This window comes from Brachyhypopomus gauderio, chromosome 3, assembly GCF_052324685.1.
Source record: "Brachyhypopomus gauderio isolate BG-103 chromosome 3, BGAUD_0.2, whole genome shotgun sequence".
In the NCBI taxonomy this organism is placed as follows: domain Eukaryota; kingdom Metazoa; phylum Chordata; class Actinopteri; order Gymnotiformes; family Hypopomidae; genus Brachyhypopomus; species Brachyhypopomus gauderio.
This window is the reverse complement of record NC_135213.1, coordinates 29,347,764-29,419,852: the sequence shown is the minus strand read 5'-3', so window position 1 is coordinate 29,419,852 and position 72,089 is coordinate 29,347,764. Positions and strand designations below refer to the sequence as shown.

At 40.8% G+C, this 72,089-nt stretch overlaps 2 protein-coding genes and 1 long non-coding RNA gene across 21 annotated transcripts; 2 read left to right on the top strand and 1 right to left on the bottom strand.

Annotated features, from left to right (window-relative positions):
* Window positions 1–8,477: 8,477 nt before the first annotated feature.
* On the top strand, window positions 8,478–19,181 carry LOC143511026 (uncharacterized). Its single transcript, XM_077001018.1, has 2 exons — window positions 8,478–8,559; window positions 13,652–19,181. Exon 2 carries the CDS (start codon window positions 13,758–13,760, stop codon window positions 14,673–14,675), a length of 918 nt encoding a protein of 305 aa, XP_076857133.1. The 5' UTR covers window positions 8,478–8,559; window positions 13,652–13,757; the 3' UTR covers window positions 14,676–19,181.
* Window positions 19,182–22,950: 3,769 nt separating this feature from the next.
* On the top strand, window positions 22,951–24,728 carry LOC143509808 (uncharacterized). The gene is made up of 2 exons (XR_013129784.1): window positions 22,951–23,010; window positions 23,529–24,728. It is a non-coding gene; the product is annotated as an uncharacterized LOC143509808 (long non-coding RNA).
* Window positions 24,729–27,381: 2,653 nt separating this feature from the next.
* On the bottom strand, window positions 27,382–63,220 carry LOC143511023 (uncharacterized). 19 transcript variants are annotated; one of them, XM_077000997.1, is made up of 31 exons: window positions 63,180–63,220; window positions 62,176–62,285; window positions 61,745–61,804; window positions 58,000–58,026; window positions 49,968–50,120; window positions 49,500–49,598; window positions 49,050–49,130; window positions 48,564–48,680; window positions 48,114–48,194; window positions 47,628–47,744; window positions 47,179–47,259; window positions 46,693–46,809; window positions 46,244–46,324; window positions 45,758–45,874; window positions 45,309–45,389; window positions 44,841–44,939; window positions 44,373–44,471; window positions 43,923–44,003; window positions 43,455–43,553; window positions 42,969–43,085; window positions 42,519–42,599; window positions 36,115–36,236; window positions 35,703–35,972; window positions 33,607–33,705; window positions 33,361–33,484; window positions 32,508–32,618; window positions 29,451–29,635; window positions 28,682–28,845; window positions 28,333–28,575; window positions 27,833–27,995; window positions 27,382–27,720 (listed from the first exon to the last, which is right to left on the bottom strand). In XM_077000997.1, exons 2-31 carry the CDS (start codon window positions 62,177–62,179, stop codon window positions 27,640–27,642), a joined length of 3,354 nt encoding a protein of 1,117 aa, XP_076857112.1. In that variant the 5' UTR covers window positions 62,180–62,285; window positions 63,180–63,220; the 3' UTR covers window positions 27,382–27,639. The 19 variants fall into 19 exon arrangements, with proteins under 19 accessions (XP_076857112.1, XP_076857114.1, XP_076857115.1 ...); XM_077000999.1 differs by having other exon boundaries at window positions 44,841–44,921; XM_077001000.1 differs by having other exon boundaries at window positions 49,500–49,580.
* Window positions 63,221–72,089: the final 8,869 nt, after the last annotated feature.

Sequence of the window (72,089 nt, the reverse complement as noted above, 5' to 3'; positions counted from 1 at the left end):
AACTACTTCGTTTCACAACAAATATCTGTCTGACTGAACAGTTTTCTTGTATTACGTTAACAAATACGAGCCTCTTGTAATTCCAGGACGAAACATGAGAGAACGTGAAGACGTTAAGATTGGCCGTTTTGAAAATAAACAACCATTAAATAATGTGTTAAAAAGCGATTTTTTTCAAACCATTTTGAGTATATGTATAAATATTTAACTTAATTAAATTTAACGAGCTGGGAAATATTGAAATGGACCTTTAAAATGACGTTCAAGTGCTTTAATTCCACCTTGTAAAGGTGAATGAACCCTGCAAACATGACTTTGTTCATGCGCGCGCGAAGTTACAACATTCGAGTGGTGCATGACCTCGAGAATCGACAGCGCGTGAGGCCCTCTGCGATTACGTCATTTTCGCTGCGCGGACCCTTGCGACGCGACGCGCTGCAGTGACTTCGCGGGCTACCGTTGCATTGTGGGGAATGTAGTGTTTGTGCGTGCAAAACACCATCGGGCGGCTGTGGCCTGCGGGCCAGTTCTAATAGTAATTAAATATCATCCAGGGGGCCATAGATAATCAATTCCTTGACTTTTAAAACTTCCACTAGCAAAAAAACGAAGAGCGATGTATAACAATCTGGAGAGAATTTAGCGCTGATCCGCGATGTGTAATATTTGAAATTTGACGCTTAATAATGTTATTGATGTGCTGAAAAACGATAACGTTCATTAAAAAATAATCCGAAAATTATAGTAGGCCTATGTCTATTCGGGGTTTTATAAGGCGTTCCCGACGAAGAACTCAGCGAATAAACTGAGCTTCAATATCCACACGTCATGATGACGTGTTTGTAACTGGTTCAGGTCCAAGTTAACCTGCCAGCGAGCAGGTTAGCTTCAGAGCATAAGTTGCTATAGTAACTGACTCAGGTTCTCTCTAAGCTCAGTTTCTGGAACGGGAAACCTCGAGTTTCCGTGAACTCTGAGTTAACTTACCCGGTTTTATCGCTTAAGGAGTGACCTGGGGGGTATTCCAGAAAGCGGGGTTAACAAACTCTAAACTTAACCCTGAACTCTGAGTTGTCTTACCCCGATCTGACATACTCAGAGTTTTCGGTTCCAAAACGGCGGATCGGAGTTAAAGTAATCAGGGTCGCTCAACTCTGAGTAGGTTGACCCAGACAGAAGCGCGTTCACGCGTAACTATAAAAGGCATTCTTAATGGAACGCAGATAAATAGGATTTATCATGGACTTAAACGCGAAAATCAGCCGAGCATCGTATTTCACACCACTGTAGCTTGAAGTATTAATGACTGCGTATGCAGAATATTTAGATATTATTAAACGTAAATGTAATACTGCGGTAGCTGCTAGAGAAAGGCAGTCAGCATGTCAAAAAATTGCCAACAGAGTTAATGCGTGAGTGAAAATGATATTTTTATATTTAGCAGAAGGGTGCGATTATATTATTATTTTCTCCACCTTTATAATACTGTATTGAGTTTTTAAATATTTTTTAATTGAACACTTACTGATTCCAGGTCTAATCTGAGTGGTGTGAAACACACATGGCATCAGATAAAAATGAAGTATAAGAATATAGTACAAAGTGGTATGGCAGTACATAACTATATCTTATTCTTAAAATATATTCTAAAATATATTTATTTACAAGAAAAATGAAATAATGAAACATAACAGTGAATTTGACTGTAATGTATATTAAAAGGTTACAGGGTGGATGGTGGGGTGGGGTGGGTGGTGGTGCATGATTTAATGTGGAAAGCAGTGATTGCTGATGGAGTCTCTGACAACTCCACCATCTCTGTTGTCACCCACATGCATGTAAGGTTCCTCATCTGTGGGCATGTCAAAGATGGTAGGCTGTCGCTCTTCCTGGATAGTTGCAATGTTGTGTAATACCACATATGCCATTATTATGTGGCACACCCTATCAGGGGTAACTCTGAGCCCCTTCAGGCACTGGAACCTGGCCTTGAGGATTCCTAGGATCATTTAAATTCTTGCTCTGGTTTTGCTGTGGGCCTGATTGTAGCGGGACTGTGGTCCAGGTGCAGGATCTGAATAGGGAGTCATAAGGTAGGCCTATAGGACAGGCAGGGATACCCTCTGTCTCCATGAAGGAGGCCGTCATAGTGTCCTATAATCACACTAGGGTTTGCAATGATTTAACTATTACACTGCATTACACTGATTTAACTATTACACTGCACTACCTCAGGCCTACTCTATTCAGATTTGTTGTACAGTGTGGAATCATACACGGATCCTGGCCATCTGGCTTCAACATTTGTGATGAGGTGAGAAGCATCACATATGATCTTGATGGGGAGAACGGTCAGTTCAATTCAATTCAACTTTATTATCATTATGCTGAAACAGGGTTGTACAGCACAATGAAACACTTTTAGGCTAGGCCTCAGTGCAATTACATACTACAAAATATCACAGCAGCAATTACATACAACATAGTGCAGGACAACATAGTGCAAGACGGTCATGGTGCAAGCCAGGCAATAGACATTAAATAAGCAAGGTAAAAAAATGTAAAATAGATAACAGTATAAGGTATGAAATATAAAAATATAAGTACAGTATGTACAGTGTGTGAGGTAGGTAAATGGGACAGGGATAAAGTGCATGGTGCATGGTGCCAAAGGGCTGGTGGACTGGTCTCTGGACTGGTGGCAAATCTGAGATATAGTCAGGGGGAGGTAAGTCTATATATGTCCAGTTTGAGGGAAAGTGGCTGGTGGCAATAGCTACGTTAGTTTTGTTACCATTAAAGATAAGTACATTATTCATTAAGGATTATAAAGGTTAGTACCTGTACATTAATGCTATGGATGGATTTTCTGTTTATGTAATCGCCTTTATGTTCTAATGGTGCTGGAATAGGTAGCATATGTAGGTTCCATCAATGCAGCCAATCACTCTAGAAAATCCTTAAAATGTAAATGGAATGAAGTTTGTTATATAGCCTACTGCTTCTCCTTTGCTTAATTTCTTTATTGTCCGTGTGAATTAAAGACAAACCTACGATGCTGTGGAATTCCTCTTTGATGTCCATAACTGGCTTAAGCCCAGGAAACACCACAAAACTGGGCACTAGTCATTTTGATGCCAGACATAGTTTTTGGACAGACCGACATACAGTAGCTTTGCTGACAGATCCCGCATCTCCTACACTATAAAAAAAATTCCACTAGCAAAAAACGAAGAGCGACGTATAACAATCTGGAGAGAATTTAGGGCTGATCCGCGATGTGTAATATTTGAAATGTGACGCTTAATAATTTTATTGACGTAAGTATTGGATTGTGCTGAAAAACGATAACGTTCATTAAAAAAATAATCCGAAAATGATAGGCCTATGTCTATTCGGGGTTTTATAAGGCGTTCCCGACGAAGAACTCAGCGAATAAACTGAGTTTCAATATCCACATGATCCTAGAGGAAAGGACACGTCATGATGACGTGTTTGTAACTCTGGGTCAGGTCCAAGTTAACCTGCCAGCGAGCAGGTTAGCTTCAGAGCATAAGTTGCTACAGTAACTGACTCCGGTTCTCTTTAAGCTCGGTTTCTGGAACGGAAAACCTCGAGTTTCCGTGAACTCTGAGTTAACTTACCCGGGTTTTCTCGCTTAACCCGCTTTGTGGAACACCCCCCTGTTCATGATGCATTTGTTATTTCTCTGGTCCACCATCAATAAGGCCTTCAATAAGCTTCTGAACCTGCCCATTTAAATCCGTTCACTTATATGCCCACTGCTCAATATGCCATGTTGTGTGCTGGTATTTCTTCTTCCAATTAATTTGTGTTCTAGATTAGCATTTCTGTGTTTAGTTTTCAAATCTAAGAACGTTTCTTTACGTTAGAAATGCTGACGAATTCAATCATCATGTACAAATCGCATACAATTGGAACGACTTGAAATAGAAACCATTTTACATAAGGAATGCTTTCATTATATTTTTATTTTTTTTCTACATTCACAAAATCAGTATGGGAAACAATAACCTCTTAAATGTATGCTCCTATGCTCGTTTGTTTAATCTATCTCTTTTAAACAAAGCGCGCAGCAAACACGCATCGTGAATACAACCTTTTTGAATAAGGAACCAACTTCAGCCGCCGAATGAGAAGCTGCGAATAAGTAACCAAACGAATCTCAAACTGCGAAGATTGTGGAGTGTAGTGGAGTGTTGTGTACGATAAGCTCATCTCGGCAACACGATCGCTCTCTCACGCTGTACGCACGAGAACATTGTTCGTTTTTTTATACTGTAGCCTATTTATGCGTAAAAATTAAAGCGTATCTAAATCTAGGGTCACGCTTAAAAACGAAAGCTGCTTTACGATGGACATTTCAGTCTCTAAACCCATCGTTAAGCAGGACTCATTGTACATTTAACTGAACTGATCAGTTTCTGAACGGTGCTTGACAGTTCAGAGTTCAGCCTGTAAGGTCTTTCGGCCGGTGTTGTGTTGAATTCGTTTATCCGCGCATAAAGATGCTACAGATTATATTGTCGATTTATGTTTCTATGCATAAATAGGAGCTAGACTTTAATTATCCATCACAGCAAACATGTAACAACTAGGAGAGAGGGCTGAACGCAAGTGCGGACTGAACAATGAATTTAATGACAAAACTGATACATATACACAAAGCACACAAAACATACACCAAGAATAATCAAACACCTAACATATGAACCAAACAACACTAACAGAAATAGCTGGGTGGACAAGGCTAAATAAAAGCAAAGACAACAAGCAAAATCACTAGAGAAACCAGTCACATCTAATAGGGAATACAAAATACAAGAAGTACATACAGACTAATATTACAGACACAAAAGACCAAGATACCAAATCGCATACAAACAAGAGGTACTTACAATAAACGACCAAACAAGAGACTAAACACAAGACTTAAATACACTGAGCAAACAAGGGACTTAAGAAGACACACCAGAAAGCAATAACGAGGGGCAGAAAACAAGGCAGGGGAGTGAAGGCAGACACAATGAGGAATTTCAAAATAAAAGTACAAACAGAAGACATGACTGACAGGAGGGAGGCAGGACTGACAGAACCCCCCTCCAAGGCGCGCCGCTCCGAGGCACGCAACCGAACTCAAAAAACATCAAGCACAGATAGGAGGAACTAAACCAGGAAACAAAGAACAAGCTGGGGGCTGGGGAGAACGCATTGAGGGGAACGCAACTGGAACAGAGGACCTAGGGGCAAAAAAAGAAGGCTCAGGGGACAGAGGGCTAGGATACACAAACACAGGAGCAGAAACAGGTTGAGGGGGACAGGAAACGGGACCTCTGGGGACTGGACAGGGGAAGCAGGATCAGAACGGGGAACAGTACTGTGGACAGGGAACGAGGAAGAGACAGGCGTATATATTCAAAACTACAGACCCATGAACAGGAACAAAATGGGTGACAACTCTAGGAACAAACATGGGTACAGGGACAGAAACAACAACACCAGATATAGCAACGGGCATGGGCACATGAACAATGACTGTATCACGTACAGAGACAGGGAACAGAACAAAACCGGGGATACAGGCACAGATGGGGGAATACTAGGGGGAGCAAAAATACTGTCAATATTAGGCCCACAGGTGGGCGGAATAGACACCGTGGGCCCTGTGAGAGTACATGAGGCAGAAGTAGGCCCTAGGCGGGCCTCTGGAACGCTGGTAGGCCCCAGGCGGGGCGCGGGAACTGGAGCAGGCCTCTCCTGGGCCTCTGGAACTCGAGACAGTGAGCCCCTCCTGGGCGCGGGGACTAGTGCAGGCCTCTCCTGGGCCTGTGCAACTCGAGACAGTGAGCCCCTCCGGGGCGCGGGGACTGGTGCAGGCCTCTCCTGGGCCTGTGCAACTGGAGGCAGTGAGCCCCTCCGGGGCACGGGGACTGGTGCAGGCCTCTCCTGGGCCTGTGCAACTGGAGGCAGTGAGCCCTTCTGGGCCGCTGGCTGCGGGTCAGGAGGCGCCGAGGCCGCTGGAGCATCTGGGGAGGAACATGGACATGCCCTTGCGCCGCCCCTCAGTCCCCACATTGCCAATGGGGTTGGTCTGATGAGACATGAGGGCCTGATGCATAGGCTCATAGCACCCCCCCAAAAAGGCTTAGGAGAATCCACCATACTGGTGGCGAAGACAACTCCAGGAAGAGGTGTAGTAGCACCTACAGTCTCAGACATGCTGTAGGGCTGGGGGGCAACACCGGAGAACCTAGCCTGTAAGAGTTTGAAAAACCCCTCCACAGTCCAGGCTTCCTCCGTCCGGTGCGCAAGGATGAGGTTTGCCCACTGAAGCGCCTTTCCCTGTAGTCTTGCCCTCATAAAGAGCACCAGAGCCTTTTCCGGTGGCATAGGGCATGTCAGGAACTGAAAATACAGGCTACATTGTAGAACAAAGGCATCAGCATTACGCTCCTCTCCATCGTACATGTCTGGGGAGTCAGTTAAAGAGGGCATTGCAACAGGTTTACCTGCAGTGTCCAAAATGAAATATGACTGCAAATAGTCCAGCTGTACCTGAAAGTCCTCATCATCTTTGGGAAGAGGCAAGCAAGCAACCTGCCTCACTCCACTGTCCGCTGCGTTCATTGTAGGTCGGTTATTCTGTAACAACTAGAAGAGAGGGCTGAACGCACGTGCGGACTGAACAATGAATTTAATGACAAGACTGATACATATACACAAAGCACACAAAACATGCACCAAGAATAATCAAACACCTAACATATGAACCAAACAACACTAACAGAAATAGCTGGGTGGACAAGGCTAAATAAAAGCAAAGACATCAACAAGCAAAATCACTAGAGAAACCAAAGTCACACAAAGTACATCTAATAGGGAATACAAAATACAAAGAGTACATACAGACTAGTATTACAGACACAAAAGACCAAGATACCAAATCGCATACAACCAAGAGACTAAACACAAGACTTAAATACACTGAGCAAACAAGGGACTTAAGAAGACACACCAGAAAGCAATAACGAGGGGCAGAAAACAAGGCAGGGGAGTGAAGGCAGACACAACAAGGAATTTCAAAATAAGAGTACAAACAGAAGACATGACTGACAGGAGGGAGGCAGGACTGACAAAACGACACGGAATTAATGTCCAAAGCCACACTGGCTCAAGGGTGTTAATTATTTTAAATAAAATACACACTGGCTATACGAAGTTCACCTCTGACCACGACTTTGCAGTATTACAGCAGTATTATGTCTAAATATCTAGTTAGGACAAAACTAGAGTGCTCAATGAACTAAGTTAAAATCACTGTAACTCCGGAATATCGTCTGTAGCGTTTTTATGCGTGTGCAAACGAGGGGACTCTGAATTCGGCACAACAGGTTCGTTTGAAAAAAATTCTCAGTCGTGCCTGCTGCTTGCATGTGTTAAATGAAAATGAGCACTTTCTTCTTTGATTTACAACTTTGTCCTACCACCTGATTAACTTTCTGTTCCACCCCTGACGGGTGAAGAAACATCTGCAGAAAAGCCACACCTCATAAAAAGTCGCATGGTTCAAAGCATGACGGAATAAGTAGCGGTTTATAATCTGGAAAATACGGGTAGCAATCGTGGGGGCTCTGCTGTAGCGGGTCGAGGTCGCGTTCCGCTCTTCAGCTCTGTTTGCAGGGTTCATCCACCTTTACAAGGTGGAATTCAAGCACATGTACGACACTTTCAAGGTCCATTTTCAATATTGTCCAGCACCTTCAGCTTAATTAAGTTAAGCACGTAGTCGTCTGTAACTGCACCAGCCTCAATTTGTCCAATTAGACTGTTTATTTCCTCTTTTATTCTGTCGTGAAAAGACATTTCTGCTGCTTTCAAGTCCAACTATGAGCGATTGCTTCTGACTGGAGTCTAAGCCCCGCCCCAAATGCAGGCGAGCGTTCCTATTGGACAGTGATTAGATTTCATACTGGCACGATTACAGCTTCGCAGAGACACACAGTGGAATACAATGACGTTCAGTCGATTGCATTTCAAGGTGGCTTCTGGCACGAATTCAGCGTTTCTTTCTTTAAATACAAATCCACACACACTGGAGCTTTTACTTTTCATTGTGGCATGTTTTCATCACATCAGTGTTTAAATTAATCTCGTGATCATTACATTTAAAGGAGACATTTATGTCAGAAATACCGTACGGTGAAAAGCAATACCTCGGTGCCGTGATTACATTTCGAGCTGTATTATATTCAATTCTGGCACAAATTCAGCGTTTTGGTTTTGAATGGTTGTAATGTATTGAACAGGCAGAGAGGGATCCAAATGCGGAAGAACACCGCTTTTATTGAAATGAGACGCTGGTACAGAAACAGGCAGGTGAATCACGAGCACTAGGACAAGTAGCAACTGTGTTTTCTTGGCGTGGTCAGGACAGTCCAGGGTCATACCGGGGGAGCAGAAGTCAGGAGGTACAGAGGGACTAGGCAGGAGACAAGGTCGGGGACGTAAGCGAGGGTCGGAACACAGGAGAGCAGACAGGTAATAGAAAGGCTTGGTACGCGGCATGAGTCGGCAATACTTCGCGACTAGGAAGTGGAATGTGGGCGTTTAAGTAGAGATACAGGGGGGTGTGGTGACGAGCGTCAGGTGAGGCTGGTTAGGTGGAGATCAGGTGGCATTCCTTACAGTGGTAATTCTTGTGTATTGTTTTTCAATGAAGAGATAAAGTGCATTGAAACGTAATGTAATAGTGCATTTTGTGGATTGCATTTCCATTTTTGCCTAGTAGCGATTACATTTCGATTTGGCATGGAATCTTTTCCATAATTAACTGCAATAAATAAAAAAATTAAAAAACTGAGACGACAGTACAGCTTTAGAAACGTAAATAATAAACAATAATATCTGTACTAGATAACTTCTTAAGTAAAATAATGTTCCAAAAAAATAAGGTTCACATATCCGTGTTCATCGGAAGCGGAATATGTAAACAACGCGCAAGAGGGCATCAAAGGAATGAATCGAAACTAGCTAGCAGTGGTACGCTAACAACAGCTACAGGACAGTAATACCACTTGAGAATATTTTAAGCAAACTAGTGTTATTAAATTTGTCCTTAACAGTGTTGGAAACGTTACTTTAAAAAAGTAATTAGTTATAGTTACTCACTACTTGTTCAAAAAAGTAACTGAGTTAGTAACTGAATTACTCTATAATAAAAGTAACTCGTTACCAGGGAAAGTAACTATTTGCGTTACAGTTAAAAAAAGTTATATGCCAGTGAATAAGGATTTTTTTTGAAAAAGCAGTTTTCACAGTCAGTTGAAATGAGTAGATCAGAAAGGTGTTTAACGTTTGATATTTATTGCACATCCACAGACCAGTGCAGGATAAAATCCTTTAAAATCCCAAATCTTTGTAAAAAATAAAAGCAAAAGTTACACTATATAAAGTGCATTTACATCTATCAAATTAAGTTTAATTCTCGCAACCTGAGACAACTGGTTTGTTCACAACAGAAGTAAACTTAACAATAAAACCTATATTCCTAATTAAATAAATCAAATACCCAGTCTGGTAGACATTCAGGAACTTCAAGTATTTTCTTAAATAATGTTTATATCGCCACCTTAAAAATACTCATTTTTCTTTGGCTTGCTCCTGAGTCGCCATTTCTGCCTCTTCTTCATTTGTGTCGTGTCACTGGAGTATTTTGGCGCGCGTGTAAAAACACTGGCTCTGATTGGCTACCATAATGCTGCCTTAGCCAATCGCTTACTGACTTGTTAAGTTAAACAGGTGTTACACCGAGAACTGTGACCTATTGAGATCTGTTACTCCTCACTAGCCTGGGCAGCGGTCTGCTCGCATTACTGTTAGTATATCAATATATAGTAACGCACCGCTTTTAATGACCAGTAACGTCAACAGCGTTGTAACGACAGGAAAAGTAATTAATTATATTATCCCGTTACTGACAAAATGACGCCGTTACCTAACGCCGTTATTTTTAACGGCGTTATTCGCAACACTGGTCCTTAATGCCTGGCATTGCTTATGCAGCACATGTTCCGAATACTCTTGAGAGGGACTAAGTGTATAAACTTTAAATACATCATCAAGTTTAATTGAAAGCCACTGCATCTGTTTATAGTTTTACAATATGTAGAAATCTACATTCAAATTCTAAATTGCATATTTTAGTTGAGTGACTGAGTGGTACTTATGAATTATTTATTTGTGTAATGCATGCTCGTTAGTAGCCTCACTTTCTTCTTTATTTCCCTATTGTCACGGTGAGGGGGCCACAGCATTGTACATTATTAACATTATTGTTAATAATGTTAACATTATTGTTAACCATATATACCAATAATATTATTGGTATAAATGGTATATGGTAATTATACAGGCAAGTATCTGGTAATTATATGGGCAGGTTGAATCTGACACTTGACCAAATGCAGATGTAACCAGCCGAATATTTTGGGCTGAGAAACGGCATCATCTTTTAAGTCCCATTGGGCAGAGGGGTGCTTTTATTCCATCTATTACGGTAGTGAGCTAATCTCAGCTGCAGCCCATTTTAAAATGACAACTAATTACACTGGTTTACAAGGTTTTTGTTTCCTTAATAATTTTTGGTGGGCCAGATAGAATTTCTCATGCTGAGCACAGAACTAACTTCAAAATTGTCACATCACGTAGAGCTTTTGAGAAACGGCCAATTTTGTTTCAACTGTTGTGAAATTTTCATATGCATACAGGTTTTCTTGCTCGACAGCAGCTTATGTTCTTTTTAGGTTGAAGTCATATTTTTGACAGCCATAACCAATGCAAAATATAACAGACACTTGCTTTGTGAAAATACAGCAAAAAAAGTCTGTCTGATCATGCAGCAACTTGCTCGGGCATGCTCAGGCACGCCCAAGCTCGGCTCTAAGATTTTGGCTTGTTTCCATGACAGCACAGCCTTATTATATCTAGCAGCAACAATGAGTAACAGTCTTTCTATGTAACTTCTGTGTCAATGAACATTTCATATCAGAAAATCTTTGTTAAGGCAATGAACAAGCAAAGTGAAGCCTTTATTTACTTGCGCCAGATGTTTCCACGCATAAGTGATGCCAAGATAAAAGAAGGTTTTGTTGGCCCACAAATCCGAGAAGTGATGCAGGATAGTCACTTTGACGGCATTCTGCAGGGTCAAGAACATGTCGCATGGACAGCCTTCAAGAATGTTGTTTGTAACTTTCTATGCAACTACAAGGCACCAAACTATGTCGAACAGGTCGAAAGTCTGCTTCAGGCATACAGATCGATGAAATGCAACATGCAACAAGAAGATACATTTTCTTCATTCCCACTTGGATTTTTTGCCAGCCAATCTCGGCGACGTCAGTGACGAACATAGTGAAAGGTTTCATCAAGATATTGCCAAGATGGAGAAACGATACCAGGGCAAGTGGATCCGTCTATGCTGGGTGACTATTGTTGGACTCTCATCCGTGAAGTGTCAGACATTGATTACAAACGAAAATCTGCGGCAAAACATTTTTAATTTTGTTTACTGTTGCTGACATTGTCATCATAGTGTATGACGCTAGAGATATGATGCGGTTTAACGCATAATCACATTTTTTCTGGCAAACTACGTGATACAGACATTCTACATAGATGTTTGTGTTCAGTTTATTAAAATCTATTTGTTCACCAAAAAATGCGCAGGAAACAAAATGTTCCACAAAATTTGTTTACCAGTGTTATTAGGGGGGTATGTATAAAGACAGACCCAAGTCAGATGAGGTGGTGCAACATTTTTGTGTGCCCTGCGTTGATGCTCTGGTGACTTGCAAAGAGTTTACTGTTGTGCTCAAACTTCGGACCAGTACAGGTATGTGCAAGGTGGTTTTGGTAGGAGTGCTTGCTTGGTGGGAGAGGTATTTAGGGAAAAGTTGTGTCTATGGGGGACTATTGGGTAATATTTTAATCCTTGTTTTTACTCATTAGGTTGAGAGCCTGGGTGAACCAGAGTCCAACTTAATTGCCATTGCTGTTTTTGCCTAACGGGTTTGACATTAGTGTTCTGTTTGTTTGTTTTTTTCTTTTCTTTCTTTTTCTTGGTTTATGTTTGATGTGTGTGAGATGTTAGAAGTTATGCTTTATATGATCTAGTGGAGTTATTTTATTGTGAATGATTATTGTTTTTTTTGTATAACTGACCACAGTTAGGCAGCGAGTGTTGCCGTGAGTCCATCGGTTCTGCTGGCTGATCGTAAGCTGCACGGCGACTAGCGATAGGCCTCTGAGTTGGTGAGGTGAGCTGGGTTGTTGCCGTAATTGGCAGTGTTAGTGGGCGGCTGGGAGGTAATATCGTGTTATGCTCTGCTAAGAGATACTTTCTTATTGATTTTGGATTGCGGTTGTACACGGGTTTGATGTGTGATTGTTTGTGCTAATTCTAATTTTTGTTGGTGTGCTGTGCGTGTAGAGCTAACCGGCCAGCCCTTAACTTGTATTGCCTTTATTGCACCCCTCCCAGTCAGGTGTCCTTTGTTGTTGGATGGCAGAGCGGCCAGCCAGCGGGTTTGATGAGACCTGAGGAGCCTTAATTGGTGCTCCGGTTGTTGCCCGGACGGCACTATTGTCTTTTTGTGAAGACTGTAGCCTTGTGACTTGGTTTTATGATTGTTATGTATTTTATCCTGTCCTGTTGTTAAATATTTGCTACTGGTAGTGATCAAAGTAACTGTATTTATTGTTCATTACACGCATTGTTAAATTAGAGTCCTGGGGGATGGGGCCCCAGGTGGTGTAGTAAAAGTTATCTATCGGCCAAATGGTAGCGGACGGAGTGAGCACAGTGACGGCCGCCAGGCTACACAGAGTTTGTCCAGTAAATCCTGTCATGTATTTGTATTGTTAGGGCTTTAACCCTATGCTGCAGGGTGCGCATGAGTTCGCATTCCAGTGTTTAGTTTTGCGTACAAATTCATAGGCATAGGGAGTGAGAGCGGGTTGTTGTCGCCACATGCAACTGCCTTCATTCTTTTTACCAAAGGAGTGTTTTAGGAGCATTCGAACATGCACATACTGACCACATGATTTAATCTCTGAGTAATTTTGGCAATGTTTGGCAATGTTGGTAATGTTTCCCTATCCATCGTCAGGTTTTCTGCCAAAAGAACCCTTCTGTTTTAAATGATCAAGCTGTAGTGGAGACAGCTAAACGCCATTTCACTGTGACACACAAATTGGAATCCTTTGCCTAGAACTGAGCGACTGACTCACCCAGATTTCTTTGATGGTATGTAAAAATAAACACTGATTCTTTACAACAGCAACAGGCCCCAAAGGCTCCCAAAAGCCTACAATGCTGACCTTATGATCTCCTGAGCTTGGGAGAGGCCATCTAAGAGAGGCTGGTCAAAACCAACCTTCGTCGGAGGACACTGGGACCACAGTCAGGAAGGACCATAAAACTCTAAATTCCAACCTTATCTGATTGCCCACAGTTTAAACCCACTCTACGTCCTGTGTCCTGCCGACGCTGTTGCGGAGCGAATTTTGATTGTTTCTCTAAAGTGTGATAATCTGTTTACGTACTAATCTTTACTTTTTGCCTCCCTAGACAACTATTACAGGTAGTGCTTCCACTATCAAGACAGTTGACTACTCTCTTCGACTGGAAACATCTTCGACATTTCGACATCTTAACCGAAGCTAAGTATTTCATCATGTCTGAGTCCCTTGTTGCTTGTGTTGAGTGTGGCATGTATAGCTACTCTTCTTCCGTCAGTAGTGATAATAATAATTATATTTGTGTGAAGTGTAGGTTAGTTATTAGTATGACGGAGAAGATTTCACTTTTAGAGGAACGCTTCCGGGCTTTAGAAAGTCCTAGAAAGTTTGTAGCAGCTAGCGCAGCTAGCGTAGCGGCTAGCGCAGCTAGCGTAGCAGGCCCGGGTTGCACAGCTGTAGCTAGCGAGCCCTCAGCTCCGGCATTAGAGCCCTCGCAGCGGGGCGAATGGGTGACGTCTCGGCGGCATAACCGTAGGGCTGAGCACCGTCCTTCTCAGGTTCCCGTGTCAAACAGGTTTGCCCCACTCAGTAATACACCGACTGAGCGACCTGTTAAAAGAGCTCTGGTGATAGGAGATTCACAGCTCAGACACGTGAACGTAGCGACTAGTTTAGAGACACCAGCGGCCATAGTCAAGTGTATCCCGGGGGCTAGAGCGCCTGACATCAGGGCTAATCTTAAGGTGCTGGCTAAACGTAAATATTCTAAGATAGTTATACACGTCGGCACCAATGATGTGGGATTGAGACAGTCTGAGATCACCAAGGATAATGTTAAAGAGGTGTGCGAGTTAGCGGGGACGATGTCAGATGCCGTAATATGCTCTGGTCCCATTCCAGTTCGGCGTGGCGCTGAAACCTACAGCAGGTTATGGGCGTTACACCGCTGGATGTCTAAATGGTGCTCAGATAACAAAGTGGGTTATATAGATAATTGGACACGTTTTGAGGGCAGGCCTGGCCTTTTGAAGCGAGACGGCATTCACCCCTCTTGGGAGGGTGCTGCTCTCATTTCTCGTAGCATATCTGCTAGGCTTAATAGTGGTAGTGTAGGTGTAGTTAATGGGGATTGACAAACCAGAGCCAAGGCCAGGCAGCAGACAAACAGGCTAAACCGACTGTCTGCGAGCTGCAAAGAGACATCACCTAGGTCACACCAGATTGAAACTGTGTCTGTTCCTCGAGTACCAAAAAATAATTCTCGTAAAGTTAGTAGACAAAATTTAATCAATGTTAAATTCAACTATGCTCCCTCAGAGAGCAGTTTAAATCTGAAACTAGGACTACTAAATATTAGATCCCTGTCATCTAAAGCATTGCTTGTTAATGAAATGATTACCGATCATGATCTATGCATGCTTTGCTTGACGGAAACCTGGACCCGACCAGACCATATTTAGGGACTATATGGCCCTAAATGAAGCTTCTCCCTCTGGCTATAGATATGTCCATAACCCCCGTCCAAATGGTCGAGGAGGTGGAGTCGCCACAATATATGACTCTGATATAGGCATTTCTCAAAAATTTGGCTTCAAGTTTAATTCTTTTGAACACCTCATCCTCACTGTATCAAATGTTTCAAATTTAACAAGCAACAAAGTGTCACAGTCGTTTATGTTAATTACTATTTACCGCCCCCCTGGTTCATACTCTGAGTTCTTGCAGGAGTTTTCAGACTTCCTGTCTCATGTAGTGCTATCAGCCGATAAGGTGATTATAGTGGGTGATTTTAATATCCATTTTGAAAATCGGTGTGACTCTTTTAGCATTCATTTTCAAGCAATTCTCGATTCAATGGGTATCACTCAGAATGTGGTGGGTCCTACGCATAACTGTAGTCATACTTTAGACTTGGTCTTGTCATTTGGTATTGACATATCCAGTTTAGCAATTCTTCCTCAGAGTGAGGCTGTTTCTGACCACAGCCTCATAACATACGAGTTGTGTTTAACTGACTGTGTTCATCGGCCACCCCGCTATCAAATTAAACGAGCTATAACACCCAGCACCATAGCCGCGCTCACTGATATTTTACCGGGTCTGACAAACACTGATCCACTTGTAGCTCCGGAAGGACTAGAGCGTTTCACCGAGCACGTCGAGACTTCCCTTCGTACAGCTTTAGATAAAGTTGCACCACTACGATATAAGAGAGCCACGGAGAGAAGAATAGCGCCATGGTACAATGAGCACACGCGTAGCCTCAAACGAGCCGCGCGGATCCTGGAACGTAAATGGCGAAATATGAAGTTAGAAGTGTATAGACTATCATGGAAAAGCAGCCTTATTGAATATAAGCATGCCTTCCATATGGCAAAGTCCTTATACTTATCGGCCTTAATAGAAAAACATAAAAACAATTCAGGACTCCTTTTTAAAACTGTTTCCAGCCTTATGAGGAGTCATGAACAAAACAATTCTCTTATTCCACTAGAGTGTAGCAGTAACAATTTTATGAAATTCTTTAATGATAAGATTGATAAAATTAGGGAAAACATTAGTAGTGCTATCTCAGAGCCTGTCACCATGCCAATGCACCTTGACAGCTGTCTGGTCAGCTCTGATGCCCTGTTAGAGTCCTTCTCCCCAATTGGTCGTGAGGAGCTTATTTCACTGGTGAAATCTGCTAAACCCTCCACATGCATACTAGATGCTGTACCAACCCATCTACTTAAAGAATTACTGCACAGCAATGTAGAACCGTTGCTTACTATAATAAATTATTCTCTGAGCCTGGGCTACGTTCCCAGTTCATTTAAACTTGCAGTCATCAAGCCGCTAATTAAAAAACCTGGTCTTAACCCCCAAGAACTGTCCAACTATAGGCCAATTTCTAATCTGTCATTCATATCCAAAATTTTAGAGAAAGTAGTTTCTTCACAACTCTCTTCCTTCTTACAGACAGAACATGTCTTAGAGTTATTTCAGTCTGGATTTAGAGCTCATCACAGCACTGAAACAGCACTAACTAAAGTACTGAATGATCTCTTAATATCCTCTGATAAAGGACACATTTCGTTTCTCATACTGCTAGACCTCAGTGCTGCTTTTGACACCATTGATCATAATATTCTACTTAATAGACTGGAGACACTCATTGGCATAAGAGGTCAAGCACTCTCCTGGTTCAGGTCCTACTTGACAGATCGTTACCAATTTGTGCTAGTAAATAACGAATGCTCTGAGCATTCTAAAGTAAAGTATGGTGTCCCACAAGGATCTGTACTGGGCCCCATATTATTCTCATTATATATGCTACCACTGGGCACTATCATTCGTAGGCATGGTATTAGCTTCCATTGCTACGCAGATGATACTCAGTTGTATATATCTTCTAATCCAGATGATACCACCACAACTCTCAAGATTGAGAACTGCGTCCAGGATATTAAAAACTGGATGGCGTCTAATTTTCTTAAACTAAATTCTGACAAGACTGAGGTACTGATTCTTGGGCCTAAAGCTGTTAGAAGCAATTGGGCTGATATTCCCCTTACCCTAGATGGTTTTTCAGTAACACCAAAATCTACTGCAAAAAGTTTAGGTGTCACTATTGATTCTGATCTTTCATTTGACACACATGTATGCAATGTCACTAAGGCTGCCTTTTTCCATTTACGTAATATTGCCAAGCTGAGACACTTACTTTCATTAGCTGATGCAGAGAAGCTAGTTCATGCTTTTGTCTCGTCGAGATTGGACTACTGTAATAGTCTTCTAATTGGATGCTCTAAACAGTCCATAAAGAAGCTACAACTTGTACAAAATGCCGCAGCTAGAGTCCTAACCAAGGCTAGGAAATTCGATCATATTAGTCCCACTCTCGCCGCACTACACTGGCTGCCGATTAAATATCGCATTGAATTTAAAGTTCTCCTGTTAACCTATAAGGCGTTAAATGGTCTTGCCCCACAATATCTGAGTGAACTCATTGATTACTACAACCCATCTCGCCCTTTGCGCTCCCAAAATGCTGGATTTCTCGTAGTTCCAAAAATTAGTAAAACTACAGCCGGAGGCAGAGCTTTCTCTTTTAAAGCCCCTCAATTATGGAATAGCCTTCCAGCTCCAATCCGAGACTCTGACACAGTTCCAATCTTTAAATCTAGACTTAAGACTCACCTGTTTAGTCAAGCCTTCAGCTAAAATTCCCCTTGTAAGGTGTAGGGGCTGGGGGGCCCCCAGATGTTGAGATTTCTGGTGATCTGAGATGTTGATGCTGTCATCCAGCTGTGTCTTGGCATCACTCTATTTGTGACTATGACTTGACTGGAAAGCAATGTCTCAGTGAGCCCTCATGCCTGTGGTCACCTCTGAACCTCTCCCTTTAGTTATGCTGCTATAGATTAGTCTGCCGGAGCCACATGCTGATCACTGGCACGTGAGCTACGTACATTTAAATCAACGGTGGTTTAAATTCATGTCCACTCAGTCTGTATTATCTATCTTCTTGCATGGCTCTACCCAAGACGATTGGATACAGGCACCTGCAGGCACCTGGGGGATGGTCTGGCTGCCGGTGGATGTGCTGATACCGGGGTTCACCTGGGGAGTAACACTGCAGTCGGTGCCTACAATACCAGCATCACTGCTCCGACACGGAATGAAAGCCTGGCATTCATCAACAGACATTTACAGTGACAATATCAAAACCCAGAACTTTCAATTCTACCTTTTACCTAGTCTGATTGTGGAATTATGTGTGACTTGTGTATTTGTGTGTTAACGGGCCGCCCAATGGAGGATGGGTTCCCTTTTGAGTCTTGGTTCTCCCGAGGTTTCTTCCTATTCCCCACCATCATAGGGAGTTTTTGCTCGCCACTGTCGCCTTTGGCTTGCTCATTAGGGTTCTGGACCCATAGTATTGTTAACCTTGTAAACCCTGTAAAGCTGCTTTGCGACAACTTGAGTTGTTAAAAGCGCTATACAAATAAACTTTGATTTGATTTGATTTATAATCCAGAGCTGAATATACAAATATTTCAGAGATCTCTGTAACTCCAAATCTGAACTGTACACAGAATTGGGATTCAGCCTACAGGAACCAGCTCAGCGAATGCAGTCTAGAGACACCGAACTTGACTACCTTCCATAGAAGGAAAGATTAATTATTCTTGAAACCAGTATTCAGCTTTCCAGCCTTAAGAACAAAGGACAACAAGACCATTTAAATGTGAACACTGTGCCATGTGGTTGATATAAAGACACAACTTATGATCTTTCATGTATTCAGTATTAAGTGATCTTATTAGAATACGTGTTACTGTATAAACACACCACATTGATGCATATCTATGTATTAGTTTGCATGTTACTCATCGAATGTAATCATTCTCATGTGTACGTATGTGACCTCACATTCATGCCTGTCTGTGCATTATGTGTCATTTGTTGTCCAAAAGTGGACAACACTAGAACCAAATTAATTCTTGTTTAGGCAGAGTATGTAAGACAATTTATTAAGGAATAGTTTACATTGTCTTTGAATTGTGTTAATCTGTCTTCTTTGGTTAAGTCATTAACTAGACCTGGACAGATGGGCACTCCTCACCTCTCTCTCTCTCTCTCTTTTCACTCCCCTGTCTGGGCAAAGGTCATGAATATTCATTAATAAAGGCCAATGGTCAGTGGCCTGATGAACATGAAATTACGCCCCTAAAATTTGTTTTAAAAGCCCTAGCTCGAAGCGAAACAATGAGCTTGGCAGCCTGGTAATTTGGGAAGACTTGGAGACAGCTGAACATAATTACAAAGGGAGTAACTGAACAGACTAACAACGTATGAACATGGCAAAACAAGCACATTGTAACGGACTGACTAGGAAGTTGCAATAAGTTAACTAGTTTCCAATATTTAAATACCAGTGCTGACAACCAAAGGTAAGTGTTTGAGGTTAATTAGTAAAAATATAATGGGAATACTGTGGGCCAATCAGAAGACCTAGGATCGTCTACGGAGCCAAGGACTACACCACACTAGAGATGACACTGCACCACTGTTTTGGAATTTGGGAGGTTAGGGTAACCTCCTTTTAATGACAAGGTAAGCAAAAATATTTTTTTCTTTAAAATAAAAAATAAAACAAAACAATCATAACATCCAATATGAATAATATCTCTAGGTAGATTATGCATATAATAATATAATATATATATATCTTCACTAGTTGGTGTCAATTACAATCAGCAATAAAATATCTATGTATGTTTCAAATAGTTATACAATATAATTTCCCTTGTGATCTGTGTGTGTAGGTGTAATTAATGTCCGTTTGTTTCACAGGTGGCAGTTGGAATATCCAGTCTGTGGAATGGTACGCGTTTCTCCTACCGCTCTGAAGATGAATGAAAGTTCAGCAACAGCAAACGAATAGTTTCACTTTCACTAATCACAGTTGTCCACAGCTCTTGCAGACTGCTTCCAGGGTCGAAATCCAGGGAGGCTCGCCATCAAACGGAAAAAAGGGGTCCAATCTGAACTCTAGCAAAAAACCTGACCTATAATAGGTCATATAACTCCATCAACAGTGATGGCTAAGTTACCTTGAAAAAGTAATCCGATTACTGATTACAGATTACTCCTTTTAAAAGTAACTTAGTTACGTTACTGATTACTTGATTTTAAAAGTAACTACGTTAGATTACAAGTTACTTTAATAGTTACATTCAGCAGCAAAATAAGTTTTTCCAATACTCACTTTATTGGAAGTGCATTTTTAACAGTAACAATTAGGGGTGGGAATTGTTTACTATCTCACGATTCGATTCCGATTTTGGGGGCCACAATTCAATTCAAAAATCGATTTTCGATTCAAAACGATTTTCGATTAAAAAAACGATTTGATTTATAAAAATGTCTGCTTCAGTCTATAAAATCTGCATGATCTACTACAGTCTGCTTTGCAAGACAGAACGACAAATACAGAAAATTAAGTGTCTTTCACATTTAATTAACAAAAATTAAGTGCTTTGGTAAAATAAAATGGTTTTTGTTGTTACCAAAATTCTTGAGCTTCATTTTGCGAGCTGTCAGGGCTGGCTCGGATGCAGTTCCCCCAGCCGTCGCTAGGGGCACCAGAGTCAGTCCCAGACTAAACCGGCATAACCGTACGTTCTCAGCCAGTCTCTGCTTTCTCTGTGATTGCTTATCGTTTAATGGTGTCTCGCCACCTCTCTCTGTTATGCTTTCTCTTTACTTATTCGAGTATCTCATGCGTCGCTTTCTGACACATCTCAAGTTTTCCCAATCCTGTATGTCTTTCTATCCGTTTTGCCTTTATTTTTGGGAACGGTTTTATTTTGCTGCAGCATTTTTTGTCAGTTACTTCTGCTGGTGTCCTTGGTTTCGTTTTCGCATTGCATTTATCCGCGCTGTTTTTTTAGTTACTGTTGTTTTGTTTCTTCCTCCTGTCTCACTACGGTTGAGTATTATTTTTCACGCGTTGTATTTTCCGCATTGGTTTTTTGTTTCTATTTACTCCGTGCCCTCACGGTTTTGCTTTCTATTTTCTTGCGCGTTGAGTCTTCCGTGTTGTTTTGTTTGTTCGTTCTGGGTCGCTGTGCGCGTTTCCCTCTCGCTAATACATTTGACGAGTGTCAAACGTCTTGATCTTGCGAGCCGGCACTTGGGTCCATCCTTCTCTATATTATTTCTCACCCTTCACTATATTAACGCTCCCGTGCTCACCGCGTTACACAAGCCTTGCACACGAGCTACATTGTGTCCAGTTCGGTCTTCCCCGGCATTCGGTAAAAACCAAAATGAACCCATATTTTTGCCTTAAATGAAGACCAGACAGGTTGAATATCTCTTTCCTCCATGTGTTTTGAAACTTTTCTGCACATGAGTGTGTCCCAGAACATGCTGCGTAAAGTCTCGCGTAATTTTGTAATTACGTAACGCGAGACTTCACCACGGCTTAGAATCAATTTTGGGACATTTAAAATCGATTCTGAATCGTAGTAAATGAGAATCTATTTTTGATATATGAATCGATTTTTTGGCACACCTCTAGTAACAATGTATTGAAGCAGGTTAGGTAACCGAGGCAGAAACTGCTTAATCCAAAAATCCAGAGGAGGGAAACTTTATTGATAACGCAACGCCGACGCGCGCCGTCGCCACCCCCCCAGTGTCACTTAAAGGGCAAGACTCGCCGTGAGGAGTAGTAGTCGCTACAGTATCTCCTGACATTACGTTTGTGTAGCTGCATGGTATTATTTGTAAATTTATTTGTAAACGTAATACAAGCGAACTGTTCAGTCAAACAGCTTGTGAAACGAAATACCATTACAATTTCAAGCATTTTAAAGTAGGCTACGTTAGTCAAAATTCCAGCACTTTTCAAACGTGGAACACAAAGCAACATTAAAATTCTTCAGGTAAATGTTCCTTCCCTGTTTTTGAGGTGTATTTCTTTATGCTACCACATATCGTTACGGGAGGACACTGCAAAAAATGACTTGTAAAACGTGCTCGCGCTTTCACAGGATCGCGCGCAGCATGCGGAGTCGAGCGCTACGGTCAGACCATTGACCGTATATATACAGTCAATGGGTCAGACGCAAAAGTAGAACTGAGCCAAGAAGAAAGATAAAATATATATTTTTACTAAGGAAAATAAAAATAGTAACGCACAGTTATTTGGATAAGTAACTTCAATCTGATTACTGGACAGGAAATAGTAGCGCGTTATATTACTCGTTACCGAAAAAAGTGGTAAGATTAGAGTAACGCGTTACTAAGTAACGCGTTACTGACATCACTGTCCGTCAATATCACGGTTTAGCCTTATATGAACACATATCAGCTCTAAACATTACAATTCACACTTAACTACACATATTCACAACATCTTGACTTCCTTTAACAATTAACTGAACATATTTTACAGCGAAAATTAAAATAAATGTAACGGTTGGCAAACAGGGTTACAATTCTGCAGCGCGCATCTGTGCTGCACGCGAATGTATGGTGCACACTTTTAGCGGGCACACACAGGCCAGCTTGTGGTTACACAGGCCTAAAAATCTCTAATAAACATAAAAATACACACTCCCAGCCTCTACAGATACCACTCTTAAGTCTTGACTTAGTTAGACAGGTCATACATAATTTTAGGAGGTTATGCTGACACATTTTAGCGCCGACATCACGAAAATCCCATTGAAATTATATAGTTAGCTTAGCATAGTTGGCTAGCGCTAGCATAGTTGGCTAGTAATTACCAGAGCCATAGAAAGAGAGAGTTGCGACACTCCCATAGACTCCTATTGTAATTCTGGAATGCGGAAGTAAACGTGCCATGGGGAGACCAATAGTTCCAAACATGGGGAGAACTATAGTTCAATGCTATAGTTCCAGCATTGAACTGCGTATATTTGAAGCATTTCCGCGGCTGTTTTTCTGGTAAGTTAATGAATTATTCATCGTTTCCTATATAATCCTCCATAAATGTGATCAGTATTACTGTTATAGTTAAGTGGTCACTTGTTGTTAGTTTATTTCTGCATTTTAAATGCCGTTAGCTTAAATTACACTTCGCTAGCATTAGCTATGTTATTAAAAGCAGGAATCACTTAGCGGTGCATTAGCCTCAGAGTATTCAGTCATTAGGATAATTGTTAAATTCAGTAATACCTATATAGATTTGATCATATTGTAATTAATGGTAACTATCTGAAGTAGAAAAGATGGTTGGATTGTAGTGAAGTTACTCTTTGGTTGATTAATTAATTAGCTAGTGTTTCAGTGACAGGTGATAAAACCAGCAGCTTGTACGTGGATGACCACTATTTATACAGGATGCAACAATCAACAGGTCTATATATAATCTCAACACAATTTAGTAACAAATTTATTTTATTTCATTACGTATGATGCTTAGGATTGTCATTACCATCATAACATTTAAAATGTTTTTTTAGGCCAGTGGTGTGATGACCAGACCAGTGGAGCAATGTAGATTGGTGATTACTGCAGTAACTGGTGGAGTGGGGATGAGAAAAACAGATCCTCCATACCTACTGAAGTTTAAGTAACACTGAGTGGCAGGACATTTGTAGGAGTTAAAGACAGACCAAGCACATTCATGGTAACAATGAAAGTATTTGATGGGGGTGTATTTCCAGGTGTTACATGGCTTTGCTGGCTTTTCTTAGCCATTTTCATCTGGCTTTTACTTCCAAAATGCCCAGTTTTGGACAGTGTGTGTTTTTTCCTCTCAGCCTGGATGTGCTTTGCTGCGATTCTCAACCTCAGCCTGATGTATCTGTTAGTTATTTTTTGTTTAACATCATGGCATGAGGGAAGCCTACTGTCTAAGAGCCTAGCCTCTATCTCCATTAAATGTTTTGCATTAGGGAGTGCCATAAGTGAGGCACTGGTCCTAGTTCGAAACAATTGCTCGATTTTCTGAACTAGATCAAAAGCCTCCTGTGATGGCCGAAAAAGTGCACCTGACTTGAATTCCTTCAACTTTAGTAAAATACTGTGCTCTTCTTCAGGGCTCTCGTTTCTGTGCTTAATTGCAATTTGACATTCATTACAAATTTTGGAATATTTGATTACTTGATTCACAATGTAGCCTGTCAGATGATAGAGAGCACAGGTCTCCATTTTTGTGTAGTCAGGTGAGGGTGTAGTCACAGGGTTGTGCTCCAACAGGTCATCCACTCTGATGCCAGGACTGGGAAATTCCTCTTTAGCATCCAGGAAATCTGCCAATAGGCTACTGTCATCCTCGTGATAGCTTCCTGATTTTAGTGTAATAAGAAACTGTCCAACTGATATTGATCTTAGTGCCTGGTGAAACTCTACAGGAGTTGGGACTGGATTCCTCTGTCTTATGCAGCTAAACAGGTTTTCAAGACAGTCTTGTGTACACCTGCTTGTCAACACAAAAAAAGTGTCCCTGGGCCAGCATGTCTTCTTGGATTGACAATATTGTGGATGTTGCCATAATGATGTTATTTTAGTGTTGTAATGTGGCTAATGAATTAATTTATGTATTTAATGATGTTATTTTAGTGTTGTAATGTGACTAATGAATTAATTTATGTATTTAATGATGTTATTTTAGTGTTGTAGTGTAGACTACAGAATAAATCTATGTATTAAATGTTAAATGTGTTTTTAGTGTTGTTTTGTGGACTAAATAAATCTATGCCTGAATCTTTAATAGTGCAGGCTGCTTCAACAGGCTATTTGTAACTCTAGTTTTGTTCAAAGATACTATAAAAAAATATATATATATATTTATCAAGTTGTTAGTATGTGGAAAATGATAATTAATGCATATTATGTTGTAATATTTACCAGAAATACGGTAACCACTGATGTCTTTCACGCTTAAAACCATTCAGTGCTCGTGTTTGATTGGAACTATACGGGCCTCCATGAACCACGTGACCTCTGAGCGGCGAGATCACAGAGTGTCGCAACTCTCTCTTTCTACGGCTCTGGTAATTACTAAAGTCACTCACCGATGCAAAACTCCATGTATCCCAGCAATTAACACTCCCCGTTCACCATAAAGCGCTTCTTGGGTCCACCTGTTCAGCGTTTTACATTAAAGAGGCTTTACATGCCAGCACGGCAGTTATCACAAATCCAATTTCTGTTTCTTACAGAAACGCCTTCTGCTCACGATGGCTGCTCGAACCAAAAGAAAGAACTGGGTCCAGGTAGGCAGTATTTCCCGCGCCTATCGATATGATATAACCACCTTATTGGCTGTAGTCTGTGACATACTATGGATGAGATGTGAAATGTGCTGGGAATTAAATTAATAGTAATTATTAAATAATTATTATTTATCAACTGAATAAAGTTTATTTTTCTCATACTTTTGTGTCTTTACTTATTTATATTTTCTCAGCTTCTTATTTAATTTTAAAAATAAGAATACTTTTATAAGCGTTTATAACCTGGGTTACACCATATAATATATATACAGTATATATACAGTCACTGGTTCAAGCCAGCAGGGTCGGGAGCACGAGCAACTTCTTTATTACTGGATGCAATAATTTTGAAGTGACAATTAGCATCACAGTGTTTGTGTGCAAATCTAAATAAATGATAAAAAACCTTGTCTTTGAGATGTTTTAGAATTTCATTAATGCAGGATCCTAACCCTCCTCCACTCCACAGATCACCGCACTGTCTCCCCCATGATATGCTGCACCACCTCACAAAATGCGCTAAGAGGCTTGCCCAGTGGTCCTCCGCCTGAATGTGATTCGGTTAGAATGTATGCAGTATCCAAAATAAATCTGAGAAAATATATGAATAACAAAAGAAAGAAGGGAAAATTATACCAGTGCATGTCACATACTTAAAGGTAGATATGAAATATTTTTAATGGATTATTTATTAACTATGTAAATACGCTCTGTAATTTCACAAAAATTATGACTGCAACATTATTAAGTTAAATATGAAGGTATTTCAACATTTTCTGAATTTTATCTTGACATTTCTCAGGAAATAATATTGAACATGAAATCCGATCCAGTGATTGGTTCTTGCAGGGGGTTTTGAAACTACGTTGTCCAGGATCAGCTTTGCGGCACAGCCAGGTGTCGTAAATCAGCTCCGAGACTGACACTTAAGAATTACTACACTTCGTTTAAAGTGAGACTGATAACTTGAGGCTTGATAACTAACTTTTAGTCTCAGCTTTTAACTAATAATTATTTTAGACATAAGTCAACTCTTAGCAGCATTTTTAGGAGTAATTCTAAGAAGTTTGATAAATACGGGCCCAGATCTCTGTAAATGCAACTTAACAGTTGACTTATGAAGCTTTCTGGAAACTCCAACTCCAAGCATGCTCAACCATGCAGCCTGTTAAACTATACTATTTAAGACTGTCATACGCTACCTACGTCACAAAGTATTGCCTAAGCGTTTTCGTTACAAAGCATAATGAGTGTTGATTTTCTGATTGCTTTTCATGGTTTGATCTGGTTTGTACGATTCTTCGGATTTCCCCTCTGGTACTTTTGCTTGGATTTACTGCTCAGGATTATGACATTGGAAGTTGCATTATGTGCAGTTGCAGAGCAGAGCATTCTCTTGCAAGACTGCATTGATCATTAAATCTCTCAAACTTCAATCTGCAAGCGTCTGTCTCTGTCATTTACCCAGCGTCACACTTTCTTGTCATATGTGCAGTATTCCCTGTCATGTGTGCAGTGTCTTTACACAGAATACATACATGGTATTCAAAAATGTATCAAAAAACTCTATACAAAATGCTTAGAACGTTTTGTGTAGGCTCTAGGTTTTGCCTATTTTGTGTAGGCTCTAGGTGCCGTAGAATCTTGATCTAAAGTGACCATTTTAAAGGCTCCTTAGTCCATGTTCCTGGATCAGAGCTGAAATTATCAAGTTTTAATCCTTCTAAGAATTTTACCCCCAGTAATTATTTAATAGGACGGAGAAACTAGAGCTGGAGTTTAAGAGCTTTCCCATCTCCTGTCTCTAAATTTATCCTGATATTGACTTGAGACTTGACTTGGTCTCCAGCGACTTGACTTAGACTTGTATTTTGTGAGAGTCCTGTTATGTTCATGGTTGTGTGATACCCCCTCGTCTCTCCCTCATCTACCCCCGTCTCCCCCACGGGAGCATACTGACCCCCCCCCCCCCCCCCCCCCCCCCAAGTGTTTCGTTTAACCTAAGTTTGTCCTAAATATGAACTATAAACAATTGGCATCAGTCAGCTAACATCATGATATTTCTGTACAGATATTTAAAATCTGTACAATAAAGAATGCTTAAGGCTGATTTATTTTCATAATTTGAAAGAGTTGACTCAATACAAGAAAGTATGATTACATGCAGATTTCCACCGATATGAATACATTTTTGTCTGAATAATTTTTAAGACCTGGATTATTTAAAATTTAATTGCAATTACATTACCATAAAAACTTTCAAATTAATTACAACACCTTCCACATAGAAGTGATAGAAAAAATCAACAGAATCCTATTACCATAAAAAAGGTTCATTTATCAAAGGAGCAAATTAGATGTTCATGGATATTTTAACGGTGTCATGGAAGTCCACAGATCGACGCCTTCTTCTGTCAGAGTCTCCACTGCATGTCTGTGATGGATGAAGTTAAACAGAACAGTTAAGGCCGGGAGAAATAGGTGTGTTAAGATCCCAACAGCACAGGTCTGCTGTTGGATGAGTCAGCTCGCAGCTAGAAACTTACCTGAGCACACTCTCCACTTTCCACAAGGCACAGATGAACTTGGCAATGCAGGAAGACATACGGAGAGATGTTTTTGAAGGTGAACATCCTGAAGGAGAAGTGGCCTGATGTGGAGACACCATTCTGCAGCACCTGCACAGTGCCGTCCTCTGGGTTGGGACACCTGGAAAGAGAAGAAGGAAGAATTAAAGGCTGATGAAGATGAGTAGAGGAAGGAAACAGAGGACAGAAGTTGTTCATGTAGCTCAAAATGATCAAACTTAACACTACAGTATAATTTCTGTGGTTCACTTTTCTATATTTCTGAGTACCTTTCAAAACGCTCTGCAATCCTGGACAGAATTTGTCTTGCATTAGACAGTGATGGACTAAGCTGTCAAATTGTGTGTAGTAAAATCATCTCTTTCTGGAACCCATAGTCCCATTAACTATAATGTGATTATAGGTTCTAATGTTTATGTCTTAGTCTTAAGGTTGCATCTCCAGATCGTTTCTCTTACTCATTAATGATCAGATTCCAGTAGACAATATAGTCCATGTCATTGACAGGAGTGGCCCAGCATCTGTCCAGCACAATGGCAATCTGTTTGCTGTCGACTCCGACCACATCCACGGCCACATAGACTAGGTCATTCAAATGAAGAGTAACATTGTGTGGATACGGGGTGCTGAATGATGGATCAGGATAGGGAATCATGACGATTTCATAGCTGCCCTCGATGTTCAGGTCCTTTCTTATCACACTTTTAGGGGAAAAATGAGGAAGAAAGAACAACACAGAACAGTTAAACAGAAACATTTCTGCTGGCTTGTCTGAAGATGAGGTGCTGATTCTAGAAATAGCTCTACCTTCCTTTGGCTTTGAGTATCATAGAATTGGAGTTGCTCTCGATGAGTGGGTATGTGCAGGAAATGTCAATTGTCAACCAGCTGTCACGACTGATCACAGAGTCGTCACCCACTCCCATGACTGCTTCAATTTTGTTCTCATACGTGAAGTGTGTGTCATTGTGCTGGGAGACAGAATTCAACTTAGACCATAATAACTCACCAGATGTAGTTATCATTGTACTAATGCCCAGTGAACTCGTCATCATAGACTCCAACAACATATAGATCATTTGGTAACACTTTGCATTAAGTGGTTACTTACTAACGTGAAGTAATGCATTAGTTAACATGAACAACACATGAAGTAACACATTAACAATAATGAACTAATGTTAAGTAAACATGTAACAGTTGCGGCTCCTGTTTTGGCTCTCTGTTGCTCGCACTTTTTTAGAGCTTTAATGTTCTAGTTTTGAGCAAAAAGGAATAAAGAGCTAAAAACAGTATGGACACACTTCAGTTCCTATGCTGATAGATTCTGGATATTTCCAAGTTACCCATTACTTATGTAGGTAAATCAGTACAATGTAATTTATTACTTTAAGGTCGCACCAAAAAAGGTGCAATTAATGTAAAGTGTTACCAATCGTCTAGAAGCATTTATCATTGAAACTGTAATACTGTACAGTGGTACTGTAATAATTTTAAATAAAATGTAAAACAACATGTTTAAAGTAAACATAACAGGTAAAATATGTATTTTGAAAGAGCTTGCATTGTACCCTACCTTCAGAACAGTGCCACAACTATGTCCATCATAGTCAAAGTAGAACACCACCCTGCCTCTGTGCACCACCCCTTTACACATTTTATCATTGAGGTGGAGGAACCGTGCAGAATATCCAGCTTCAAACAGCTGACAGCGGGAGAAAGACACCATCCCAAAACTGCTTTTACACGTTTCAATGGCATCTGAGAAGAACAGAGCAGAGAGTCAAGGATGGCTCCAGGGCTGCACCATCTGCCGCCACCAGGGGGAGCTCATGAGCCAGCTCTCGTCGGCATACGAACTGCACTTCTCTTTCTTTCTACTTAAGGAAGACTAATGCAATGTCTCACCGCTGAGTTGTTTGTTGCCTCTTGCTAAGAGCCATCTATCTATTCATTTTTTTTTTTTTTGGGGGGGGGGGGGGTTACACGTCATTTCTGTTGTTTTTTCCTGTACTGCGTTCTGTGTTTCTCTTATCTCTATTTTCCTGCATTGGTTTGGTGGAGGTTTGGAATGTGGATCTGCCCCATTTATGTATACATCTCCGCTGTGCTTAGACTGTGTTAACCACCGAGTTACACATAGTATCTGACTACTTATACTGGTAGTACTTCCTGCTACTACTGAATGGACCAAATCATATAAAAATCACTTTAAAAAACGAAACATTATAAAGATATAGTAGGAAAATAGTAGGTAAAGAAACTATTGCTTTCAAGTTTCAAATACACTGGACACAGCAACGGTTTGGTATTGGGCATGACAGTTTCATTTAATGGGTGTGTTATGATTTAATCAGTGGCAATACAGGAAATCTCACATGTTGGTTGGTCATTTTTGCTTATAAAAAAATATTGTCTATTGATAATCGAACAGACAATATGAATTTTTTTGGATCAGTTTCTGAGGGCAGTTGTCCAATACCAGTCTCCAGTGCCCCTTCTGTCCTTTTACTGTTACTACTTCCAGCACCTACTAGTAGAGCCTCAAACATATCACCATCTATGTTTCTCCCAAGGCCACTAGTTTATCAAATAACAAAACAGTCAGAAGATGTCATGGTACAGCCCCCAACACCTCCCTTCGGGCATGTTTGTGTACAGTTTTGTCTGTTTAGGTCTATGCGTTGTCGTGTGTGTGTGTGTGTGTGTGTGTGTGTGTGTGTGTGTGTGTGTGTGTGTGTGTGTGTGTGTTCATCTGTCACACCTGTTAATTGTCTCATTATCATTGTGTGTTGTACTTATTCCTTGTTTATGTTTAAGTATTTAATGTGTTGTTTTGCCTGTCGATCATCTTTGTTAGAATCTGCTGTTATACATGTTAAATGGTCATTGTGTAATGTGTTGATAAAAACATATTTGTGTTAAGTTAAAATATCGCTAGCTCTCGACATCTTTCCCCAAACCCCTTGTTACAGAAGAGTAACAAAATATCAGGGCTGGCTCAGATGCCATTCCCCCAGCCGTCACTGGAGGCAACCAAGTCAGTCCCAGACTTAATCGGCGTAATCAGCTGTGATTCGTCTCAGGCTTCCTAAGGAAGCTTGTGGAGACGAATCACTGCTGAATCGTTTTTGGTTATGCCGTCACGCTTTCAGCCTTTCCCTGCTTTCTCGGTTGTTGCATTCGTTTGCAAGGTGTCTCGCCACCTTTCTCTCTCTTGCTTGTCTTTCACTTATTCGAGTCTCTATTAGGGATGTCCCGATCCAGGTTTTTGAACTTCCGATCCGATACTGATATTTATTTGCACTTCCAATCCGATACCGATATTGGCTGATACAGATAAGTGCCTATCAGAGCATGTATTATAGTTTAAAGTTACTTTGTTGTCAAACTCATGTTGAAAAGCGTTTTACTCTTGATAACAAGTAGCCAGCTGAATTAGGTGTGTTTGAATAATACACAATGGTTGGTAAGGAGAAACTGACCTGCTTATTTAGCAATTAATAAACTCAAAATAGACAAAATAGTAAATAAAAAACAGAAATGGCATCAGTAAACCAAGGCTTAAAAATCCATAAGTGCAAATAATATTGTAAATTGTGGAAAAAAAAGTGGCACTTTGACACACTTCGCAAACGTTTCTGCCACTGTTAGTTGTGTAGGACCTTTCTTTTTGTCTTTGGTTTTCTTTAGAAACTCTTCATGTTGTTTATGGTGGTATTTCGTTAAATTCTTGATTAGATTGGTTGTATTAAAAGTTCTTATAGCTTTACCACCACACTTTACTGTGGCATATGTTGCACTCTACCTCTTCGTCTTTGTTGTCCTTTAAGGTAAAATAATCCCACACAACTGACATTTTTACTGATAACTTCAAATTTACATGGTTAGGAGATGCCACTGAGCTAAATTGGAGAGGCCATTTGCTTGTGTGCTGAAGATGTGCTGGAAAATGCGGACCGGATTTTACTCTCACTGGCGAAAATACAGCAAAAACTTATCTAAATGGAAAAACCAGATCGGACTTCAAAAAAAAACTGGATCGGGAGTCTGGATCAGCATTTTCTCATGCCTGCTGATCCGATACCGATACGCATTTTTTCAAATATCGGCGGCCGATCCGATCCAAATATCGGATCAGGACAAGCCTAGTCTCTATCTCCTGCGCTGCTTTCTAGCTAATCTTAAGTTTCCCCCCTACTGTTTTCTTCCTTTCCATTTTACCTTAATTTGGGGGGGGGGGGGGGGGGAGTGTAAATTCTTGGGGTAAATGGGCACAAATTAAATATTATATTGCGATCGATCGATTACCACTGGTCGGTGAACTAGTAACTTATTGAATCATAGATGTAGATCAGAGATAAATAAAGTAATTTTTTTCAGCGTGAGAAATCGGATGTATGGTGTGTGAGCGTGTGAAGACAGTCAAATGCGTGTGTCTCACGAGAGTTGGCAAGCCTGCTGATGATAGGCTTTGACTATCCCTCTGTCAGTGTGCTACCCGTCAAGCTGTCCTACCTAGGGTTAACTGCGCATGCGCATGCTACTTTCACGTCAGTATTTAGCGTAGCCCATAATTGTGTATTGCCAGCTGTTTTTTCTATTGGATTAACAGTGAATATTGCCGATGTACCGAAAGTGTCCGGGTTGGGTCTTGTGTTGTTAGCTGCACAGACACAGCCATAAATCCCTGTTCTCTCCACACACACCTCATCCTCAGAACACTGCAGAACGTCACAGATGTCTAAGGAGAGAGAGACAGAGTGAGGATGTGGAAGGAGACACAGAGAGAAAATGAGACAGAGTGAGAGGATGTAGAAGGAGAGAAAGAATTAGAGAAAGGGAAAAGAGGGACAAATATTCATGCCTTTGCTGATTTTTCAGTTTGTTACATTTAAACATGTATGATTACTTAAGACTTTCTGTTAATTCAGAAACAACCTTTAACTCAGTTTTAGTGCCAACTTACTAGTGCCAACTAGTTTAATTGACTAATTATTAAAAGAAATTCATCTATTTAATCAGCTATGACCCCGTGGGGACACCACTACTCACTGCTTGGAGCACTAGACCTCATTAGACATACAGCATGATAACAATTAATTCTTTGTATCTGGGTTGAACTAATCAGTTAACCTTCCCTCATATGTAGAACTGTAAATGTAATCAAGTGGATAATTTTATGTTCTCAATGGGCTCTGTGCTGTCTTATTGAGCTTCCCTGAACCTCTCAGATCTTCAAAGCCTTGTCTGCTGGAGATACGTCCAACCTTACCTCCACCTCTCACTCTTAAGAAGGAGGCCTTTCTGTGCCACGTCATCTAAACTACCATACTCTATCCCACTGTGTCTGCAGTTTCTCTAATCATATCCCTCAAAGCCTACATTACTTTACACTTTATAATAAATAACAAATCAAACATATCAAATAGGAACTCTCCTTTTCACATCCCTGGATTGTAAAAATACATCAAAAATATATTTACCCTGAAAAGAGACTTGAAAAGCCCAGCGACCTGGAAATCCAACATTACTTTCAAAGGACAGGTCACTGGAGTCATTTACTCGAAGTCTGTCAAAGTCATCATTGTCGTCAACTGCAAAGCCAGCCTACAAAGATAATACTTGAACTAGACAGACCCCCAACAAATAAAGTATGTGAATCTAATCCAACACTGAATGATCTTGACAATTAAAATCAGCTAAAATGTATATGAACATTGTCTTCTCACCAACCAGGATTCCTGAAGATCAGTAAAGTTCTGATAGTTCATCAGGACATAAGAACGTCCATATTCATCACTAATCAAGACCACTTGGAATGACACAGCCTTAAGAAGAAGAAAAGGTTGTAAGTAGGCCTGTCGCGATAATTACATTATCAACTTATCGTACAATAATTTTTTTAACCGCGATCATTTTTGCTGATGTCGATATTGGCCATTGGGTTTCCGCGCAAATTTGTTTACATGAGAATAAACCGCAACTACGTTAGATTTTAGAAAGGCACGCAGTGCTGCACTCTCGCACCCCCTCCCCCATTAAGGGAAGACGAATCTGATCAGAGAGCGACATCTACCAGGTAGGAAATGAGTGCAGTACACAGAGAGAGTATGCGTCAATAACAGTAATAAAAAGTGAATTATTTCGAGTCCCTTACATTATTTAATGGTCGTTTATTATAGTGACCGTATTGCACAACTCGGTATGAATTGCCTTCATACTTTCCGCGTCACATTCTGTGCAGCGTTGTCCGTAACGATATGTGGTAGTATAAAGAAACACCCCTCAAAAACAGGGGAATGAACATTTACCTGACCAATTTTAATGTTGCTTTGTGTTTCAGGTTTGAAAAGTGCTGGAATTTGTTCGTTTCACAACAAATAGCGGTCTGACTGAACAGTTATCTTGTATTACGTTAACAAATACGAACCTCTTGTAATTCCAGGACGAAACATGAGAGAACGTGAAGACGTTAAGATTGGGTGTTTTGAAAATAAACCACCATTAAATAATGTGATAAAAAGTGAATTATTCCGAGTATATGTATCGTGCTGGGAAATATTGAACTGGACCATGAAAGTGACATACAAGTGCTTTAATTCCACCTTGTAAAGGTGTATGAACCCTGCAAACATGACTTTGTTAATTGCGCTGAAGCGCGGCACGCGCAAACTTTCACAACCTCGCGAATTGACAGGGCGCGAGGCCCTCGCGCACGGGCGGAGCCACTGCGATTACGTCATTTTCGCCGGGCGGACCCTCGTGCCGCTCGCGATGCGTCAAGTCTAAACCAGGCTTAACTCGCTATATAGCCAAAGAGATGCTGCCGTTAAATAAGGTCGAAAAGAAAACTTTATAAACATGCTGCAAAGATTTGACAAGCAGAATGAACTGCCAAAGAAAACCTATATCTCCCAAAATGCCATTCCAACTGTTATATCCTGTGCTGCCGGATCCATCTCCTGATCCTCCGGGCCGGGACTTGGCTACCACCTCGCTCTGGCTCCGCCCCTCCACTTAGGCCTTGTGGATAAAGAGGACGAAGATCCCAAGATGGAGGGGGAGAGATTGAGAGGAGATAGAGAGGCTTTGTGTGTGATACTGCTGTTTGGATATTTTGTGATATTGTGTGCTAGCTCTTGTGTAGTTGTATAACTTCGTGTCTTGGTGTGTGTTGTCTTTGATAAGTATTCTGTCTCGTGTGAGCCCTGTGGGAGAATATTTGTGCTTAGATACTGGTTGTAGGGAGTGGTGCTTTTTTTGTTTTGTGGGTTTGTGATTGTTTGTTGTCAGTGTAGGTAAGCATTGTACTTTTGTTTTAGGGGTAGTTATATTATTTTTCAAAGGGGGGGGGGGGGGATTGTTTGTTATTTTGGCCTTGCCACTCCTGATGATTGCCAGTAAAACTTCTTGTTTCAGAAATCAGATAACTTTGTCCTGGATTTACATTTCTTCCATCACCCATATCAGTACAGATTATACACATACATACCGTTGCGGCCTTTACCTAGACAAGGGACGTAACACCAACCTTATATAATGACGTGAAAGATGGCATTCTGAAGGAGATTAAATACATCTCATTTTACTCTGCCACTATGTGGTAAAGCACAAATATGACCCCATACATGAGCTTTACAATACATTACATTACTGCAGAAGCAAGAAAAAATTCTATAATGGCACTTTAAAATGACAATATTATTGTTTATGGCAATAATTTCTGGGACAATATATCGTTCAGAAATTTTTGTTATTGTGACAGGCCTAGTTGTAAGTCATGCACTTTGGGAGCAGTGACTGAATTCTAAGAACAGATTCTTACCTCTTCATTATTTTCAAGTGGCATGTTCAGCCATGTGGCAACGAAGACCCAGGCAGCTTCTTCAAAGTCAGCATCTTGGAATGCCTGATTAACAGCATCTGTAGCTACTTCTATGAGAGGTCCATCTGTGGCTTGCTCATAGTAAACCTCTCCCCCCTCATCATTTTCAATATCAGCCCAGAATGGAGCAATCATGTCCTGGCCAATGCTTGAGTTAGGATACAATTCTGGAGAAGGTTCAAAGAATGACACAAAGCCATTCATGTCCAGCTAAGAGATAATGATCAATAGAGGCTAGATTAATACTGGTACAATCCTGGAAGACAGAACATGGTAATAGACTGCATTTTTAAATGGAAGACACAGCATGGTAACAGACTGCACTTTTTAAATTGTATGTTTCAGTACTTACATAAAATTGCGAGTAATTTCTTCCGTGGTACATAAATGGATAGTCCAGATCGATGACTACAGATGCTCCATCATAAGGGAAAGAACTAGCATGAGCTTCAGGTCCAATGGGGAAAAATATCACTGAGAAAAAAACAAATGTAATTATGTTGACTTTGGGGTTTTATTTTGTTTTGTTGGTTTTGTTATTTGTTTGACAGTCAAGTCCAAATGTGTCCTCCTCCAGCCTAATAATAGTAGGCCTATTCCATTTTGACTAAAGGATAATACAGGATTTAAACATACTGTATTCCACTGAACTATTCACTGACATCCTGCAGAATATTAGGGGGGGGGGGGTAGTCTACTGTTCACAGAAGGCTTCCACATCATAGTAAAGATGACACCACAAAATGAAATACTTCTAAATACCAAAAAATAGCTAGATTACAAGCTATTTGTTAGATCTACCAGAAATGTACACAAATTCATACAGTTTGAATAACGACAGTCTTCTTTATTGAAAGTACGATAATATGTATGTCACGTAGGGCTACGCCCAGTGGTTATAGAGTTGACTGTGTTTTTAGAGTTGACTGTGTTTGTAGAGTTACCACTGGATTTGGAGTTGCCTGTGTTTGTAGTGTTGCCTGTGTTTGAAGAGTTGGCAGAGTTTGTAGAATTAGGTGCTTGAGAGGAAACTGATGTTAAATCTATTATTCACCAGTGTTGTATAAAGTATTAGAGACCCATACTTGAGTAAAAGTACAAGTACTCTATCAAAAATTGACTTGAGTAGAAGTTGAAGTGTTCTTTAAAAACTTTACTTAAGTAGAAGTACAGAAGTATTCAGCATTCTTTGTACTTAAGTATTGCAAGTAGTTTATTCTGAAATTTATTACTCAAGTACTGAAAGTAAAAAGTACAAGTACTGTGTTTTGAATTAATTAAAGAAAGCCATCAAAGTTTGATTATCAATTATTTTTATATATCACTTACAAATCAAAGATGTCAAAGACAAATACAAGTGGTCTGTATGTATAAACAAGTAGCAACTTAAAAAACTGGGCTTAACACTTCGCACACAAAAAACAGATAACCTATGTCCCGCTACGTCGTAGGTTTGATGCAGAAGTACAAGTTTGCCTTAATTTAGCTGAGAAAACGAGGTGTATTTTGGATGTAAAATCCGTCCGTCGGGTTCTAAGGGTGAGCCTACTATCCTGCGTTTACCCCTAACAAATGCCCTTACCCTATAAAAACACTACAATATAAAAATGGGCACATAATTAGTCAGCGTGAAGAGACACTGCTTACTGTTGCTAAAAACACACAACTCAGCGTGACATCGCCTTTATGATTGCCAGCTAACGTTAAGTGAATACTGCAGCACGTCATGAACATAATTAGGTTAGTTAGCTAAGATATCTAACCTAACTGTGTCTTCTGTGCGTTATATGTATAATTTACATTGATGTGGGGTGGTCTCCTACCTCACTTATGCTGCTTTTCTGCTGTTACCAAACACGGTATCATCTCTTTTATTGAGATAAAAAGCGAATCATTTGGAATAATTTCGAGTATATGTGTATTTGTATAAATAAGTAAACTAAGCTGAAGGTGCTGGAAAATACTGAAAATGGACCTTCAAAGTGCCGTACAAGTGCATGAATTTAACTTCGCACGCACAAAACGACATCGCGACGCGACCGCGCGCGTGGCCAACGCGCATGGCCAACGCGCATGGCCAACGCGCATGGGCGGAGCCACCGCGATTGCATAATTTTTGCCGCGCGGACCCTTGCGGCAGTCACGACGTGTCAAGTGAACCTAGATTACGAAGCTCAAGTGTTCAGTGAAGGCAGCAGCAGAGTAAACGGGACGCGACCGGAGCATGCGCAGTTTTCTCATAAGACAGCCTGATTGCTTGACCCGGTGACAGAGCCAGCTAACATGTTTATAATTGTAACGAGTAACTATACAGCACGTCAAAAATTTATCAGAGTAAAAGTATTAAACTGATGGAAAATATGTAGTGAAGTAAAAGTGGAAGTAGGAGAAAAAAATAATACTCCAGTAAAGTACAGATACAGCATTTTAGTACTTAAGTACAGTAGCGAAGTAGTTCTACTTCGTTACTATACAACTCTGATATTCACAACGGCAAGGACGTAAATATAGTTGAATTCCTGAGATAATTATTTAAGATCAGTTATGAGTTGTCAAATACAAGATCACATTTTAAAAATCAAAGCACACCCACCCATCACAGATGTCAATGTTTCAAGGATTAGCCTACGCATCATATAGATGAAGATTTGTAAACTGTGCTTATTGCAGCATAAAATATTGTAGCGACTACTACTCCTCACAATGAATTCCCTAACGGACAGGCACTTGGCCACTAGTGCACAGGCACTTGGACACGGGGGGGGGGGGGGGGGGGGGTTAAAAGAGCAAACAGTGCTATTGTTTCAGTTGCGTTGTAAATAGTTTCCCTCCTCGGGATTTTTGGATTAAGCAGTTTCTGCCTCGGTTCCCGAACCCGCTTCAGTGGTGCCCCGATGTCTATTCAGACGATTCCGAAGTATTCGCGTCATGACGGCGAATGCAGTAGCACTTAAATTACCGGAGTTTTAGGAGCAGCGTGCCACTGTTTGGTTTGCTCAAGCCGAGGCTCAGTTCGCCATCCGGAAAATCACAGAGGACAACACGATGTATTATTATGTCATCACTGCCCTGAACAATGGCACCGCTTCCAGAGTGGTAAGTTTTCTTTAAGACCCTCTAGAGGACGATAAGTATGACGCCCTTAAGTTGCTCCTCCTACAAATTTTCGAGCTGTCGGAGTCAGAACGTGCCCGCAGGCTTCTTTCGCTGTGTGGTTTGGGCAATTCCAAACATTCAGAGCTGATGGATCACATGCTGTCCCTACTGGGCGACCACCCGCCGTGTTTTCTGTTCAGATGAAATTTCCTTCAGCAGTTGCCCAGCGACGTTTGCGCAACTTTTACGGGTTCTGCCCTCAGGTATTATCGTGCATTAGCTAGGGAGGCCGACAAGATTTTCTTAGCCAAGCAGTGTTTTGCAGTCATGCGTGTCTGTACACCCCCGCTCCCCTCTGGCACTGCCGTCTGCGCGTCCATGCCTCCGCCCTCCCCAGCTCACTGTTTTTACCATGCGAGTTTCAGAGCCAAGACCAGAAGCTGCCGCCTACCATGCAGTTTCAGGAAGCTGGGAAAAGTGAGGGCCGATGCCTGCTAGCGGCTACAGGCGTCGGCCGTTCCAGTAGCCTGCTTTTCCTCACGGACACGGTCTCGGGGCTTCGTTTCCTCTGTGACACAGGCGCTCAGTTGAGCGTTCTGCCCGCCTCCGAGATGGACATGAAGTCAGGCCACGCTGGCCCTGCCTTTGGGGCCACCAAGCTCTATTCCCACGTACGGGCAATGGTCGGTGCCACTGTGCTTCGGTGGGCAGTGGTTCACATGGCCTTATGTCTTGGCGAAGGTTTCCACTCCCCTCTTAGATGCTGAATTTCCTGTGTGCCAACAGCTTGCTGGTCAATATTAGAGACAGAAGCTTCGTAAATCCGGAGACTTTCAGCTCTCTCCCATGCTCGCTTAAGCTCCTCCAAACTGTTGGGTGCGTTCTCTGTCTCAGACGATTTCTCGCATCTCCTCGTGGAGTTTCCTGGTCTGACAGAACCCACGTTCTCTTCAGACAGCAGCAGGCATGGTGTTGAGCATCACATCGCAACCTCAGGCCCGCCTGTTCATGCTCGCGCTAGACGTTTGGACCCCGCCAAGCTCGCAATAGCGAGAGCTGAGTTTGGAGCACTGGAGTGCCTTGGTATTGTGTGTACAGCAGTGATCACTCCATTTGGCCTGTTCAAGTTCCTCCGCATACCTTTTGGCCTCAAAAATGCTGCCCAGACATTCCAGCGTCTCATGGACAGTGTCCTGCATGATTTGCCTTTCCTTTTTGTCTACCTGTATGACATTTTAGTGGCCAGCGCCTCAAGGTTAGAGCACCTGCGGCACCTCTGGCTCCTGTTCGAGCATCTCAGCCAGCATGGCCTGATCATCAACCCGTTGAAATGCCAGTTTGGACTTTGCCTTATTGATTTTCTCGGCCACCGCATCACCAGGGCCGGTGTTGTTCCACTCCCTACCAAGGTGGAAGCTATCCAGTGATTCACCCGTCCTCTTACAATTAAGGCCCTGCAGGAGTTGCCGGGCATGGTGAATTTCTATCACCGTTTCATCCCACGAGTGGCCGGCCTCATGCACCCTCTCTACATGGCCCTCAAAGGCAAAGCCGCCAAGCACACAGTGGATTAGACTAGTGAGTGGCTCCTGGCTTTTGACGCAGCTAAACGCACGTTGGCGGATGCTACTTTATTGGTGCACCTCTCTCCTGATGCGCCCATCGATGGGGCTTGGCAGCCCTTGGCATTCTTCAGTCGCCAGCTCTGCCCCGCCGAATGCAAGTACAGCATGTTTAACTGCGAGCTACTCGCCCTGTACCTGGCTGTACAGCATTTTCGTTTTCTTCTGAAAGGCCGCCCGTTTACTGCATTCGTGGACCACAAGCCATTGGCATTCGTGATGGCTAAGGTTTCTGAACCGTGGTCTGCCCGTCAGTGGCGTCAGCTGGCCTTCATCTCAGAGTTCACCATGAACATCCAGCACGATGCGGGGAAAGACAACTCGGTGGCCGACTGCCTCGCGCCGTGCACCTCGGCATCGACTACTCCCGTATGGCAGCAGACCAGGTGTCGGACCCGGAGGTCCAGGCCTACAGGATGGCAATCACTGGCCTGCAGTTGGCGGACGTTCCCTTCAGTGATGCAGGTGTGACGCTCCTCTGTGACGTGTCCATGGGCCGGCCTAGGCCTATCGTCCCCGCCTGATGGCGCAAGCTGGTTTTTGATGTCATACACGGTCTCCCCCGGCAGGAGGGCGTCGCAGAAGCTAGTGGTGGACAATTTTATCTGGCATGGCCTCAGGAAGGACACTCGCGATTGGGTTAGTGCTTGTGTAGCCTGCCAGCGTGCCAAGGTGCACATACACGTTAAGGCCCCGCTGGATTCGTTTCCTGTGTCAGAGCGGCGTTTCGACCACATGCATGTGGATTTAGTGGGGCCGCTGCCACCATCCCTTGGTTTCTCTCACCTCACTGTCGTCGACAGGACCACGAGGTGGCCGGAGGCCATACCGTTGTCCTCCACAACGGCCTCGGAAGTGGCCCGGGCGTTTATTGGCATGTGGGTTGCATGGTTTGGCATCCTGTCGGATATGTCCTCGGACCGCGGGCCTTCACTTCCGCCCTCCGGAATGGCGTGGCTGCGGGCCTCGGAGTACACCTGCACCGCATGATGGCCTACCACCCCCAGGCCAACGGGCTTAGTGAGCTTTTCCATTGCTCTATGAAAGCCGTGCTCCGGGCCAGCCTCCAGGACGACGACTGGGTTGATAGGCTCCCCTGGGTCATGCTGGGCCTCAGGTCGTCCCCCAAAGAAGATCTCCAGGTTTCCTCGGCCGAACTCGTCTATGGCCAGCCCTTGCAAGTCCCCAGAGATTTTCTCCCTTGTCCTACTGCCCCGTGGTCCACCGGCCACCAGCGGCAGGTCCTTCGCGAGTTCTCAGGTGTTTTTGTTCCCGTGCCCACCTCTCAGCATGGCCGACAGCAGTCCCGTTTTCCACCTTCTTTGAGTGCTGCTAGGTTTGTGTTCATCTGGGATGATGCACACCGCAGTCCCCTCCGCCCCTACGACAGCCCTTTCCGAGTGCTTGAGCTGGAGAACAAGTTCTTCCACGTGGACATTGGGGGTGTCCCCGAGAGTGTTTCGGTGGACCGTCTGAAGCCGGCACATTTAGACTCGGATGTTGCTGTGGTTATAGCATGGCCAGCGAGCCATGGGCGGCCCCCTATTGTTGGTCCTGCCCGCCCCTGCTGATCAACCGGCCTGTTCAACTGCCCCGCCTGCGGGTGGTGTGAACCAGTCTGGACGGTTGATTTGTCCCCCTCGCCGGTTGGACATGTCCGTGTTTGTGAATTCTGGGGGGGCGTGCGTAGCCACTACTACTCCTCACAGCGAATTCCCTAACGGACAGGCACTTGGCCACTCAAGGAGTCTTAGCCCTTTAAGTGACACTGGGGGGTGGCGCCTGCGTGCGCCAGGGGTGCAGCAGGGGAGGGGGGAAGAGGTTAGAGAGCGAACAGTGCAATTGTTTCAGTTGCGTTTTAAATAAAGTTTCCCTCCTCAGGATTTTTTGATTAAGCAGTTTCTGCCTTGGTTCCAAAACCCGATTCAATATAACATGAAGTGTAAGAAGTAATTCCAGAAATTGAGTCTTGGTAAAACCTGTTATTGAAATCATGACAACATCAGTGAGATACATCAGCATTTTACTATCCACTTACTGTTATTAGAAGAATTGCTAAAGTTGCCAGTGCTTTTAGAGTTGACTGTGTTTGTAGAGTTGCCACTGGGTTTGGAGTTGCCTGTGTTTGAAGAGTTGGCAGAGTTGGTAGAATCAGATGCTTGAGAGGCAACTGATCTTAAAGCTATTATACATAACGGCAAGGCCGTAAATATTGTTTCACTCCAGAGATAATTATTTAAGATCAGTTATGAGTTGTCAAATACAAGATGACATTTTAAATCAAAACACACCTATCCATCATGGATGTCAATGTTTCAAGGATTGGCCTACGCATCATATTGAAGAAGATTTGTAAACTGTGCTTATTGCAGCATAAAATTAAACATGAAGTGTAAGAAGTAATTCCAGAAATCGAGTCTTGGTAAAACCTGTTATTGAAATCATGACAACATCAGTGAGATACATCAGCATTTTACTATCCACTTACTGTTATTAGAAGAATTGCTGAAGTTGCCAGTGCTTGTAGAGTTGACTGTGTTTTTTGAGTTGACTGTGTTTGTAGAGTTACCACTGGATTTGGAGTTGCCTGTGTGTGTAGTGTTGCCTGTGTTTGAAGAGTTGGCAGAGTTTGTAGAATTAGATGCTTGAGAGGCAATTGATGTTAAAGCTATTATTCACAACGGCAAGGACGTAAATATCGTTGAATTCATGAGATAATTATTTAAGATCAGTTATGAGTTGTCAAATACAAGATCACATTTTAAATCAAAGCACACCCACCCCTCACGGATGTCAATGTTTCAAGGACTGGCCTATGCATTGTATTGAAGAAGATTTGTAAACTGTGCTTATTGCAGCATAAAATATAACATGAAGTGTAAGAAGTAATTCCAGAATTGGAGTCTTGGTAAAATCTGTTATTGAAATCATGACAAAATCAGTGAGATACATCATAATTTTACTATCCACTCACTGTTGTTAGAAGAATTGCTGAAGTTGCCAGTGCTTGTGGAGTTCACTGTGTTTTTAGAGTTGACTGTGTTTGTAGAGTTACCACTGGATTTGGAGTTGCCTGTGTTTGAAGAGTTGGCAGAATTTATAGAATTAGATGCTTGAGAGGCAACTGATGTTAAAGCTATTATTCACAACGGCAAGGATGTAAATATCTTTGAATTCCTGAGATAATAATTTAAGATCAGTTATGAGTTGTCAAATACAAGATCACATTTTAAATCAAAGCACACCCATCCATCACGGATGTCAATGTTTCAAGGATTGGCCTAGGCATCACATTGAAGAAGATTTGTAAACTGTGCTTATTGCAGCATAAAATATAACATGAAGTGTAAGACGTAATTCCAGAATTGGAGTCTTGGTAAAACCTATTATTGAAATCATGACAACATCAGTGAGATACATCAACATTTTACTATCCACTTACTGTTATTAGAAGAATTGCTGAAGTTGCCAGTGCTTGTAGAGTTGACTGTGTTTGTAGAGTTGCCACTGGGTTTGGAGTTGCCTGTGTTTGAAGAGTTGGCAGAGTTGGTAGAATTAGATGCTTGAGAGGCAACTGATCTTAAAGCTATTATTCATAATGGCAAGAACATAAATATCATTGATTTCCTGAGATAATTATTAAGGATCAGTTATGAGTTGCCAAATACAAGATCAAATTTTAAATCAAAGTACACCCATCCATCACGGATGTCAATGTTTCAAGGATTGGCCTACGCATCATATTGAAGAAGATTTGTAAACTGTGCTTATTGCAGCATAAAATATAACATGAAGTGTAAAAAGTAATTTCAGAATTGGAGTCTTGGTAAAATCTGTTATTGAAATCATGACAACATCAGTGAGATACATCAGCATTTTACTATCCACTTACTGTTATTAGAAGAATTGCTGAAGTTGCCAGTGCTTGTGGAGTTGACTGTGTTTTTAGAGTTGCCACTGGGTTTGGAGTTGCCTGTGTTTGTAGTGTTGCCTGTGTTTGAAGAGTTGGCAGAGTTTGTAGATTTAGATGCTTGAGAGGCAACTGATGTTAAAGCTATTATTCACAACGGCAAGGACGTAAATATTGTTGAATTCTTGAGATAATTATTTAAGATCAGTTATGAGTTGTCAAACACAAGATCACATTTTAAATCAAAGCACACCCATCCATCACGGATGTCAATGTTTCAAGGATTGGCCTAGGCATCACATTGAAGAAGATTTGTAAACTGTGCTTATTGCAGCATAAAATATAACATGAAGTGTAAGACGTAATTCCAGAAATCGAGTCTTGGTAAAATCTGTTATTGAAATCATGACAACATCAGTGAGATACATCAACATTTTACTATCCACTTACTGTTACTAGAAGAATTGCTGAAGTTGCCAGTGCTTGTGGAGTTGACTGTGTTTGTAGAGTTGCCACTGGGTTTGGAGTTGCCTGTGTTTGTAGTGTTGCCTGTGTTTGAAGAGTTGGCAGAGTTTGTAGATTTAGATGCTTGAGAGGCAACTGATGTTAAAGCTATTATTCACAACGGCAAGGACGTAAATATTGTTGAATTCTTGAGATAATTATTTAAGATCAGTTATGAGTTGTCAAACACAAGATCACATTTTAAATCAAAGCACACCCACCCATCACGGATGTCAATGTTTCAAGGATTGGCCTAGGCATCACATTGAAGAAGATTTGTAAACTGTGCTTATTGCAGCATAAAATATAACATGAAGTGTAAGATGTAATTCCAGAAATCGAGTCTTGGTAAAACCTGTTATTGAAATCATGACAACATCAGTGAGATACATCAACATTTTACTATCCACTTACTGTTATTAGAAGAATTGCTGAAGATGCCAGTGCTTGTAGAGTTGACTGTGTTTGTAGAGTTGCCACTGGGTTTGGAGTTGCCTGTGTTTGAAGAGTTGGCAGAGTTGGTAGAATTAGATGCTTGAGAGGCAACTGATCTTAAAGCTATTATTCATAACGGCAAGAACATAAATATCATTGATTTCCTGAGATAATTATTAAGCATCAGTTATGAGTTGCCAAATACAAGATCACATTTTAAATCAAAGTACACCCATCCATCACGGATGTCAATGTTTCAAGGATTGGCCTACGCATCATATTGAAGAAGATTTGTAAACTGTGCTTATTGCAGCATAAAATATAACATGAAGTGTAAGAAGTAATTTCAGAATTGGAGTCTTGGTAAAATCTGTTATTGAAATCATGACAACATCATTGAGATACATCAGCATTTACTATCCACTTACTGTTATTAGAAGAATTGCTGAAGTTGCCGGTGCTTGTGGAGTTGACTGTGTTTTTAGAGTTGACTGTGTTTGTAGAGTTACCACTAGATTTGGAGTTGCCTGTGTTTGTAGTGTTGCCTGTGTTTGAAGAGTTGGCAGAGTTTGTAGATTTAGATGCTTGAGAGGCAACTGATGTTAAAGCTATTATTCACAACGGCAAGGACGTAAATATTGTTGAATTCCTGAGATAATTATTTAAGATCAGTTATGAGTTGTCAAACACAAGATCACATTTTAAATCAAAGCACACCCACCCATCACGGATATCAATGTTTCAAGGATTGGCCTAGGCATCACATTGAAGAAGATTTGTAAACTGTGCTTATTGCAGCATAAAATATAACATGAAGTGTAAGACGTAATTCCAGAAATCGAGTCTTGGTAAAACCTGTTATTGAAATCATGACAACATCAGTGAGATACATCAACATTTTACTATCCACTTACTGTTATTAGAAGAATTGCTGAAGTTGCCAGTGCTTGTAGAGTTGACTGTGTTTGTAGAGTTGCCACTGGGTTTGGAGTTGCCTGTGTTTGAAGAGTTGGCAGAGTTGGTAGAATTAGATGCTTGAGAGGCAACTGATCTTAAAGCTATTATTCATAACGGCAAGAACATAAATATCATTGATTTCCTGAGATAATTATTAAGCATCAGTTATGAGTTGCCAAATACAAGATCACATTTTAAATCAAAGTACACCCATCCATCACGGATGTCAATGTTTCAAGGATTGGCCTACGCATCATATTGAAGAAGATTTGTAAACTGTGCTTATTGCAGCATAAAATATAACATGAAATGTAAGAAGTAATTTCAGAATTGGAGTCTTGGTAAAATCTGTTATTGAAATCATGACAACATCATTGAGATACATCAGCATTTACTATCCACTTACTGTTATTAGAAGAATTGCTGAAGTTGCCGGTGCTTGTGGAGTTGACTGTGTTTTTAGAGTTGACTGTGTTTGTAGAGTTACCACTAGATTTGGAGTTGCCTGTGTTTGTAGTGTTGCCTGTGTTTGAAGAGTTGGCAGAGTTTGTAGATTTAGATGCTTGAGAGGCAACTGATGTTAAAGCTATTATTCACAACGGCAAGGACGTAAATATTGTTGAATTCCTGAGATAATTATTTAAGATCAGTTATGAGTTGTCAAACACAAGATCACATTTTAAATCAAAGCACACCCACCCATCACGGATATCAATGTTTCAAGGATTGGCCTAGGCATCACATTGAAGAAGATTTGTAAACTGTGCTTATTGCAGCATAAAATATAACATGAAGTGTAAGACGTAATTCCAGAAATCGAGTCTTGGTAAAACCTGTTATTGAAATCATGACAACATCAGTGAGATACATCAACATTTTACTATCCACTTACTGTTATTAGAAGAATTGCTGAAGTTGCCAGTGCTTGTAGAGTTGACTGTGTTTGTAGAGTTGCCACTGGGTTTGGAGTTGCCTGTGTTTGAAGAGTTGGCAGAGTTGGTAGAATTAGATGCTTGAGAGGCAACTGATCTTAAAGCTATTATTCATAACGGCAAGAACATAAATATCATTGATTTCCTGAGATAATTATTAAGCATCAGTTATGAGTTGCCAAATACAAGATCACATTTTAAATCAAAGTACACCCATCCATCACGGATGTCAATGTTTCAAGGATTGGCCTACGCATCATATTGAAGAAGATTTGTAAACTGTGCTTATTGCAGCATAAAATATAACATGAAGTGTAAGAAGTAATTTCAGAATTGGAGTCTTGGTAAAATCTGTTATTGAAATCATGACAACATCATTGAGATACATCAGCATTTACTATCCACTTACTGTTATTAGAAGAATTGCTGAAGTTGCCAGTGCTTGTGGAGTTGACTGTGTTTTTAGAGTTGACTGTGTTTGTAGAGTTACCACTAGATTTGGAGTTGCCTGTGTTTGTAGTGTTGCCTGTGTTTGAAGAGTTGGCAGAGTTTGTAGATTTAGATGCTTGAGAGGCAACTGATGTTAAAGCTATTATTCACAACGGCAAGGACGTAAATATTGTTGAATTCCTGAGATAATTATTTAAGATCAGTTATGAGTTGTCAAACACAAGATCACATTTTAAATCAAAGCACACCCACCCATCACGGATGTCAATGTTTCAAGGATTGGCCTAGGCATCACATTGAAGAAGATTTGTAAACTGTGCTTATTGCAGCATAAAATATAACATGAAGTGTAAGACGTAATTCCAGAAATCGAGTCTTGGTAAAACCTGTTATTGAAATCATGACAACATCAGTGAGATACATCAACATTTTACTATCCACTTACTGTTATTAGAAGAATTGCTGAAGTTGCCAGTGCTTGTAGAGTTGACTGTGTTTGTAGAGTTGCCACTGGGTTTGGAGTTGCCTGTGTTTGAAGAGTTGGCAGAGTTGGTAGAATTAGATGCTTGAGAGGCAACTGATCTTAAAGCTATTATTCATAACGGCATGAACATAAGTATCATTGATTTCCTGAGATAATTATTAAGGATCAGTTATGAGTTGCCAAATACAAGATCACATTTTAAATCAAAGTACACCCATCCATCACGGATGTCACTATATCAAGGAATGGCCTACACATCATATTGAAGAATATTTGTAAACTGTGCTTATTGCAGCATAAAATATAACATGAAGTGTAAGACGTAATTCCAGAATTGGAGTCTTGGTAAAATCTGTTATTGAAATCATGACAACATCAGTGAGATACATCAGCATTTTACTATCCACTTACTGTTATTAGAAGAATTGCTGAAGTTGCCGGTGCTTGTGGAGTTGACTGTGTTTTTAGAGTTGACTGTGTTTGTAGAGTTACCACTAGATTTGGAGTTGCCTGTGTTTGTAGTGTTGCCTGTGTTTGAAGAGTTGGCAGAGTTTGTAGATTTAGATGCTTGAGAGGCAACTGATGTTAAAGCTATTATTCACAATGGCAAGGACGTAAATATTGTTGAATTCCTGAGATAATTATTTAAGATCAGTTATGAGTTGTCAAACACAAGATCACATTTTAAATCAAAGCACACCCACCCATCACGGATGTCAATGTTTCAAGGATTGGCCTAGGCATCACATTGAAGAAGATTTGTAAACTGTGCTTATTGCAGCATAAAATATAACATGAAGTGTAAGACGTAATTCCAGAAATCGAGTCTTGGTAAAACCTGTTATTGAAATCATGACAACATCAGTGAGATACATCAACATTTTACTATCCACTTACTGTTATTAGAAGAATTGCTGAAGTTGCCAGTGCTTGTAGAGTTGACTGTGTTTGTAGAGTTGCCACTGGGTTTGGAGTTGCCTGTGTTTGAAGAGTTGGCAGAGTTGGTAGAATTAGATGCTTGAGAGGCAACTGATCTTAAAGCTATTATTCATAACGGCATGAACATAAGTATCATTGATTTCCTGAGATAATTATTAAGGATCAGTTATGAGTTGCCAAATACAAGATCACATTTTAAATCAAAGTACACCCATCCATCACGGATGTCAATATATCAAGGAATGGCCTACACATCATATTGAAGAAGATTTGTAAACTGTGCTTATTGCAGCATAAAATATAACATGAAGTGTAAGAAGTAATTTCAGAATTGGAGTCTTGGTAAAATCTGTTATTGAAATCATGACAACATCAGTGAGATACATCAGCATTTTACTATCCACTTACTGTTATTAGAAGAATTGCTGAAGTTGCCAGTGCTTGTGGAGTTGACTGTGTTTGTAGAGTTACCACTAGATTTGGAGTTGCCTGTGTTTGTAGTGTTGCCTGTGTTTGAAGAGTTGGCAGAGTTGTTAGAATTAGATGCTTGAGAGGCAACTGATCTTAAAGCTATTATACATAACGGCAAGGACGTAGATATTGTTTCATTCCTGAGGTAATTATTTAAGATCAGTTATGAGTTGTCATATACAAGATGACATTTTAAATCAAAGCACACCCATCCATCATGGATGTCATTGTTTCAAGGATTGGCCTACGCATCACATTGAAGAAGATTTGTAAACTGTGCTTATTGCAGCATAAAATATAACATGAAGTGTAAGACGTAATTTCAGAAATGGAGTCTTGGTAAAACCTGTTATTGAAAACATGACAACATCAGTGAGATACATCAGCATTTTACTATCCACTCACTGTTATTAGAAGAATTGCTGAAGTTGCCAGTGCTTGTAGAGTTGACTGTGTTTGTAGAGTTGACTATGTTTGTAGAGTTGCCACTAGCTTTTGAGTTGACCGTGTTTGTAGAGTTGCCACTGGCTTTGGAGTTGACTGTGTTTATAGAGTTGCCTGTATTTGAAGAGGTGGCACAGTTGGTAGAATTAGATGCTTGAGAGGCAACTGATCTTAAAGCTATTATTCATAACGGCATGGACGTAAATATCGTTGAATTCCTGAGATAATTATTTAAGATCAAATACAAGATGACATTTTAAACTAGACTTGCATTTCCTTGCAGTCGGTATGAGAGAGATGTATGTGTGTGTTTGTGTGGTGTATATGTGTGTGTGTGGAGTGGGTATGAGAGAGATGTATGTATATGCACCTGCGGTGGGGGGGACACTGTCTTGTTTAATGTGATTTGCACCCTCCGAACAAACGGATGTAGTTCGGGACATATTTAACTTATCAATTAACCGAAGAGATTGTTTGAGAGATGATTTTGGTGTAATTGTGTGTGGTTTGACCCAATACTGTCTGAATTATGACAAATTAAACACAGAGTCAAATTGTGAAAAAGCCTATTCTGATTTGGAAAAATTAACATGGGAGCTAATGGAGCAGTTTTCTGTGCCTAGGGCCAAACAAATGCTCATAACTCTAAAAGTAATTAATCAAATTATTAGATATCCCGGCGTGCCAGAAAGGACAAGTTTCTCTCCCATTTAAAATTTAAATGGAGCTTCTAGGTGAAGGTTTAAGGATTTTACAAGTTTATCCAGGAGATTTTTTTTATCATTTTTCATGATTGCACACACTCCAACTTCTTCTTCTTCTTTCGGCTATTTCTGTTTAGGGGTTGCCACAGCGGATCAAACTCCTCCATCTGGCCCTGTCCTGAGTGTCCTCCACTGACACACCAGCCACTCTCATATCCTCTACCACTGTATCCATAAACCTCCTCATAGGTCTACCTCTCCTCCTACCGTTCCATCCTCAAGACCCTCCTACCAATATACCTCTCCTTGCTCCTCTGTACATGTCCAAACCATCTCAATCTCGCTTCTCTAACTTTATCTCCATAACATGCTACATGTGCTGAACCTCTAATAAACTAATTTCTGATCCTATCCTTCCTCGTCACTCCAAATGAGAATCTCAACAGCTTCACCTCAGACACCTCCATCTCCCTCACCTGTCTCTTTGTCAGTACCACTGTCTCCAGTCCATATAACATAGCAGGTCTCACTACTGTCCTATAGATCTTTCCTTTCATTCTAGCCAACACCCTTGATCTGAGATCACCCCAGACACTTTATACCATCCACCCCACCCTGCCTGCACTCTCTTCTTTACCTCTCTTTCACTTCCTCCATTACTCTGTATCCTCAACCCTAAGTAGGTAAACTCGTCAACCTTCACCAAATCAACTCCTTGTAACTGGACCTGTCCACCATCTGTCCTCTCATTCACACACATGTACTCTGTTTTACTCCTGCTCACTTTCATTCCCCTGCTCTCCAAAGCATATCTCCATCTTTCCAAGCTCACCTCCACCTGCTCTCTACTCTCACTACAGATCACAATGTCATCAGCAAACATCATAGTCCAAGGGGACTCCTCCCTAACCACGTCCGTCAGTCTGTCCATGACAATTGGGAACAGGAAGGGACTCAGGGCTGATCCCTAATGTAGTCCTACCCCCACTTTAAACCCATCTGTCATTCCTACCGTACATTTCACTGCTGTCACATTGTTTTCATACATATCCTGCACCACCCTTACATACTTTTCTGCTACTCCTGACTTCCTCATACAATACCACAGCTCCTGTCTCTGTACATCATAAGCTTTCTCTAAGTCAACAAACACACAATGTAACTCCTTCTGTCTTTCCCTATACTTCTCCATTAACACTCTCAAAGGAAACATAGCATCTGTGGTGCAATTAGCTGGCATGAAACCATACTGCTGCTCACAGATCTCTACCTCTCCTCTAAGCCTAGCTTCCACTACTCTTTCCCAGATTTTCAGGCTGTGACTGATCAACTTTATTCCCCTGTAATAACTACAGCTCTGAATGTCGCCCTTATTCTTGAAAATCTGCACCATTATGCTTTGTCTACACTCCACAGGCATCTTCTGACCTTCTGATTCTGTTAAATAACCCAGTCAAAAACTCCACTGCTGTCTCTCCCAAACATTTCCATGCCTCCACTGGAATATCATCCGGTCCAACTGCCTTACCACACTTCATTCTCTGAATTGCAGCTCTTACTTCCTCCCTGCTCACCTGGGTTACTTCCCAATTCACAACCTCTGCCTCTTCTAACCTTCTTTCCCTTTCATTCTCTTGATTCAACAGTTCCTTAAAATACTCCTTCTACCTTCCTAAGCCACTCTCCTCAACAGACAACACATTACCACCTTTATCCTTTATCATCCTAATCTGCTGCAAATCCTGCAAATCACAGTTTCTCTGTCTGGCCAATCTGTACAGATCCTTTTCCCCTTCCTTAGTGTCCAACTTCTCATACAGCTTGCTATATGCCTTCTCTTTAGCTTCTGCCACTGCTCTCTTTGCCTTACGACACATCACCTTGTACCTCTGTCTACTTTCTTCATCTCGCTGAAAATCCCAATTATTTTTAGCCAACCGCTTTCCTCTCAAAAGTTCCTAAACTTCCTCATTCCACCACCACGACTCCTTGTATATCTTCTCTGTCCTGAGGTCACACCAATACCTTCCTAGCCACATCCCTCACTGCATTTGAAGTCTCATCCCAGGTATCCAGAACATAACCGGTATGTCATTGTGACGATGGGTGCGGCGGCAAGGACGAGACACAGATCCTTCTTGCGGCATACGTCACTTTATATATTTATACACAAATAGCGCTTTCAAGCGCACGGGTAACATGTAAACATTAACACAGACGTGTATACTTTAGACAACGACGAGCACAGGACACTGCACGAGCGCACATTAAATAGACAAACCACATTAGCCCCATGTGATTACGAGACGAGTCACAGGTGAGACAGATTATCACATGACATAACCATAACCACGTAGATCCACAGACGCAGACGATGCACGTAGACAACGTATACACACGCCCAAAAGGGAGGGGCCGGGGTCCTCAACGTGACAGTCATCTGGTTTGGTTGATATTGATTTAAATTATGTACTGGGAGAAAAACTTGATGCTTTTCATCCACTCCCACAATCAGAATTAGAAAAAATTATCTCTTCCTTAAATTGTACTACCTGCACTCAGTTCCCTCAAAGTTATTAAAAGAGGTATTACCAGCTGTTACTGAACCTCTTCTAACTATAGTTAACTCATCCATTACAATAGGTCACATGCCCAAATCATGTAAATTAGCATTTATTAAACCTCTGATCAAGAAACCAAATCTTGATCCAACTGTGCTATCTAATTATAGACCCATTTCGAACACATCATTTATATCTAAGATCATAGAAAAAGCTGTTGCCCAGCAATTATGCCTATATCTGCATAAGAATCACATATTTGAAAAGTTCCAATCTGGCTTTAGGCCCCATCACAGTACTGAAACGGCATTAGTCAAAGTAACAAATGATCTCCTCCTTGCTTCAGATCAAGGTTATGTATCACTGTTAGTGCTTCTTGATCTTAGTGCAGCTTTTGACACAATTGATCATAGGATCTTGCTAAAGCAGTTAGAACGCTGGGTTGGAGTCTCAGGCACAGCCCTTTCATGGTTTAACTCTTACTTAACAAATCGCCATCAGTTTGTAGAGCTCAATAATATTCCATCCAAATATACAAAAGTTAAATATGGGGTCCCGCAAGGCTCCATTTTAGGACCACTATTATTTACATTATATATGCTACCATTGGGCACAGTTATAAACAAACATGGTGTCAATTTTGACTGCTATGCACATGACACCCAACTCTACATATCAGCCAAACCTGATGACAAACTCAGTTTAGGAAAAATTGAGGCCTGTGTAAGAGATATTAAATGCTGGATGTCTCTAAACTTCCTCCAACTTAATGAGGACAAAACAGAAGTTCTCCTCCTGGACCCTAAGGCCTCAAGACAGAAAATTCCAGATCTAATGCTTAATCTCGCAGACTACCCCATTACACCTGGCACAGTAGCCAAAACCTATGCGTCATACTCGACTCCGACCTATCATTTGATAAATACATAGATAATACTACTAGGATAGCTTTTCTACATCTCCGCAACATTGCCAAGTTAAGAAATGCATTATTACAGGATGATGCAGAAAAATTGGTACATGCCTTTGTTAGCTCTAGATTAGACTACTGTAACTCACTACTGTCAGGATGTTCAAATAGGAATCTAAATAAACTTCAAATAGTTCAAAATGCCGCAGCCAGAGTTCTGACCAGAACTAGAAAATTTCAGCATATTAGACCAGTCCTATCAGCCCTACATTGGCTCCCAGTTAAATTCCGTATTGATTTTAAAATTCTATTATTAACTTAGAAAGCACTGCATGGGCTTGCTCCTGAATACCTCCAGGAACTTATTTCCTACTATGAACCCCCACGTCCACTAAGATCACAGGGTGCTGGTCTTTTATTAGTTCCACAAATTAATAAGGTAACAGCAGGGGGAAGAGCCTTTTCTTGTAAGGCCCCCCAGCTTTGGAACAACCTTCCAAAATGCGTCCGGGACTCTGACACAGTCACAATCTTTAAGTCTAGGTTGAAAACCCACCTATTTGGTTTAGCGTTTGATCATTAATATTCCCCCTTAGATAAAGGTACAGATCCAGGGGTTCATAGACGAAGGGTTTTATGGTAGACTGGGGCGCTGGTGCTGTCATCCTGTCACTGCTCGTGGTCACTCAAGTTTGTTGACAGTGCAGTGGATGGATGCCATTGTCTCAGAATGCCCCCAAGCCTATGTTACCTTCTGGTTCTGCCTTTTTTAGCTAGGCTGTAATAATTTAACTTACTGCCAGAGTTGCTGCTACACTCCAGAAATGTATATAATTTCATCTGTCCTGTATATGTCCCCGTACAGCGCTAATTCTTCGTTTTATTTTCTCCACATGGCTGCCCGCCTGCTCGTGGAAAAATGAGATGAGGAGAGACAAGCGATCCATCCTGTGCCAGCCACCTACTGCCTGACTGGATAAGCCTACACCATGATGGACATTATTACATCTTTTCCTTTTCTTTATTTCTTTGTCTAAATTGTTGTTGTTGTCATGGTGACCGGTATCGGCCAGAGGAGGATGGGTTCCCTCCCTGAGTCTTGGTTCCTCTCAAGGTTTCTTCCTCATGCAGAAAAAACTAGGGAATTTATCCTTGTCACTGTCGCCCTTGGCTTGCTCACTGGGGGCTAGGACTCGGCACTTGTAAAGCTGCTTTTGACAACTACTGTTGTAAAAAGCGCTATATAAAAAAAAATTGATTGATTGATTGATTGAACACCACCACCATTACCCAGTACCTGTCTCACCTCATCCCTGAATTTTACACCACAGTCCTCATCCTTTAACTTCCACCACATGATCTTAGGTTCCGCTCTCACTCACTTCCTCTTCTTCATCTCCAAAACCATCCTACATATCACCATCCTATGCTGTTTAGCTACACTCTCCCCTGGTAACACCTTGCAATCACTAACCTTCTTTTAGGTTTCGTCTCCTACAGAGGATATAGTCGACTGCACACACTCTAACTGGCAGTTGTAATTTGAAGTTCTGAACATTCCGCCATTAATTTTAATGGGGGCGGGTTTCAAAATTTTAAACTTAAATTTATTAAAATCTATAAATTCTATTCTAGCACAAGTCACAGCATCGAGAGCTTCGAAATGCAGTTTGAATGGAGTCTGTAGGTTAAGCGATTCGGGCTGTATTAAACTGTATTAAAGAAGAAGAATAATAAGTATGTAGGATAACAATATAGGGCTTTTCAAGCCTATATACTCAGTCCTTTTCAAGCCCTATAATAAGAAGCAGTGGGATAACAATATAGGGCTTTTCAAGCCCTATAATAAACAGAAATATGTGGGATAACAATATAGAGCTTTTCAAGCCCTACAATTCAAAACAACTCTAAATCCTGGCATTATACAGTATGGTCAACTCTGAAATGGGTCCCTTTATTGATGATTGTTCATAGTCATCTTTTCCAACCGATTCTTCTTAACAACTCTGCATATTGGAGTTTGGGCAGAACCCTTTGGTGGCAGTGTAAACACACTAAGCGTTCCATTTTGTGACAGATTTTGGCACAGTTCCACGGACTATGTCTACATCATCCAAATGTGATGATGCTGCAAAATTGGAACTGTATATGCTACCCATCCTGTAGCCAACCAGTTCTTATCTATTTTATCTATTTTATTTTATTCTTATCTTATCTTACGGCAACCGGACAGTTGTTAGCAAGCGCTAACACAACAAAACAACAAAAACAACAAAATAACGGTGACGATACATACAACTGACAACAGACAGACAGACGGTTAAGACAACGTCACCCAAAAATGAAAAAAAAAAGTTTCCAACGGCCATTTGCTAAGTAGAACTTACTTCCCTACCCAGCTAAGTAGAACTTACTTCCCTACCTACCAAACCATTGAGACTGTCTGTTAACCGTGGCAGATATAGGAATAACAGGGCGATATGTTTTAAAAATCTAATTAAAATTAAATTAAATAATCAACATGAAGTGAGATCATTACAACCCAGCATGTTCACTTCGTTCGTGGGACGCAGGGTTATTGACTGTTCCTAGGATCAAAAAGATCAAGCAGGTGGAAGAGCCTTTTCTTTTAAAGCTCCACAACTGTGGAATAATCTTCCTGCCTCTATTCGGGACTCAGACACGGTCTCAATGTTTAAATCTAGACTAAAGACTCATCTGTTTAGTTTGGCCTTTGATTAATCTGTTACATATTTACCACATCACATATCTTTCTTCTCCGAGGTTCACCTGGGGAGTAACACTGCAGTCGGAGCCTACAATACCAGTATCATCACTCCGACACGGAATAAAAACCTGGCGTTCATCACAGGACATTTACATTGACAATATCAACACCAAGAACTTTCATTCTAGTTACCTTATACTTAGTCTGATTGTGTGATTTGTTTGTAACTTGTGTATTCATCTGTATAATTTGTTTTTGTGTAATTTGTGTGTTAACGGGCCGCCCAATGGAGGATGGGTTCCTTTTTGAGTCTTGGTCCTCCCAAGGTTTCTTCCTATTCCCCACCATCATAGGCAGTTTTTCCTTGCTACTGTCGCCTTTGGCTTGCTCATTAGGGATTTGAACCCATACGATTGTTAACCTTGTAAATCCTGTAAAGCGCTTTGTGACAACATGTGTTGTGAAAAGCGCTATACAAATATATTTGATTTAATTTGATTTATCTGGCCACTGTACTGGGAAGACTGGTGGCATTGATGGCACTGTGGGGTCTGTGTTGTCTGTGGTTGTTCTTCTTTCTACATCCTCCATCAGCAGAGATGACCCAGCTGCCCTGTCTCTAGTCTCAGGCATTGTAGACTCCACCCTGTCTGCAGTTCCAGACATTGAAGACTCCACCATGTCTCCAGTCTCTTGTGTTATAGACTCCGCCCTGTCTCCAGTCCCAGGTGTTATAGACTTTTCCCTGTCTCCAGTCCCAGGTGTTATAGACTTTGCCCTGTCTCCAGTCCCAGGTGTTGTACACGCCGCCCTGTCTCCAGTCCCAGGTGTTGTACACTCTGCCTTGTCTCCAGTCCCAGGTGTTGTACACTCTGCCCTGTCTCCAGTTCCAGACATTGTAGATGATGAAAGATCATCCACAGACCCACAGGACCCGCCAGTCACAGCCTCACCCCATGTCCAGCCTCCTGTCTGACCTATTGTCCAACCACCTGTCCAGTCCACCACTCCTCCTGTCACTCAGTCCACTGTCCTGATTGTAGTACTAGTGACCCTCTGACTTTAGTAATGTCAAAGGATGCAGACTTACCTGGAGATTGTGCATTTGCTGTGCAACCTAATTGAAGAGAGAGAACCAGTCAATGACAAACTAATGACTCACTTCATTAACATATAATTATTTAATTTATTATTTATACATTATTTACCTAATTGTTTGTTTGTCTCTCTCTCTCTCTCTCTCTCTCTCTCTCTCTCTCTCTCTCTAATATATATATATATATATATATATATATATATATATATATATATATATATATATATCTCTAATATATATATATATATATATATATATATATATATATATATATATATATATATATATATATATATATCTCTATATATATATATATATTAGTGGTGGGACTGTAACGCGTTAATTTCAATTAATTAAGTACAGGAAAATTAACGCACTAAAAAAATTAACGCATTTTAACGCATGAGACACTTTCGCACCGTGGAATGTTTCTCAGTGCACGAGTTCCAGGCAGACAGAGTTGCCAGGTTCGCGGTTTTCACGCCAAATTGGGCTTGTTTGAAAATCCTGTCACGGGTAAAAATTCTGGGGTCGCGGGGTGCGATTTTTTGGGCTACTTTTGAGTTGGGCTACTGCGGAAGTTACAAGTCAACACTAAGAATTGATCGCAATATAATACTTAATTTGTCTCCATTTTACACACTCGCCACACCCCCCCCCCCCCCCCCCCCCCCGTCGACAGCTTACACTCGCACCCCCACCCCCCCACACCCCCCCGGTCGACAGATTACACTTACGCCACCCACCCCCCCCGTCAACAACTTTGGGCTAGTTTAGGCTTCTGAAGGGCAGGTTTTACACAGATTTTGTGCGGGATATTTTTGTAGAACCTGGCAACCCTGCAGGCATACAGATTATATGGACGCACAATAAGATGAGCATGATGGAGATGACTGAAGAGGCTATGCTGGTGGATGGGAAATTTAAATATAAAAAACTTCCAAATGGAAGTACAAACAAAAATAGTGTTATTTGCACTTTATGTAGGAACGAGTTTGCTTATCACAGGAGCACTTCCACCCTTCGTTACCACCTCAACGCAAAACATGTTGGGGCTAACGCGCAGGTCAGTAATGATAACTTAGCTGCTAAATGTATTCCTAGTACGAGCAAACAGTGTCGCCAGTCAACACTCGACCACATGTCGGGGTTCAAATTAAGAAACAAAATGTCAAAGACAAATTGACCAATTCACTGGCGAGATGGATTGCTGTGGACTGTAGACCGCTACACTTTAGGGCTGTGGCAGAGTCCTGGGAAATTAAGGAAAATAAAACATCTTCTGATTTACTTCAGTTCTTCTTATTCTTCCAATATCCTGAGCAAATCTCCCAAAAATAAACAACATTTTGGTCAGAATTTCCAGTGTTCTGAAAACTGTTTGCTCTGTTTTCTGCACTAATTTATTGGTCTGTGTAGTAGACTGGTGGAAAAATAAACAAGATGTTGAAGTTTATGCTTATGTTCATTGATTCATTCATCATTCAAATTAAAATTAATAATTCTCATGTTAAATATTAAAATGCGATTAATTAATTAATTAACGCTTCTAATTAATTTGATTAATTTAATCGCGTCCCACCCCTAATATATATATATATTTTTATTTATTTTTATTTTATATGTATATATATTTTATATATATACTGTGGGTAGGGTTAGTTCAATATTGTAAATGAAACCCTTACAGACATTTATGATCCTGATGTGATGACATAACAACACAATGTAGGCCACTCAGCCTACAGACATTTTTTAAGGCAAAATGATTTCCCACTAGTAAATGATTATGATAATAATGCGTACTGTACAGTATTGTATTTCCACCCCAGTGTCAGGATAATGAATACCCACCATGGATTTATAATGCACAATTCCCAATTATATTAATCTAAAATAAACATATTTTCTTACGATATTTATTACATTTATTCAAGCCAGACCAAGCCATATGAATATCTCAACATGGTTTCAGTAATTGATTAATTTATCAGAATGAAACCTTTGATGCACTGAATTATCACCTCAGAATGTGCAGTCTGCTGTTTGTATTGTTAGTTTTGTAGTGTAATGCCATCTGAGAATTTATAGAGCTATTACAGTGAGGAAAGTAAGTATTTGAACTAGAGGTGTCAATTCCAGGTTCAGAGATTAAAAGTCCTCACCAGGATTTTGCTTAGGCTTCCTGGATTGTGTTGATTCCACTAATTTGACCTGGATTGCTAATTAGAAAATCTAGCAAGCTTGAGCAAAATCCTGGTGAGGACTTTTAATCTCTGAACCTGGAATTGACACCACTAATTTGAACACCCTGTGACTTTGCAAGTTCTCCCACTTAGAAATCACTTATTATTCTAAATTAGAATCACCTGATTAAGGTCGTAGGCTGCATAAAGACACCAATGAGTAAGACTCCAACTACTAACATGGCTAAGACCAAAGAGCTGTCCAAAGACACCAGAGACAAGATTGTAGACCTCCACAAGGCTGGAAAGCACTATGGGGCAATTGCCAAGCAGCTTTGTGAAAAAAAAATCAACTGTTGGCGCAATTATTAGAAAAAGGAAGAAGCTAAATATGATTGTTAATCTCCATCGGACTGGGGCTCCATGGAAGATCTCACCTTGTGGCGTAGCAATGATCCTAAGAAAGGTGAGGATTCAGCCCAGAACTACATGGGAGAAGCTGGTCCTGAAGGGACCTGAAGAGAGCTGGCAACACTGTTTCCAAGGTTAATGTGGGTAATGCACTAAGATATCATAGTTTAAAGTCATGCATGGCACGGAAAGTTAAATCAGAACACGTCCAGGCCCGTCTTAAGTTTGCCCATAACAAGTTTGCATGATCCAGTGGAGTCATGGGAGAAAGCTGTGGTCAGATGAGACCAAAATAGACCTTCTTGGTCTTAATTTCACTCGCCGTGTTTGGAGGACAAAGAATGATGAGTACCATCCCAAAAACACCATCCCTACATCCCTATAAACAGGAATGGAGGTGGAAGCATCATGCTTTGGTGGTGTTTTTGTGCACATAGGACAGGATGACTGCACTGTATTAAGGAGAGGATGACTAGAGCCATGTATTGCAAGATTTTGAGAAACAACCTCCTTCCCTCAGTTAGAGCATTGAAGATGGGTCATGGCTGGGTCTTTTAACATGACAATGACCCAAAGCACACAGCCAGGATAACCAAGGAGTGGCTCTGTAAGAAGCATATCAAGGTTCTGGAGTGGCCTAGCCAGTCTCCAGACCTAAACCCTATAGAAAATTTTTGGACGGAGCTCAAACTCCATGTTTCTCAGCGACAGTCCAGAAACCTGGCTGATCTGGATAAGATCTGTGTGGAGGAATGGGCCAAAATCCCTGCTGCGGTGTGTGCAAACCTGGTGAAAAACTACAGGAAATGTTTGACCTCTGTAATTGCAAACAAAAGCAATTAACATTGATTTTCACAGGTGTTCAAAAACTTATTTACAGCCAAAACACACAAATAAATTAATAAAAAAATCATACATTGTGATTTCTGGATTTTTTTTTATTATGTCTCAGACCCCTCCATGATTTCAAAGTGGGAGAACTTGCAAAGTCACAGTGTGTATAAATACTTATTTTCCTCATTGTACATTAAAGTAGAATTTACCCTGTAACAAAAGATTAATGAAAGGTTTAAAAAAAGATTAACACAATATCAGTAAACCCATTTCTTACTGTTCACAACCCTTCCAGTACATTAACTTACTGGCAAAGGCCAGAGCCAGCAAACACAGCAGTAGTGGATACCCCATTAGGTGTCCGACATCTACAAACACAGAAAAAGCACAAAATAAGATTTAAAATGTAAAAATCCACAACATAGTTAAGCAGCAAAGCATGAACAGCAACCCAGCTAATAAGGAATTTTATGAAAAGTATGAACAGCAACCCAGCTAATGTGGATTATTATGAAAAGTATGAACAGCAACCCAGCTAATGTTGATTATTAAGAAAAGTATAAACAGCAACCCGTTATGTTGCCCTGTTGTTGCATTGTGTTCGTCCCTCAGTTGGGACCTGACCCAGCACCTGAGGGCTTTTTGTCCATCTATATATGTCTTGTCTTTGTACCAGTTGACCACTGATTAGTGTTTCCTTAATCCTTAATGTCATGGGTTTGTAGTTGATGCACGTTACCCATTAAATCCTCCTTTTCCTTGCAACTGGCGTGATCGCTTCCTTTTTTCCTCGCCCGTCACACTAGCTAGTGTGGATTATTAATAAAACTATGAACAGCAACCCAGAAACTGTACAACACAGACAAGTGTGAACATAAGATTAATCAGGACTGAAAAATCTACAACAGTAAAGATGGAAGAACTTTCTTCATTTCACAGAGAGAGCACCCAGGGTCACATACACCCAGGATCACATACACTTTGCATGACAAATATGAGGAAAATAGTGTATTTCTGAGGCAGCATCTTCTAAATGTTCTGTTGGTGTTGGTCCTTTTGCAGAATGTCTTGATCCGTGTTGTCAGTCTTGTACACATAAGCAGCAATAACATCATTCTTTTATTAAATCACCTCAACTGATTTATTCCAATTGAACCTACAATGAGCAGCTCAAAATCTCAGCAGTACTGAACCCTCAGCTGTACTGAACCCCAGACGTGGCCTTAGCGAATCACAGTTTGATGGTTTCCCTGGTAGAACACGCCTAATAAAACTGCCAGTGAACTGCCAATGACTTTAAATCAGATATGTGTGAACACACTGAAATCGCCAGACTTATGCTGCATTGTCACAACTGATTAGCTTTTTCATCTAATGAAGATGTGAAGATATGCAGGGTGATGCCTGCATATTTACTCTAACATGTGAGTGGAGATAAATTCAGGAGAAAAATGTAACTGCCAGCTTGGAGCAAAAGTAAGGTAATAATTAGTTAGATAATTAGTTAAGATCTAGGTTATTAACTGAATGTGTTCTTCAGGTGTAATCTTGACTGCATGATAAGCATACATAATTACAAGCTGTAGTATGTTTTTATAATATTTTATATAATATCTGAGTATTTTATTGCATGTATAGCAGTAACAGGAAAGATTTTTTAAACACGGACAATTTTGTACTCAATGTGAGATTCTGGCATCAAAAAACTAATTAAATATCAAATGAAATCAGCTCTTGACTTACCAGGATGTGCGTTTCATTTGAGACTCTTGATGGGAAGAGCAGTATGAGATATATATATATATATATAGTGTGACGTCAAAGACATCTGAAATATGCAGTTGTAAACTAGATGAACCTGATATGCTAGATTAACTGAGTTTCTCTGCTTATAAATGACTGCCTTCTCCCTCACAGTGTTAGTTTGGAACCATCACATGTAACATCACTATAAGGTTCTACCCGTTTCACTGAACTTTATTATAATTTATGAACACTGCCTCTCCTGACACATCACATTGTTCTCTTATTTCTTCAACTAAAATGTGAAATGTGAGCACTCAAACATTTACTTGCTAGATGTGTCATGTAGCACAAACACCTTGGGATTAATATTAAACTTCCACTCTGGACATAGTACTGTATGTACACAGGTACTGTATGTAGTATGTACACATGTAGTGTATGTGCACCTGTACTGTATGTACACCTGTGCTATATGTATACCTTCACAGCCCCAAAGATCTTTTAGCGTCTTAAGCAGTGGAGGATCAGTGCAGTGAAATAAACCACACACTCACACACACACACACACACACACACACACACACACACACACACACACACACACACACACACACACACACACAAGAACATTACATTCTCTTACAAATGTATCATTATATTTATTATTTGGATATATATCCAAATAACACTCAATACATTTCCCCAAGAAAGGTCTGGCATGTGTGTGTGTGTGTGTGTGTGTGTGTGTGGGGCAAATGTCACTACATATTTTTATTATATTTCCTGCATCATGTACTGTGTTTTACCTGTAATATGCAGATTAACCAGCTGTGCAGGAGGAAGGAATTGTTGCCTTTTTTGACAAAAGACTCTAAGCTTCTAAGTCAGCAGCCACTGTTTAGGGCCATATTTCACAGACCCAAAATGCAGAGATGACGAGGGCCAGTGGAACATTACACTATTTGGGTTTGTCATGTAGTCACTGATTCCATCATGAAAGTTTTGGTTGTTTCTAAAATAAGTTCAGAAATGTGCATTAGTCACCTATGGGCTCCCTCAATATATAACCCAGGCATTCTCTGTTTTATCAGGCTGCTGATAATACTACTACCACTGAAAATAATAATAAAAAATAAATGTTAAAAGAAATTTGAAAGTATTTTAAATTCAGCAAATTATGTAAACAACCATCGGATCTTAAAAAGCATTCCACAGGACGGGTGGGGAAACTGGTCTAGCAAGCTTCTTTCACCATACACCACGCCATCACAGACATACTCCACCACACTCACACCATTACAGACGTACTCCACCACACTAACACCATCCCAGACGTTCTCCACCACACTCACAATACTGAACAGACCCTGCAATATCGATATCTTACATAAACAAAATTTATGACTTATGAAATTAATTTATTAATGAAAATTCATTAAGCAAATATACACAGAGATATGGGGAACCAAGTTCACTCTTTTATAAAGAACATTAGTAAAAAAGTAATACCACAGAACAGAAACCACGTGACAACCTGAATCACTCCCACTATGTTATTGCACAAATATCACAAGTGCCATCACTTTGAATTTGAATATCAGGAGGAAAAAGGCAATAAAACGTTTCCCTCCAACTAACTAAGGTAAGCTAAGCTACGTTAACTAAAATGGTGATTCTTGATTAATGGGAAACCTGCAATACATGTATTTGTTATATGGATATTCCACTACGTCACATACTGAAATCAAACTAAATTTTAATCTGATATATATATATATATATATATATATATATATATATATATATATATATATATATATATATATATATATTGTCAGGGCAGGCCCCAGCACTGCTATGCCCATGACCACCAGAGGGCGGTCATGGTCTACATCTAGGAGACGCAATCAGCAAAGATGAGATGCAGCTGACTTGCTCCCTACTTAGGGAGTCCGCTGTCATTTCTTCTTCGCTGAGTTGTTTGTTCTCTAATGTTTTTCCTGGTATTCTCCCCGTTGCTTTTGCCTCTCTCTTCTCTCGAGCTGTTTTTCAAGTGTTCTCACTTCTGCGCCCTTTTGGGTCCATCTCAAGTTTTCCCCCTGCTGTATTTTTTCTCTTGTCTCTTCTCTTACCGTTTTGGGAAGTTTTTTTATTTTCGCCGTTATTGGTGAGCCGGTTCTTCCCCCAGCGGTTTTTGTTTCCCTTTTGTTATCATTCTTCGTGTTGAGCAGTTCCGCGTTTCTTTTATTTTGCGCTGTTTTCGTAGGCTACTTACCTCGCGTTGAGTTTATTCCGCGTCATTATTTTGTTTCTTTTCTGTTGGTGGTTTTCCTTCCTGTTGCCTACACGAAGGCATTTTCTTTTGTGTCTTTTTCCGCGAGCCCTTTGGCGGTGGTCTCAGTTTTTTGTTTTGTTTTGGGGTTTGGGTTTAATACAACCCTATGTGGTTTATGCGGGTCCGCGTACCGCCGCATAACATATATGACATAAGCACAATTACCATATTTTTCAGACAATAAACTGCTACTTTTTCCCCCACAATTTGAACCATGCGGCTTATAATAAGGTGCGGCTTTTCTGTAGATTTTTCTTCCTCCATCAGGGGGCTGAGCAGAAAGTTAATTAGGTGGTAAGTCAAATTGTAAATCAAAGGAAGTGCTAATTTTTATTTAGCACATGCAAGCAGCAGTCACGACGGAGACATTTTTTCAAACCAACATGTGTTGTGCCGAATTCCGACTCCACGGCAGAATCTGACTCCCCTCGTTTTGTTCTTATGTGCCCTATGTTGTTTATTGGGATTTTCATTCTTAATGAATTATCCAAATCTGCTGGGATAATTAAAGTCTTATTTTGAGAATTTGTGTTGTAGATTTCATTTTTGTTGACTGATAATTTACTGCTATTTGTCAGTATCATGCACTAAAAGAAGTGATCAATAAACATTTTGTTGACTGGTATTGTTTTCTTTCTAAATTATTTAAAACCTTCACTGATATTACTACGACTAGGCCAAAATCTGTCAGTTTATCTCTAAATGCATCTATATGGAGTCTATTTAAATATAAATCAACCCCGCCTCCCTCCTGTCTGTCAAGTCTTATTCCATGTGTTTCTGTTTACTTCCTGGTCTCCCCTGCTTAATGTTCTGTAACCCCTTGTAATTGTTCTCAGGTGTTCCTTGTTTAGTGTCCAGTTAGTGTTTGGTGTTTAAGCCCTCCATTTCCCATTTTCGTTTGCTGATCTTTGTTCTATATACAGCTGTTCATGTTAGTGTTTCTTTGAGAATTTATTGTGGTGCATCCATGTTAATCGTCTGTCTCTATCTGAACAACCTGATAATTTGACCCTGAACTGCCTTAATGATTATGGAACTTTGGAACTGCCCATATTAAATCTCACTCTTCTCAGCATGTGTGTCCACCTCCTTATTGCTCTGTGGATCTGGTGTTACAACTGACTGTAGCCAGCCAGCGTACAGCAGCGAGAATTTTACATTTCTGACACTACACAAATCTGATCTAGATAGATGGTATGCTGAAGCATTCAGTGTTCCTTTCACTGAAAGTAAAGGGCTGAGCTCAGCTCTTAAAAAAACAACCCCACACCATAATCCCCCCTCCACCAAACTTTACACTTGAGACAATGCAGTTAGATAAGTACCGTTCTCCTGGCAACCGCCAAACCCAGACTCATCCATCAGATGGATGGAGAAGCGCTATTTGTCACTCCAGAGAACACTCCTCCACTGCTCTGTTCAGTGGCGGCATGCTTCACACTACTGCATCCGACTCTTTGCATTGCACTTGGTGATGTATGGCTTGGATGCAGCTGCTCAACCATGGAAAACCATTCTATGAAGCTCTTTGCACACTGTTCTTGAGCTCATCTGAAAGCCACATGAAGTTTGGATGTATGTAGTGATTGACTCTGCAGAAAGTGGCGACCACTTTGCACTATGTGTTTCAGCATCCGCTGACCCCGCTCGTCAGTTTACGTCAGACCTTGTTAAGCACGTTTGTGGTTGTACTACAGAATACAACCAGTAAGTGTCAGTATTGTCTTGATAATGAATAGTGATAAAAGCACAAATAAACTAAAATGTGCCGTGCTGTGTTTGAAAAGCTGCTGAGAGGACAGCTGTCATATAGCCTGATCACCAGACCTGTTCAGGTACATGGGGGATAAAAATGCATTAATCTGAATGTGGATGTCAGAACTGATTTGAAAAATATTCAATAAATGTGCTCATTTTTATGCTAGATTTTTGTGATAATTTTTATCCATGTGAAAATATAAAATTCATAGAAATAAAGTATGTTTCATTATCTGTATTCCATATCTGTATCAATAGTGTACTTTAAAAACCTGATCTATACTGTCGTGGAAATTTGAACCTTAATGATGAGCAAGAATAGTCAAGGGCAGTTGAGTATGGTATCAAAGTGCAAAGTTTGTTAGAGACAAAAGAAAGAATAGAAAAATATGGATCGATCCAGAGATCTCTGTTACGTGCAGTCAAGAGCATCTGCAAGAGAAAGGTGCCCCTCTCTCACAGACCATAGTTCTTACACCATTTTGTTACATGATTACATCATACTTCCGTGACAAGAGTTGCATGTTAGGTCTCATTGGTGGGCCACATGAGGTGAGGTGTTGGGGTGAGGTATCAACCCATCACCCCTTCCCTGCCAGGGTCCTCGGGCCAAGGCCTCCTTGTTCCTCCGGTCAGCCAGATATACCATTCTGATGCCAGGCATACCCTTATCTACAGCCCCGAGACATTCATCATCACCCCATCAATCTTTAACTTTACACAGATCACCCTGTCTCTTACTCTCTTTACCTCCACTACACTTTTACTAAACTCATCCTTCAGGATTACCCCTACTCCATTTCTCTTCCTGTCTATACCAAGATAGAATAGTTTGAAACCACCACCAATGCTCCTGGCCTTGCTCCTTGGTATGAAATTTCTATTTTTGATCCACATCATTTGATTTGGCGCAGTTTTTACACTGGATGCCCTTCCTGACGCTACCCTCCCTATGTATCCAGGCTTGGGACTGGCACTAAAATACACTGGTGTGTGCACCCTAGTGGCTAGGTTAAAAATGGTGTGCCATTACTATATTAAGAATTCATAAGGTCCTTGTTATGCATTGTAATCTTATTTTAATTTCTCTCAGTCAGCATGTGAACTGTAAATAATAATAATAATAATAATAATAATAATAATAATATAATAATAATAATAATAATAGTAAATTGTTTGTTTGGACTCCCTTGGCTACCTTTGTTCCTCCATGTGTTCACTGTCATACATGGTGCAGATAAAGGATCCATAATGGGAAGGAACAAGTCAAACTAAAAAATACAAGAAGATGGTACTAATCATCCAATCAGATTAAAGGTTAAAGACTTGCATCTTGCATTGCATTGTGTTTTTTATAAGATTTGCTATATTTGATATAAGCAGTCCACACAAATCTAATTGGGTTATTTTATTTTAGTTAGCCAAAAACCACATTTCCCAGAATAGTACACGCTGTCCCCCTTGATGTGCAAACCATTTTCAGTTGCTTCTCCAAAAAACACTTTACTCTGTGCGTGTTGTAACAAATGGTACCACAAGAATTTATTGCATTTCTTATGTTGTGTTCTATTTCACAATGTAACTATAGGAATATCTCCAGTATGTAGATAAACTAGATGTGTGGGGCATTGCCATTCTTGACAAATGACTGTAATTTTCTTTCTCACAAACCTCTGTACCAGATATCTCAAACTCATCCAGTTCCAAATAACTCAACCACGTAGTGCAGTAGGAAAACAGATGATTTTCACAGGAGACTTCCATTCAAGCCTTAACATCCACGTCCATGTCGAAGATCTGCAGCTAGCTACACATTTCTCTTCAAGATGGTCACATGTCACCTGAAACAGCACAGGTAGCAGTACGGTAACACATCAGTGAGGTTCTCACTGCCTGCTAAACACCCTGGAGCACTTGGTGAAGAGGAATGTTCAAATGTTGGAATGCTCAACTCATGACAAAGACCTTGACTGATGATAAGACGTACAGAGTAAATACAGACAATTTAACAATGTAAATGACTAAACATGCACTGTATGCACTATTGACAGGCACATTAACTCTTGAGTCATATAGTGTTGAATAAGGAGACACAATTGGCAAGTTGGTGGAACTCTCAAACTGCAATAATGATAAATTCAACAGCAGATTGAGACCTCTTGACTGTCAAAGGGATATTTGTTTTCTGTTCTTCTGACCATCTGTGGATGGGATGTTCTCCTCCTAAAGGCACAGATGGGTCATGGGAAACAAAACTTCGCAATGCCAAATCAACAAGTTTAAATAGAGCAGGAGAAAGTATTCGACATCAGGCAGAGCAACTGTGAGGCCTTTCTGGCACTCAAGGTCACCTTACATGGAGCAAAATAGAAATAATACAGTAAAAACAGCAGATAGTAAAAACAAAATAAGATATAACAATAAAATGAATAATGAACAGACCATAGAGATCAGCAGTTATAAGCAGATTTAAAAAGATGAGTTTTGAGACCCGACTTAAAATGTATGATTGATTGAGAGTTTCTCAAGTCTGGTGGAAGAGCATTCCACAATCTAGGGGCAGAGCTACTGAATGCCCGACCGCCCATGGTGCTGAGGTGTGTAATGGGGACAGACAGGTGTGTAGAAGCAGGTGATCGTGGGTGAGAGGTGATGTTAATAAGGTCTAATATATATGGAGGGGCGAGATTATGAATTGCTTTGAAAGTGACGAGAAGGATTTTGTATTGTATGTGTTGTGTAACTGGGAGCCAGTGTAGCTGGTGCAGAACAGGAGTGATGTCATGGAAGGATGGTGTTCTTGAAATAATACGTGCAGCTGAGTTTTGAACCATTTGAAGTTTGTTTAGTGATTTGAGGGGAAGACCAAAAATAAGAGAATTGCAATAATCCAGGCGTGAAGTAACAAGACTGTGAACCAGAATAGCAGTAGTGTGAGGGGAAAGAGAAGGACGGAGACGATTGATATTTCGGAGGTGAAAATAAGCAGATCGTGTGATATTGTTGATGTGAGATTGGAATGATAGAGTATTGTCCAGGATGACACCCAGGCTCTTTACCTGAACTAAAGGAGAAACAGAACAATTATCAATAGTGAGGGAGAAATTATTTGCTTTGGAGAGATTTGATTTGGTGCCAACAAGTAGCACCTCAGTTTTACCACCATTTAATTTGAGGTAGTTGTGAGAGAACCAGGTCTTAATTTCAGATAAACACTCAGTAAGAGAGGGCGTGTGAAAGTTGGAATTGGGCTTACTAGAGATATAGAGCTGGATGTCATCAGCATAGCAGTGAAAATTGATATCATATTTGCGGAAAATATTACCTAGGGGGAGAAGATATACTATGAACAGAAGGGGGCCGAGGACAGAGCCCTGAGGGACGCCAGTGATAACAGGAGAAGGTTGAGAGGTGAAGGTTGCATCGGACCCCCCTTTAACGCTTGACGTTGGTTGGCAGCCATCTTTGAGCGAATGGTACTAGTACACTTCAACACTAGATATCTCAAGTTGTACATATAGGAAAATTATCATTCATGGCTCAAACTGAAGTAGACAGTTGGAGGAACATACTGATTCACTTCAATATCATATTCACATAATTTGGTTTATTTTAGAGCCTCTATTACAAATGCTAATATGCCAGGAATGTCAAAAATTTTGACTTGAACATGACTGGAATGTATATTCACATAGTTATTCCAATCCCTTATTTGAAATTGCAAAAAAAAAAGTTTCGATAGGGTCTTTTCTAACAACACAGAAAAAATGAAGCAAATCCATGCAAGCATTGCAAAGTTATTCCACTTTGTTCCAAGGAATGTCAAGTTCACCACACCCTGTCCAAATGTGCTAAGTATGTGCCACACCCGGTACACACCCTTAGCCAACCAAGCTAACATGCTAACAAATTCCATACACGAAACCGATGAGCCATTTCAAACAACAACGCTGCACATATTACAGAAAGACCAGAAAATTCCAATGACTAAATTTCATGTCCAAATATGGACGTTATGATATCATATTTATGTCCAATATAGTCCGACAGCATAAGCTAGGTTACCGTAGCCAACTCCAGTAGCATCCGACACGATACAGAGTACTCCAGCACTCAAAAGCTCCAAAACTGTTTATAACCTAACGCTTAGTTAATGTTTAGTATTAGAATATATATTTTGTACAATATCGCGTATGAAAAATTATCCATTGTTACTCAGTACGTAGAATCGCGTCGTAGCCGGTGTACCGTCTCACTTCCGGGTTGGCGAAAATTCCGAAAATTGCCCATATATTCCACACAAAGTAATCCGTTTATGTTCAAAAGTATCCACAATCCGCATAAAAACGAACAAAATAATCCACGCATTTGACCGTCTTCACACGCTCACACGCCACACTTCCGATTTCACATGGTGAGAAAAAAAAATCTAGTTTATTTACCTCCGATCCATATCTATGTCGCCCTCCACTGGCGATCGATCGCGATATACAAACCCCCACAACGCTCAACAACTTACGTTCGCCACCCCCCCCCCCCCCCCCCCCCCGCTCAACAACTCACGTTCGCCACACCCCCTCTCGCTCAACAATTAACGTTTGCCACCCCCCGTCAACAACTCTCACACTCTGACATGAATCCAAAACTTGAGAGCCCTGGCAAAGGGTTAGCTTATGTTGCTATGGTAGCGGCCGAAATTGGAAATGAAGCGCCAGTTTCTGAGGGCTCAATTTAAAAATATACTTTACCAATCATGTCATATGAGGGCTGGTTAGCTTCAGAAGGAAGTAAACTATTGGTTAGAACAACTT

Bases quoted from the DNA above. Each gene is read 5' to 3' on its own strand.
- LOC143511026 (XM_077001018.1), top strand. From the start codon at position 13,758: ATGTCTGAGTCCCTTGTTGCTTGTGTTGAGTGTGGCATGTATAGCTAC.
- LOC143511023 (XM_077000997.1), bottom strand. The intron at 58,027-61,744 runs GTAAGTTAATGT...CTCTTCAATTAG, and splicing joins GCTGGCTCTGGCCTTTGCCA to GTTGCACAGCAAATGCACAA. The intron at 36,237-42,518 runs GTAAGTGGATAG...TTTTTTTCTCAG, and splicing joins TAGCAATTCTTCTAATAACA to TGATATTTTTCCCCATTGGA.